Consider the following 53,336-nt stretch of genomic DNA (forward strand, 5'->3'; position numbering starts at 1 on the left):
GTCCAGTCAAGGAGAAGCACATGTCCAGCTGCCTGAAGGAGGTAAGCAAGCAGTTGCATCTTCCGGAAGCTTTCAGATATGCTTAACACATCGTAGATGGGCACGAATGAGCCGCATTCAAATCCCGTACGTGTTATAAGTTGATCCGAGCTGGCGGAAATTTTTCTCCTTGACAAAAACCTAGATTTCTTAGACCAAAACATTTTTAAAATAATTCTAAGGTCATTCCTATCTTAAGGCCCTATAATAAATTTTTCGATTAATTTTCTCGTTCGACTAGGACGTTCTAGGCCGAACCGCGAGCATTTTCAATCCACTAAACTTCCCGAAGAATTTATTTCTTCAGATGGAAAACTATTCTAAGACTTTCTAAATTTTTCTTCTGTACCTTGGGATCCACAAACATCCACAAGAAAAGATCAATCCGACTTCCACTTACTTGAGTAATTTTCTCGGCTGTTATATAATTTTTCTTTGTCTGCGTTTTACTTTTTAAAGAGGGTTATTACATTCTCCCATCTGGTCTTCATCATTCTCCCATCTGGTCTTCATCCCGAATTCTTAGTGGTTGATGTTCCACCCATCTGGTCTTCATCATCTTCCAAAAACAGTTCAGGATGAGTAGCTCTAAACCTCTCTTCATCTTTCCATGTCACAATTACTCGGCGCTGTTTTCCCCAAAATACTTGTACTTGAGGAATCTCCCGATTCTTCAGTTTCCTTATTCGTCTTTCTCCGATTCGAAGTGGTCCTTCAGGGTAAGTGAGGTTGGAGCGAAGGTTTTCTACTCGTTGCGGCTATACTTCGGTAGGATCTCGTATATGCCTTCTTAACATCGAGACATGGAAAACTGGGTGAAGAGCCATATCTGATGGTAGCTCTAATTGATAGGCTACTTCTCCAACCCATTGCATCACTCGGTATGGTCCTATATATCGAGTGGCTAACTTTCCCACTTTTCCGAATCTATCTCTCCCTTTCTGTGCGGCTACCTTCAAATATACCCAATCACTAACTTGAAATATTACTTCACGTCTATTCTGATCGGCATATTTCTTTTGCTTGTCTTGAGCTTTCTTCATATTCTCCCGAACAATCTTTATCTTTTCTGTTGTTTCATCTACTATATCTGGTCCTAACATATGTCTTTCTCCAACTTCAGCCCAACACAGTGGTGTGCGGCAGGGTCGTCCATATAATGCCTCATAAGGGGACATCCCAATACTTGCATGGTAACTGTTGTTATAAGAAAACTCTACCAAAGGCAAGTATTGTTCCCATGTACCGGACCAGTCTAAAACACACATCCTTAGCAAATCTTCCAAGGTTCTGATTGTTCGCTCCGTCTGCCTGTCAGTTTCAGGGTGAAACGCCGTACTCATATGAAGATTAGTCCCCAATACTTGCTGGAAAGTTCTCCAGAATTGAGCCGTAAATCTTGGGTCACGATCAGATACTATGTTGGCAGGAACTCCGTGTAATCGTACTATCTCCTTTAAGTAAACTTCTGCCAGTACTTCTACCTTGTCAACAATTCTAATGGGTAGAAAGTGAGCAGTCTTAGTTAGTCAGTCTACCACCACCCATATAGTATCATTCCCTCTTCCTGGGGCTCGAGGTAGTCCCGTTAGAAAATCCATAGCCACCGACTCCCACTTCCATTCTGGGATTAGTAGGCTTTGCAATAATCCTCCCGATACTTGATGGTCAGCTTTAATTTGTTGGCATGTATGGCACTGAGCTACCCACTTAGCAACTGATCGTTTGATTCCTGGCCAGTGATAGTATCGACGTATATCATGGTACATCTTGGTGCTTCCAGGATGAATACTGAATACTTTGTGGTGTGCGGTTCTCAAGATCTCTTCTCTTAACTCCTTTCCTACAGGTATTGTTATCCTTCCGTTCAGTAGGAGGGTTCTGTCATCAGCCAAATAATAACCACTATCATTTCTTCCGCCTGATTCTTCAAGTTCTTTTATAATCTTCTTTAGCTTCACATCTTCCTTCTGCTCTTCTCAAATTCTTTGCAAGAGGTTTGCTTGATTCACTGCTCGTAATCCCAATGGCTCGCTGCCCTCACCCTCTATGGCTGAAAGACTAACCAACTTGAATTCTGCGTTTAAGGCTTCTAAGTCTTTCTCAATAGTTGTATCACTTCTCCTCCGACTCAGTGCATCTGCTACCACATTCGCCTTTCCTGGGTGATATTGGATTTGTAAGTCATAATCCATGATAAACTCCATCCACCTCCTTTGTCTCAAATTCAAATCTGACTGAGTAAAGAGATACTTGAGACTCTTGTGATCAGTAAAGATTTGAATCGTCTTGCCATAAAGATAGGATCTCCATATTTTTAAAGCAAATACCACTGCGGCCATCTCTAGATCATGGGTGGGGTAATTCTCCTCGTGCTTCCTTAACTGTCTTGAACCATAGGCGATGACCTTTTCATCCTGCATCAGTACACAACCCAGTCCTACTCGAGAAGCATCAGTGTATATGGTGTAAGGTCTTCCTGAAGTAGGTAATGCAAGAATAGGTGCTGTCGTCAAAGCTTCCTTTAATTGTGTAAAAGCCATTTCCTCTTTCTTATCCCATTCAAATGATATATCTTTCCCATTCAGCCTCGTCAAGGGTTTGGCCATGATGGAAAAATTCGTCACAAACTTTCGATAATATCCAGCCAATCCTAGAAAGCTTCGAACCTCGGTAGCGCTGGTAGGGCGTGGCCAATCCTTAACCACTTCAACCTTTTCAGGATCAACCGCAACACCCTTCTCTGAAACTCGATGACCAAGGAATCCAATCTCCCTTTTCCAGAAGCTACATTTACTAAACTTGGCGAACAACTTATGGCTTCTTAATCGCTCCAACACCTTTTGGAGGTGCTCTGCATGTTCCTCTTTACTTTTGGAATAAATAAGTATATCATCAATGAAGATGATTACAAATTTATCCAAGTAATCACGAAATAAATCATTCATCAAGCGCATGAAAGCAGCCGGCGCATTTGTAAGACCAAAAGGCATTACCACAAATTCATAGTGGCCATACCGGGTCCTAAAACCGTCTTCATGATATCGGACTCTGATATATGGATTTGATGGTATCCTGATGCCAAATCTATCTTTGAGAACCAGCTTGCCTCATGAAGCTGATCCAAAAATTCATCGATCCTTGGCAAGGGATACTTGTCCTTTACTGTAATATTGTTAATCCCTCTATAATCGATGCATAACCGCATGGTGCCGTCTTTCTTCTTCACAAATAAGACTGGTGCTCCCCATGGTGAAGAACTCGGTCTAATAAATCCTTTTTCTATTAAATCTTCCAACTGCTTCTTTAATTCAGCAAGCTCAGTTGAAGCCATTTGATAAGGTGCCTTCGCTATTGGGGCTGCTCTCGGCTCTAATGTAATGGTGAAAGGATCACTTCGTGGTGGGGACAATCATTCCAATGGCTTGAATACGTCCTGGTATTCTTTTACTATTGGTATCTCTTCCAACTGTGTCCCTTCTTTCAAGTCTCCTCCAAGGGTAGTCAGAGTTACCAAATATACTTCACCCTTGATCAAATCCTTCTTAACTCTTAAAGCATATACAAGTGATACTCCAGAACTTGGACATATCCCATAGTATGTCGTTGATGGTTTTCCCCTTTCTTCAAGTGTAATTCTTCCTCGACCACAGTCCAACTGTGCGTAGTATCTCCACAGCCACTCCATTCCCAAAATCACTTCGTGTTGTCCTAAAGGAACAACTAGCAGGTCTGCCGGATATACCATTGATCCCACATGGATTGGAATCCCAAGTACACAACTATCGGTATGAAGGTTATGGTTCCCAGGGGCTCTAATCGAAACACCTACCTTTACTCTAGTAAAGGTTCCCTTAAAACTCGACACTACCTCGGGTATCACAAAGCTATGTGTGGCACCCGAGTCGAAGAGAACATGCACATAAACTCCACCAATACACAATGTTCCTAAACAATATTTATTTCACATTTTATATTTCATGCATCAAATTCACACAAATAAGCAATGAGTTAAAACCCTACTTACCTGTGATCAGGCCCTGATGGGGCTGTTGTGGTTCGGAATTTCCTAACTCTAAAGCATTCACTCGCTTTGCAACTGCCTGGCGCTTCGGGGCTGGTTCAATCGCTAGTCTAGTGGGTGGTGCTGGAAGCGTAACCTGTCTCTTATGGGGGCAACTGTTGGCAAAATGCCCTTTCTCACCACACGAGAAGCAAGTAATATAATCAGGGGCTTTCCTTCCCTGACTATAAGGACAACTGCTAGAAAAATGGCATGTACCACCACAAGTGTAACACACTTCTGGGCCATTCCTAAACCGTCCGTCGTTCCTTCTTCCTCGGCCTTTCCCTCGATTAAATTGTTCTTTATTATTCATTCTTCGTATTCCTAGCCCTTCAGTTTTGCGAGATGGCTCTGCATGCTTCATCATGGCTTGCTCCTTTTCCATACCTTCTTCAACATTTACCGCTATCTCCGCCAATTCATAAAGGCTATGAAACTTCACTACTTGCAGTCGGCTAGCCAAATCCGCTCGCAATCCTCTTAAAAATCTTCGAATTAGTGCACCTTCATTCCTTGGTCCATAAGGAGAATATTTTCTTAGCTTTGTAAACTCGGCCTCATATTCCCTGACTTTCCGGTTGCCTTGAGTTAACTCCAAGAATTGAATCTCCAGTCGGTCTTTTGCTTCAGGTGGAAAGTATTTCCGCTCAAACTCCTTTTTAAAATCTTCCCAGTCGATCTCTCTTCACATATAGTATTCTTCCACGTTATCCCACCAATCAGAAGCATCTATGGTCAAGTAGTATATTGCCACATCCTTCTTGAAATTATTAGGGCAGTGGATGGCCCGAAATTTTTTCTCCAAATTCCTCAGCCATGCTGACGCTTCGAAGGGATCTGTTCCTCCAGGATATCTAACGGTTCCAAACTTCTTCATTAACGTAACCATCTTCAGGTAATCTGGAGAGGAGGATGGTCTTTGTTCTGATGATTCACCGGTTCTATGATCAAGTCTATCTAGTAAGCCTTGCACCAATACTATAAGAGGATCTGAACTCCCAGCTGTCCTTTGTTCATGCCTACAACATGGCTCGGGCATCCTTTCTCGGTGCCTGAACTCAGAATCATTCCGCCTTGGATTATGTGTTGTTGTATAATTCCGTCTCGATCCATACATATCAGATGCTTGATTCCTCTCCCTCAAATCCTCATATTGTTCTTCTTGCTCATAGCCCATATGTGAATCCGTCGGATTTCTCCCGGTCGACTCATGTTCGTGTTCATAGTAATGGTTATTTCCTTGTGCTATCGCAGAATCATCTGTTACCTCAAGGTTTGAATAGACTCTGCGGTTTTCAGAATCACATTGCCCATAACTTGGTGGTGTCATCATTGGCTCCTCACTCCTTGTACGTCTTGGAAACATACTGCAACACAACCCAGGGTAAGTACTAATCCAAACTTATCTAACAAAGGAGCATGTTGGTTTCCTATTCTACCTTTTGTGATACCTTTGACTCGATAAATTATTGAAAACAGGTTCCCAAGTGAGCAAAGTGAACCATGCTCTGATACCACCTTAGTTGTAACACCCCCGATCCAGAATAAGTAAAAGTTAATTAGTTTGGCATGCACCAATCAAACAAGAACATGCACGGCAAAATAAAGAACTCTTACCAGATCGAAGATACTACTACCACGTGCCCAAACATTTGACCCGAGGTTCCCGGACAGATCCGAAATCCCAAGATCATATGTCCAAGAACGGGTTTCCTAGCGATTCCAAGTTAAAGCTTTGTAACCCGAGTTTGAAACCGTTAGTTAGTTCGTCCCGGACTAGGACTAGTATCATATGGAATTCAAGCATTTCACAAACCTTTTCTTATTCATATATACTTTAAGTTCAACCACATCAAAACTTTATACATGCTCGGCCGATGTTCAAAACCATATCTTACATATTACAAAACGTACATGTTTGCAAAAGGTAGCAAATCTACACCAACAGCTTTGTGCTCCTCCGATCCCAAATGGAACCTACTACGGGTTACCTGCAAAACAAAGAGTCTAATGAGAAACTATTTTGCTTAGTGAGTTGGGTTTCCTAACAATTATTTATTCTCCCATTATGCATAAAACATTAAGCAACAAAAATCAATTATATTAAAAAAAATGCAATGCAAAAATAAAGCAATCACGTAAACAAGCATCCACTCTTCACGAGTGGTTAGATCATTATCGATCGTCGAGGACTGCCTCTCGCCATTGGTTCATATCTCGATACGAAGTCCATAACACATCCCTTCTTGCGCCCATTGACTCTAAACACAAAGTCTAAAAAGCCGATGGCCCGGATAACACACTTGCCGCATCGTCATGCAGCTACACGGTCGAGGGTAGCTAGCCCTATCACACGTGTCTTTGCATCCTGTCCGGAACTAATTTTGGTAAGGCCCCGGATAAGGCACGGGCCTCGAGTGGACACCAATGACTCTCACGACACTCCACCCGAGTGTCGGACCCTCACGGATCAAGTCCGTAGATTTACGGGTTTCCCCGTTAAAATATGATCAAACATGTTATATTATCTGAGCCAAGGCCCAAACAATACAATGCAATGACATAAGTATATGCAACAAAACATCAATGTATCACAATCATGTTATACCCCTCGAGCCGAGGCTCGACGATATAACTCAATATCTTTCACAAACATCAATCATTATTCTATCATTATATATCTAAACGCGCAACCTAGCAATGCATCAACCAATACTCTTGTTTTGCAGGCGCTAACCGCACACACAACAATCATAACCATAACCAAGACTCACCTCAACACTTAGATGAAAGTTTCGGACTGCAAACGCTCCTATCTCGCGGTCGGCTTCACTTTAAACTTTTATCGGAAAACTCTAGAACTTTAGAAATCTAGACACAAGAAGGGTAGGGTATGGAAGGAAAAGAAAGAAAAGAAATAACAGAAAGCTAACTAAAAAAAATGAAAGATAAAGACTAAAAAGTTACCTAAAGGTTCAGGTGTTATCGGGTTCTCTCGGGTGCCTATGGTCAGGTCTTAAAAGTGGAGAATGAACTAAGGGGGTGGTCTGCTATTTATAGGCTGGAGAATGAGATCATGGGAGTGTTTTGGTCGTGCATGGCAAGCAGGAGGTGTCTCTGCCTCCCAAACCAACCAATAGGAGACAGTTTGGTGTCTTAGCCACAATTTTGGCCAATAAAACCAAGCTTTGTGGCCAGCCACCAAAGCATCCAATAGAAATGCGACAAGAACTGCTTGGAGGTGGTCCAGTCAAGGAGAAGCACATGTCCAGCTAGAAATGCGACAAGAACTGCTTGGAGGTGGTCCAGTCAAGGAGAAGCACATGTCCAGCTGCCTGAAGGAGGTAAGCAAGCAGCTGCATCTTCCGAAAGCTTTCGGATATGCTTAACACATCGTAGATGGGCACGAATGAGCCGCATTCAAATCCCGTACGTGTTATAAGTTGATCCGAGACAAAAACCTAGATTTCTTAGACCAAAACATTTTTAAAATAATTCTAAGGTCATTCCTATCTTAAGACCCTATAATAAATTTTTCGATTAATTTTCTCGTTCGACTAGGACGTTCTAGGCCGAACCGCGAGCATTTTCAATCCACTAAACTTCCCGAACAATTTATTTCTTCATATGGAAAACTATTCGAAGACTTTCTAAATTTTTCTTATGCACCTTGGGATCCACAAACATCCACAAGAAAAGATCAATCCGACTTCCACTTACTTGAGTAATTTTCTCGGCTGTTATATAATTTTTCTTTGTCTGCGTTTTACTCTCTAAAGAGGTTTATTACAACGACAGTCTTTGATTGCTTTGGTGGTAGTCTCAATCTCAGAGAACCTCTTTTCTTCATACACATCTACTATTACATTGGGTTATGCTAGAGTAACTTCGCTTCTTTTACTTTTTCTCTTTCCTACTTTTTTATTTACTCTCGTTTTCACTTTTTATATTTCACCATTTTACTCCAAATATTACCAATCACATTCCTTTTATTTTTGACATCATATTTTTCTTTCAAATACACATATATGTTTATTTACTACATTAGAATACAAAGAATGATGATCCTTTTACGAGACTGGACATTACATAATGTCGAATGTAAAAATTGAAACTAGAATCTCAAAAAGAACTATCAATGAAAGGAACGAAAAAAATCCTTTTTTATCTTTTATATACGTGGCAAAAAAAACAAGTTTTGAGACTCAGCACTCTCGTCCGAATTGTATTTTACTCTGATATCTGAATGGTTGATGAACAAACGAGATGGATTAGGATGACATGCAAGCAAGAAAATATAGGGTCCACCATTAATGTGGCACGATATGATGCCACGGCAACCTTGTCGGTAGGATCAATGAAGATCTACTGGATAATTTGCATGTTATGGGACGAGAAGGCATATCGCGTTACAAAGAGAATGTGTGGCTATTTCAGAGTAAAAGATATGAGTTACATTTTTTCTCTTTTTCTGAGTTACAAAAATTTGATATGTGTTAATTTTTTTTTGTGTATGTTTCAGATATATGAGTTATTTTATTCACACGAGAAAAAACATTATCGATGAGACTGCCACATATTCAATTTAAAACCATTCCCATCAACCTCAATCTTTTTAGCGGTCCCTTGGGACAAATCCGATACAAATATTAGCAAAACGAGAATGCATCGAGCTCGTTTAATATGGTATCTGTTATAAGATAAACTTTGAAATGATACTCCACTCTTTTACCAACTCAAGCACTACGATCATCTGCTCATCAAACACTATGATCACCCACTCATTTACCAAATCAAGCACCATCTTTGATATTTTATGTATTGTTGCTCACTATAAATACCATCACTCATCTCACTCTTTTGTACACCATTACATCTTCTTCTTCCTTATAATAAACTCTCTCACTTATATTAGTGTTATTGGCTTCATACGGGTATTGAATTCTACTCTTATTTAAATTTCTCGATACTATAAATTATAAGTTATTTCATAACACGTTATCAGCACGATCGTTCTGCAATTCGGTAAATTTATTGTATCATATATACCCTGCTATAATGGTCGGTATACCGTCTGTACTATTATTTATATTATGTTATAATGGCCGGAATACCGCCTATATTATTTATTAATATTTTAATTAATTTATTGGTCGGCCGAGCCGTCTTATATTCTATTTATTGTTAACTGGACGGCCGAGCCGCCTTTATTTTCTGTTTGTTGTTAACTGGACGGCCGAGCCGCCTTTATTTTCCGTTTGTTGTTAACTGGTCGGCTGAGCCGCCTTATATTTTGTTTATTGCTAATTGGTCGGCCGAGCCGCCGTATAATTTATTTATTATTCTGCATTGACTGGCTGAGCCGTCGCATAATTTATTATCATAACAAAAAATATTTATTCACCATAATTTTTATTTTTATCAAAATTTTATGAAATTTAATGGATTTGATTGATCGTTTAATACGATATTTTCAGACTGATTTTTGGTGCACTCGATTTAACCCCAACGGTCACAAAGAAAATTTTTCAAATTTTTACCTTTTTTCCAACGGTCATGAACAGTGATTTTCATCTATAAATACAACTCATTTTCACTCCATTTCATCATCCAAAACATTTCATCTTCTCTCAAAAATTTCAAATCGCTCTCCTCCGATTTTCCATTTCAAGAAAGATGATTCGCGCACTTTTGTTTTTATGTGCCATTTTTATTTGTGTTTCTATTTATGGTTTATTCGTTGGAGAATTTACTCCGAGTGAATTTAAGATGAATATCGGTTTAATTTTATTTACATCGCTTCTCCTTGTAATTTCTTGTATGATTAATGTAAACGGTTTTTAAATTATGAAGTTCTAATAAAATTATTATTTTGTGTTTTAGAAATACAAATGGCAAACGTCGAGAAACTCTAGTTCCCGGCTCTGAAAATAACCGGCGAAAATTATGTCAGATGGGTCACAAATGTGAAACCTTATCTTGTAATAAAAAAAATAACCGAAGCGATAAAAGTCGGTAACAAATCGCCACCCGAGCATATAGCCGAAGCGATAATCTTCTTGAAGAAGCATTTAGATGAGAATCTAACTCACGACTATGGGGACGTTGAGGACCCAGCCGTACTATGGCAAGCCTTGAAAGACAGATTCGATAATCAGAAGGAAATCAATCTCCCTCATGCTCTTGAAGAGTGAAAAACTCTAAGGTTTCAGGATTTCCAAAGGGTTAGAGATTACAATTCCACTATCTTGAGGATAGTTGCACAATTAAAATATTGTAGTAACCCTGTCACCGAAGCAGAAATGCTTGACAAGACATACAATACTTTCCACAAAGAACACAACGTCTTATCCCGAATTTACAGAAAATGTGGGTACACCAAATTTTCTGAATTGATGGTAACACTCATGTTGGCTGAAAAGAACGATGAGTTACTAATCAAAAACCATAATTCCCGACCTACGGGAGCCAAGGCATTTCCCGAAGTGAATGCTACGGCGGTAGAATATTCGGGAAGGAGAAACCATACCAACCGAGGTCGTGGTCGGCGTTTCAACAACAAACGTGGAAAGCCTTACTATCCTAAAAGTATTAGATCTAACAAATGGGTTAGATCTGAACAACCTCATAAAGGCAAAGAAACCGAAGAGGATATCACAAAGAAAAGTGAGACTGTATGTTACAGATGTGGATGTAAAGGACATTGGTCCCGTACCTGTCGTACTCCCCCACATTTGTGCAAGTTATATCAAGAATCCATAAAAGGAAAGGATAAAGAGGTGAACCTCACGGAAAACGTTGAAGGGACCTCATACCTTGAATCCCCTGATTTCGCAAATGAGCTGGACTAGAATACTCTTGAAGAGTACAAAAATGTTTCTAATAAGACTGCTGAATAGTCCTCATTTGTAATGTATAATAATTATGTTTTCAAAGAATAATGTTGTTTTAACAACAATATATGTATAATTATTATGTGTTTTCTTTATATAATAAATGAATAAATTTCACGTTTCACTTTTATTTAATGTTTATGATAATTTCAGAAATGGATCAAAATACTAATGGAGCAAAATCCAAGAAACGGATTCTTGAAATATGCATACCAGATAGTGGAACAACGCACACTATTCTGAGACAAGAGATATTTCTCTGATATAAAACCGACAAGAATTGTCGTCAATACAATATCATGTCCTGAAGACGTGATTGAATGAACTGGTAAAGCAAACTTTACTTTGCCGAATGGAACAAAATTTTCCATAAATAATGCTTTATACTCTCCGAGTTCTAAAAGGAATTTGTTGAGTTTTAAAGACATATATCTTCACGGATATGATACTCAGTCTGCAACTGAGGATGGAAAGAAATACATGTATGTAATTTCTGAAAAATGTGGCAGAAAACACATATTGGAAAAGTTTCCAGAACTTCCTTCGGGATTATATCATACTTATATCGATGAGATCGAATCAAATCTTGTAGTAAAACGGAACCCAGAAGAGTTCACGTTATGGCATGATCGCCTTGGCCACCAGGCACTACAATGATGCGTAAAATCATAGAAAGTTCACATGGTCATCCATTGAAAATCCAGGAGATTTCTCAAGGGAATAAAATGACATGTGTTGCATGTTCTCTAGGAAAATTGATCGTAAGGCCATCGCCAACCAAAATCGATAAAGAATCACCAAAGTTCCTTGAAAGAATTCAAGGTGATATATGTGGACCGATACATCCACCATGTGGACCATTCCACTATTTTATGGTATTAATTGACGCATCCAGTAGATGGTCACACGTTTGTCTATTATCATCTCGAAATGTGGCATTTGCGAGATTTCTAACTCAGATAATCAAACTGCGAGCACAGTTTCCTGATTATACTATTAAAAGAGTTAGACTAGACAACGCTGGTGAATTCACATCCCAAGCATTCAATGACTATTGTATGGTAATGGGAATTGAAGTTGAACATTCGGTTGCTCATGTTCATACGCAAAATGGTTTGGCTGAATCTTTAATTAAGCGTCTGCAATTGATTGCAAGACCATTGATCATGAGATCAAAACTTCCAACCTCTGTATGGGGACATGCCATTTTGCATGCAGAAGCACTCATTCGGATCAGACCGAGTGCATACCATAAGTATTCCCCACTACAGTTAGCGTTTGGTCGAGAACCAAACATTTCCCACTTTAGAATCTTTGGTTGTGCGGTATATGTGCCTGTAGCACCACCACAACGAACAAAGATGGGACCACAAAGAAGGTTGGGAATATATGTTGGTTGTGATTCTCCATCAATTATAAGATACCTAGAACCACAGACTGGTGACGTCTTTACAGCACGTTTTGCTGATTGTCATTTTGACGAAAATGTATTCCCAGTTCTAGGGGGAGAAAACAAAAATGTTGGAAGTGATATAAAATGGAGTGTACCATCATTGTTATATCTTGATCCTCCTACTAAAGAGTCAGAACTAGAAGTTCGACGAATTATGCATTTACAGAGTATAGCTAACCAGCTACCTGATGCATTTGCAGATACCAAGACGGTAACTAAATCTCATATACCAGCTGCAAATGCTCCTGCTCGTATCAAAATGCCAAATGAACAAGAAAAGGAGGATGACACACGAGAGCCAAAAACACGCCTGAAGCGTGGTAGACCTGCTGGTTCTAAGGATAAGAATCCTAGGAAACAGAAGAAAGCTGAAATATATGATGCACCCAAAATAGCAGAAAATATTTTGGAAGAAATAAATGATAAGGACTCTGATGAATCAGAGCATCATGAATCGAAAGATAATCATGAGATTTCTATTAATTACATCCATAATAAAAGGATATGGAATAGAAATGAACAAAATGACCTTGATGATGCTTTCTCATATATCGTGTCAAGTGAGGTAAATGAAGATACCGATGATCCAGAACCGAAATCCATATATGAATGTCAAAAGAGACATGATTGGAATAAATGAAAAAAAGCAATACAAATCGAACTTGATTCGCTTAACAAACGAAAAGTGTTTGGATATATTGTACTCACACCTGAAGATGTGAGACCAGTTGGGTACAGATGGATTTTCGTTCGAAAACGAAATGAGAAAAATGAGATTACAAGGTATAAAGCTCGCCTTGTAGCCCAAGGATTTTCTCAAAGACCTGGTATTGATTATGAGGAAACATATTCTCCTGTAATGGATGCGATCACATTTAGATTCCTGATGAGTCTAGCCGCTGATAAAAATCTTGAGATGCGTCTCATGGATGTTGTTACAGCTTATCTATACGGATCATTAGATACTGATATCTACATGAAAATCCCTGATGGATTTAAAATGCCAGAAGCATTAAGTTCCAAACCTAAAGAGTTATGTGCAATAAAATTGCAAAGATCATTATATGGGTTAAAACAATCTGGACGTATGTGGTACAATCGTCTCAGTGAACATTTAACAAAAGAAGGATATGTGAATGATCCTATATGCCCATGTGTTTTCATCAAGAAAACAACATCCGGATTTGTGATAATCGCGGTATATGTTGATGATCTAAATATTATTGGAACTCAAAAAGAAATACAAAAAGCATCAGACTATCTCAAAGGAGAATTTGAGATGAAAGATCTTGGACAGACACAGTATTGTCTTGGCCTACAAATAGAACATTCACAAAATGGTATATTTGTGCATCAATCCACATACACTAAAAGAGTGTTGAAACGATTTAACATGGATAAATCAACTCCTCTTAGCACCCCGATGGTCGTTAGATCACTTAACATTGAAAGTGATCCATTTCGACCACCTGAGAAAAAGAAGAGATACTTGGTCCGGAAGTACCATATCTAAGTGCAATTGGAGCGTTGATGTACCTTGCAAATTGTACACGGCCTGATATATCATTCACTGTTAATCTTCTAGCAAGATTTAGCTCATCTCCAACACGAAGACATTGGAATGGAATTAAACATGTCTTTCGTTACCTACAAGGGACTATTGATTTAGGCTTATTTTACCCTAAAGATTCAAATGGTCAAATGGTTGGTTTTGCAGATGCAGGATATCTTTCAGATCCACACAAAGCCCGATCGCAAACAGGATATGTTTTTACGATCGGAGGCACTGCTATATCTTGGCGTTCTCAGAAACAAACGCTTGTGGCTACCTCTTCAAATCATGCTGAGATCATCGCACTCCATGAAGCAAGTAAAGAATGTGTATGGCTAAGATCTATAAGCCAACACATTTGTTCAAGTAGTGGGATTGACAAAAGTACGGGGCCAACTATTCTATATGAAGATAACGCGGCATGTGTTGCTCAAACGAAGGAAGGATATATCAAAAGCGATAGAACCAAACATATACCTCCGAAGTTCTTCTCATATACTCAAGAGCTCGAGAAGAATAAAGAGATTGAAGTAAGATATGTTCGATCATGCGACAATGCAGCCGACCTCTTCACAAAATCACTCCCTACTTCGGTATTCAGAAAACATGTCCATAACATTGGAATGCGTCATCAGAAGGATCTATGACTGCTCAATCGAGGGGGAGCATACGTAGTTGTACTCTTTTTACCTAACTATGGTTTTTCCCATTGGGTTTTCCTAGAAAGGTTTTTAACGAGGCAACAAAGACGTTAAGCGAGAGCGGAGAGTGACACCGGTCCCCAAGGGGAGTGTTACGAAACTTAATTTAATACAAGATGGATGATCAAGGGGGAGTGTTATAAGATAAACTTTGAAATGATCCTCCACTCCTTTACCAACTCAAGCACTATGATCATCTACTCATCAAGCACTATGATCACCCACTCATTTACCAAATCAAGCACCATCTTTGATATTTTATGTATTGTTGCTCACTATAAATACCATCACTCATCTCACTCTTTTGTACACCATTACATCTTCTTCTTCCTTATAATAAACTCTCTCACTTATATTAGTGTTATTTGCTTCATACGGGTATTGAATTCTACTTTTATTTAAATTTCTCGATACTATAAATTATAAGTTATTTCATAACAGTATCCTCTTATTATAAAAACATCCTCAGTTTTCTTTAGTAAAGGAAAGAACCAAAATTGTGATATTTTATATAACGAATCTAACATTGATTGATTTGGTCGGTCCATTGTGATCCATTGCAATAGTACACAGGTTTTCTGTCTGACGTTTATGGGCGCGATGGTTCAAATGGGCCTACTCATAAAGAAAAGTCACTAATGACGACCCAATCTAGTCTACTGTCGCATTTTTAATCTATATAGACTAGTAGCTAGTTGTTTTGCTTTTCATCTTTGGATAAGGATGTTGCTGATGTGGATTAGATCAAATGACGAAGGTTACATTTACAATTTATTGTTATGTTTATCAACAATATACGTGACAATACGTACTAGTCGATTGCCGCAACTTGCAATTCACATTTTCATTAGGCATGTGACTTTTAACCGGAACCGAGTATCCGACCGGTTCAGCTCAGTTTCTATATGCATGAAGCTAAAGCTCAAAATGCAATGGAAAACAAAGATTTTTTTTTTTGCTAAAAAAAAATCAAAGATTAAGGGCAACAAAAACTTGCTATATGCATGAAAGCATAAAGCTCAAATTGCAATGGAAAATGAGCTTCACATATGGAATCTCATATAGAAGCTAACGAGGAAGTACAGAAGATAGATATTGGTTTATCCAGCTTTGGTGGACTTGGGAGACCATGTTTCACATTCCATATAATATTGATCATCAAAGTCGATAGCGAATAGCGATAAAGGCCATGTCGTCGAATCATATAGCTTTATTGGGCCTAATGTGGGCTGTAGATGAAAGTGTTTTTACCCATTGAGCCCTTATATAGATACCGGGTTGGAGGGTTTTAACTATTGCGCGGAGACTTGTTAAATTCTCACATCATTGACTTGGATTCTTGTTTGGTCAAATTCTTAGTCCATGTATAAAGACTAATCAATTTTGGATCCTCTCAAAACAATACGTCGAGCCTTGGAAGTTGCTTTTGAAAGGAGAAACATATCATTGTTTATCTTCATGAAATATCTATCTTTAATTTGTTACATGGTCATTTAGACATTTCATAACCATTACAAAGAGTTTTCGTTCGAAAACATTTTAGCTCGTTGCTGGTTATAGCATATTGATTCATCAGCTAAGAAGTATCATTCACATCTACCGGATTCGTTGTTTGTTAATGTAACGCTAAAGAAACATGAATTGACAAGCGGATTATCCTTTTCTTGTGCCTTCAACATGAAAATGATTATAGTTTATTTTGTAGATTATGTTCAGATAGCTAGGGATACTAACTACCCTAGAGGCTAGACGGTGATAAGAAACGGATCCAAGATGCCTTTTAAGAGATCATATATTATTTTTCTATAGGAAGATTTTCATTTGTTTGTTTTCCTCTTTCAAGTATTGTCATTTATGTTTTGTCTTTCTCACTTTCACATACATCTACATCTCTCACTCACTCCTCAGTGAGTAGGGGTCATTGCTTATCTGGATTAGCATTTCGGTTTGTTTTTTTCCCATTCACTTGCCTTTTCAGCTAGCATGTCTTTTCAGATCTCCATGTGAGATAACTAAGACTTGTATTTGGTGGTCCATGAATCTCATCTATAGTGTAGTGTGTTATATAACTTGTCGACACCTACCCGAGGACCCTCCTGGTTTTACCTGTTCTTTTGCGCAAGGTTAAAGTTATAAACTTTATCCCGGTTTACAAACGACAATATATTTTTATCAGAGAAACCCACCTTCATGACATTAATCTGACTGTATACTTTCGCTTGTGTTTTCTTGTTTTGTAGTAGCTGCAAACCCAGTTTGTGACACATGAGCCAACATTACCATTGAAGCAACAACGAGGGAAAGCTCTTCAAAGTTCAAATGCATGTTGGAAGAGGACAGAGAATCAGTAGACCAGGAATCTATAATGATGTAGTTTATTCTAGCCAAAATCATGTGATTAGTCACTGATGAAGATAGTATATAGCTTATGGCTGATTTGAGTTTGAATTTGAGGCACAACTCTTCTTGGTGTTGGGTTCAGTTAGTCTTTGAATTTGAGGTACAACTTTTCTTGGTGTGGGGTTCAATCAGTCTATGGTCATGTGGTCATGAAAGAGTACTTACAAATATTCCATTTCTTTAGTGTTTGTTCAATTTAAACATTTCCTATTAATTATGCATTGTTCTCTAGAAATTGGATATTATACTTTCATTACAAAAAAGGAGTATTGCATAAATTTCATCGAAGGGTCAAAATGGTAGTTGATTTGCATCAATTTCATAATAAGAGGACAAAGATCATGTTCTTGGCTATCCAAAACCCTAGAGATTGTGAAATCAAATGGGGCAAAATATTCTCCGGTTTTTAACTTCAAGTGGTTCTTCACATGGAGTCATGGAGGTATGGTCCAAACGAAAACAACCCAACAATTCCCCAGAATTATAAATAACATTAATTAATATAATCATTTGGTTCTCATTAATTTTGAATTATTTTCCTTATTATATTTCTGTCAGCTCTCAATCTTTGAGACTTTTGCTTCTTTGGGCGAAACAAGTATATACAGATACACATATTTTTACAACAGAAAGTAAATAATAGATTAAGAAATTTCACATAATTTATTCAAAAACCCTCTTGGATTTCCAAAGATGCACGACCTTAAACTAAATGGACTCATGCAATAATTAGATATGATCAAAGCACTAATTCTTATTGTATATATCATTTTTTTCTTTATCAAAATGTATGCAAGCAAGTGATGATAAGATAGCTCCCGTGTTAGGTATTGCTTGTTTGAAAAGCTTGTAAATGGCGTTTATAGATATCATAAATGAATCGTAGGCTTCCCAAAAGAATTAATAGTAATGAGAAAACTATTCTAAAGTGAATAAAAAGAGAACGAAATATTTTATTGTTTGGCATTAGTCAAAAGGTTATATGTTAATTAGAATTAAGAAATTAGCTTTTAGGCTCAAAGTTTGTATAATCAACGATATCAAAAGTAGTCAAGCGGCTAAGTAATCTCACTTCCTTAGAATCTAATATATTATACAGCCGACCATACATGCACAAACTGTATGAAAGTGAGAAGGTGCGCATATGGTCTAATCATGAGGAGATTGAATTGGCCTTAGATAAATGTATCATGCTTTTCTTGTAGAGCTTCGTTTTGTTACGTAATGTATTCCAAGACTAATATATCTGCAGTCCAAATATCGACTCTTGTTATTTTGGGTGCTGGCCTGTCCGGCCTTATAATTCTATAGACTACACCAAGTTTTGTTACATCTCCAATCTTAACACATTTAATCAGTTTCTGGTCTCAAAAGCAAACGATATTTTTCAGTCTCAAGAAACCGTTATGATCTGCGTACGTTATCCTTCGCAACGTCGTTATCGCGTACGTATTGGCATATGTACACATAGATATAGTACTATAAATATATTCTCATGCATATCTTAGCGCATACATGGATAACATATGGACATGCATGTATCCACTACGATCATGACAAAAATATGTGTAAATATATATATGTGAAATAAGATAGGTGGTCCGTGGCCTAATGGAGTTTTGCACGAAGGCGCACCCAAAAATACCCCACAAGCCAAAAGATAATTATCACACTTTCTTCAATATATAGTCTTTTTCTTTTCTTTTTGCAAATAATATTCCCTATACAACCTTACTTCTTCAAATAATTAGCCTTATTTAACAAAAAAGACAATTAAACCTTTTGCAAAATAGTTGTTCTTAGTTGTTTGGCTGGAATGATCATATATAAGTGCCACCTTGATCAAAACAACGTATGTATTTCTTTTTCTTTGCGTGTTCTAAGATCTAAGTAGAAATAAAAAAATTTATTTTGCTCAAGTCCATATTATTTCCTGCCCTGTAATTGTAAACGTAACTTTAATTAAACTGGAGGTATATTTCTCTATTTGAGATTTATGTTACGATATTATAAGGAATATACAAATTATTATATGCTTTGTTTCTGGTATTTTATCCTTGCGTCATGCATGCTTTATTTCTTATTATTTTCCAACTATACTCTTTTTATGTTTCTGTGTTCTTTTTCTTGTACGTTGAGCTGCAGATTAGATTCTGCCGAAATCAAGATTAAAGATCGAGAGTGTAATGACGTACTATCTTACCAATTATATACTTTACATTATCACGTCTAGAATTAAATAAAAAAAAATCTAGAATATAATAAACGAATTATCAACCACATGATTTGTTACCACACCGCATCATGATTAAAGTTATATAAGGAGATACCCGGACAGATTCAAAGTGAAAGAAAGTCTCAAAAACAAAAAAAAACCCAAATTTTTTAAAACACAAATCCATTCGTGTGCGTGCGGCTAAGTTAAAACATTAATGGACACTTGTTCATTACTTTTTCTCTTCTCATTCCTCCTCTTTGCCATCATCATCGTGATCATCTTCAACAAGATCAACGGTCTTAGATCATCCTTAGCTTCCAAGAAAAAAATTATTGATCATGTTAATACTAACAGCCACGGACCAGTGTTTCCACAAGGAAGCTTGGGATGGCCTGTCATCGGAGAAACCATCGAGTTTATCTCTTCTGCTTACTCAGACCATCCAGAGAGTTTCATGGACAAGCGCCGACTTATGTATGAACTCTTCTCCCTCTCTTTACATTTTAATGTTCACAATATATTTTAGAAAGAAATTGGAATACTTAATACCTAAACAATATAAAATATGGGAAATTATGATATTTTTGCCATTTAAAGACGTTATTGTACTATATAATCTATAAACATGTGGTTTTATGTATGTAAAAGGTATGGGAAAGTCTTTAAGTCGCATATATTTGGAACTGCTACGATCGTGTCGACGGACGCAGAAGTTAACAAAATAGTTTTACAAAGCGACCCGACCGCCTTCGTGCCCTTCTACCCAAAAACGGTGAGGGAGCTAATGGGAAAATCGTCGATACTTCTGATAAACGGGAGTTTGCATAGAAGGTTCCATGGACTAGTCGGTTCGTTCTTAAAGTCACCACTTCTCAAAGCTCAAGTTGTCAAAGACATGCACAAGTATTTGTCCGAATCCATGGATCAATGGTCCGAGGACCAACCTGTTCTCCTTCAAGATATCTCCAAGACGGTTAGTATACTCTTCCATTAATTAGTATTTTCTTTAATACTTTTTTTTCTTTGTATATATGATGGTCCATGCACTGATTGAGAAAATAAAAAAAGGACAATCATAATGATGCTACCATGGAACATTATATATTTTAAAGAACATGGTTGCAATAATTACATTTGAATATGATGATTACAAGTTTCTTCTTTTTTGTTTATGAACTAATTATTTACCCTTTTAGTTGTTTTGTCACATGTAATTAATTGTTTTATTTTAACTGGTAGGTTGCATTTAAAGTACTTGCAAAGGCATTGATAAGTGTAGAGAAAGGAGAAGAGTTAGACGAGTTAAAGAAAGAGTTTGAACAATTCATCAAAGGGCTTATGTCATTGCCAGTTAACTTCCCTGGAACCCAACTTCATAGATCTCTCCAAGCTAAGAAGAAGATGGTGAAGCAAGTTGAAAAAATCATAGATGGCAAAGTTAGGAGAGCAAAAAACAAAGAAGAAGATGATGTGATTGCAAAAGATGTTGTGGATGTGTTGCTTAAGGTCTCAAGTGAAAATTTAACCCACAATTTGATTGCTAACAATATGGTTGACATGATGATTCCTGGCCACGATTCTGTACCTGTCCTCATCACCCTCGCCGTCAAATTTCTTTCCGATTCTCCTAGTGCTCTTCATTTTTTAACGGTAATTCACTTAAACAGTATTCAAGCAGTGATAATTGTTTTAGTTCGTTGGTCCACTAATCATAGCTAAATATATATCTTCAAATAGTATAGATGGAATCCATATTGATAGGAGAGCCACTATATTGGAATGACTATTTCTCATTACTTAACAATAGAAAAAAATATAGCACTCATAAAAAAAAATGAATAATGGAATGGAACCTGATACTTACTCGTGGATATATGATCGCTACGAAAATTTTATAACCACTTCTCTTACTTTATAAAATATTGGTTTATCAGGAAGAAAACATGGAGCTGAAACGATTGAAGGAATTGACAGGAGAGCCACTATATTGGAATGACTATTTGTCATTACCTTTTACACAAAAGGTATATATATTCTCCTGGTCCCTTAAATAAGTTAATTATTATCATATAATAGTTCTCTTGTGAAAGGCAATAAAATCATTAAACACCAATCATCATCATCAGGTCATTACAGAGACACTGAGAATGGGAAATGTTATAATTGGAGTGATGCGGAAAGCAATGAAAGATGTTGAAGTAAAAGGATACGTGATACCAAAAGGATGGTGCTTCTTGGCTTATCTCAGATCAGTTCATCTAGATAAACTTTATTATGAGTCCCCCTACAAATTCAATCCCTGGAGATGGCAAGTAAGAATCACACAAATACATTGATATACAAACGTTTTATATATTTAATCTAATGTATTGATTTTTATACGATAGGAAAGGGACATGAGCACGAGTAGTTTCAGTCCTTTTGGAGGTGGACAGAGATTGTGCCCTGGTCTCGATTTGGCCCGTCTTGAAGCTTCAATTTTCCTTCACCATCTTGTCACTCGCTTCAGGTAATCAGTTCTTTACATTATATTCTTACAGAAATATTCATATTTATTGTAAATATTTAAATTTGATGACATGAAGATTTTTTTTTTGAACAACTTTGATGACATAAAGATATGGTGTGGTTAAGTGCTCTAGGCTTTAGACAAAGTGGTACGTTAGGAGTCTTAGGACAAGATAAGTCGCATCTCTTTTTTGACAAGTTGGACTCAGTTCCTAAAAGACAAAAGTGGAAGTGTATTTTTTTGGAAAACTTGCAATTAACATTGAGATCTAAACTTAATTTTTTCTAACTCTTAAGTGTATAGTGACTTATTTGAAATGTTGTTGGTGATTATGATATGCAGATGGACTACAGAAGAAGATACAATTATAAATTTTCCTACAGTGCATATGAAGAACAAGTTACCCATTTGGATCAAAAGAAGATGATTGTTGTGGAAAACGGAGAATCAATTTTGCATTATCAAAAGCTAAAAGGTTAAAGAAGCCACACGAGTGTTTGTAAGTGGGAGTGAATGAAAGTGATAGTGAGACAGAACAGACAACATGATGGAGTGTAGAGACAAAAAGGAATCGCACGTGTAGGAAGCGACAGAACACGTGTTAACTATTTGTCGTTTCCCGTCAAAAGGCAAATAAGGACACAATCACCAAACCTTATGTTTGTTGAGTTGTCTGCATGTAGACCCAACCTAGTGCTTATTTCTTGTGTTGACCATAAAACTTCTTGTTTTGTAGTCAATGGTGCATGATATTGATATATGTATACCTGATGTAGAATCCTAATTTTCATGAACTATTCCTCTTCAATCGTCATATTTCATTAGACTAATATTGTAAACCAGTGTGAGTTAGTTACTTGGTCATGGTCTGGTACAAAGGTCAGAAGGATTAAAAGAGTGGTTAGAATGGCCGTTGGAGTTCGTTGGTTACGTAGAAACAGACTCGAATCGTCGAGCTCTGCCTCCTGGACTTGTGTACTTACTTATTTGAGTCTCTCTATCTTATACATATTGTGTACAAGCCTATTTTACCTCTTTATCTTCTTTTTCTGCAACACTTTTAAGTATAGTCTCTGCATGGTTATTAGTCAAATAGCAGACGAGAGCTGGTAATGTGATAAAATACTTTTTCCGAAGTTTGAATTTCACTTGAGACAAAGTCATATTTTTATTTGAGAAGTTTAAGTTTGGATTTCGGTACAGACATTTTATCTGGTAGCTAAGTAACAGGCAATGCGGCTATCCATAATATTAGTCGGAAAAAAAATTCAAATTCAGATCTAACAATGTGGTGATCTTTCAAGAAAAATCCACTCTAGACACTAATTGCGTTTCTATCAAGTTGTACAAAGTTCTAGTTTCTAACTAGTCTCTGATTTGATCAATTATTGTTAGGATTTAGAAATAACGAAAGGTAAGGGACAACCTTTGGGCTATAATAATTAGATGTGTCATATAATTACGGAAGTGACATTCCTTATCCTCCAGTGAGATAAGTTGATGTAATTAACATAACAACCCATTGAAACTAATTAAAACGTAACAGGACAAAAAGGGTTGTTTTCACTGAACATCACTAACAGCCAATATCATCACACCATAACCAACCAATAATGTTAACATTTTCTTGAACTTGTGAGTTGTGTGACTAGTAGTATGTTGTCAAAAGTGAACTCCCGATGTCATTGATATAAAATGGACTATTATGTTATCAACAGTTAGGCCTCACTTATGATAGGCCCAAAACTAAGTTCACTATCTGTAAAAGCCCAAAATCAATGAAAATGGAAAGACCATTAAGTAAGATAAGACGACGTCGTGCCGCACTTTTCTGTTTTCGTTTCTTCGTGAAATTTTCAAAATTGAATGAGGAAAATAAGGTAGATATCTTATAAACCATACGATGGATGTTCATAACCGATCCGGTCTATAACAGACCCAATACTAAGAGAGAGACGGTCCAACCCTAGAGAGAAAGAGACGGCCGCATGAAAATGAGAGAGAAGCGGCTTAGGCTTTAGAGAAAAGGAAACTCTATTTCATTTTCCTTGTATTTTTACACTTTCCATATTTATGTCTTTCCTTTTATCTCTTTGTAACTCTCATATATAAGGGCACCTTATAATTGAGTAATAATACTCACAACTTACAAATACCTAAACCTTAAGTTCATAACACGTTATCAACACGATAGCCTCTAACACCCTGAGACTAAAACCAAATCAACAAAACCCTAAAACCCTAAAAGGAATCTGCCTCGGAACTTCAAAGAGGCCGTTCTCCCAAACCGTGAGGACCCAGAAAATGATCAAGATATCAGATCGAAGCCCTTGCTGAGACAATCAGTCAGTGCAAACCGCTTGTCGATCTGACCACCGACGCGCCCTCACGCACAGATACAGTGCGCGCCGATTTGCTTTAAAACCCTAATCCGAACCCGACGATATCGACGAACCCTAATCCGTTCGCGACTCCGTTCTAGCTCGTGTCCACCTGATCAGCTCCAGCCCCAATGCGTTCCTGATACTAGACAAACTCAGCTCCATCCTGCATCAAGGACAGCTCGCGTTCCAGACTGCAAGCGCCCTGTTTGCATCAGAGCCGCTCGCGATCCCGACTGCAACAGCTCCCGTTCGACGATCAGCTGCTCGCGTCTCCAACCTCAATCCGTTCGCATCCAGGCCAGCTCTTGTTCAGCTCGCGTCTAGCTCGCGTTTCTGCCCAGCTCGAGGTTCATTCTCTTGGTGGTCCGATTTCAACAATCTACTAAAACTAAAGGTAAATTCGAATTCTAAGAACATGAAAATTGAATTTGGATTGCTTGTAAAGAATGAAACCATAAAACCTAATCTCTAAAGATAAAAGCCATAGGATAATAGATCAATCCCTAATGAGTAAATCGAAGCTCTATAAGTTCGATCCCCAAACCCTAAAATTGAGATTGATCAATTGATCAATTAAAATCAAAGCCTTAAAGGTTTTGAATCTCAAATCAAATATCTTTGATCTAAGATCAAATTTTCGAAAATACCTAAACCCTAATTCGAAAAACTGATTAATTAAAACTGATTGAATGTTGATTGAGATTGAATTGATCATCCTGAAATTGTAATTTCTTGTTAATCAAATCGAAACCCTAAAATCCTAATTTTGAAAATCGATTTTGATTGTTTGAATTGAATATTAATTGATTGATTTGATCACCTAGAACTATTGCTAAGATTGTTTAAATTTGAATCTGAATGAATTAAGATTGTTTAGATTGTTTAAACTGAAACCCTAATAACCTTAGATTATTTTGAAATCGAATCTGAATTGTGGCCGTGTGGTCTTGTTGCATTCTAGGTTAATAGTTCTTGATCATACCTTGTGGCTGTGTAGCCTTGTTGCATTCATACCCTAATTTGATCACAATTGATTGATTGCAAATTGCACTTAGAACTTTTCTAGGAATGATATTGAATCAAATCAAATAGCCGTGTGGCTTGTTCTTTTGTTTGGCCGAGAGGTTTGTTTGTATTGATTGCATCATATAGAAACAATGTATGTTAGGATTGCAATTACATGACAAACTAAATGCATAAGATTGAACCGATTGCATTCATGGCCGTGCACATGCTTATTGGCCGAGAGGCATAGATCTTGGCCGTGAGGCATTGATTGATTTTTTAAACCTAAAACCCTATTCGTTTAAACCATATTCCTAAAGACCTAAAGATATAAATCTATAATTTCAGATGTCGAAAATCAACAACCTGGATTTCGCTGCGCTAAATCTCTCTGGAGATAATTATCTTCAATGGGCGCTCGATGCTAAGATCATCCTGAAATCCAAGGGTCTCGGTGAATGTATCACCGAGAACAATAATGATAATGAGAAAGATCGTTACAGAGCCATCTTGATCATTCGTCATCATCTAGCTGAGAGTCTCAAGGATCAGTATCTAACCATTGAGAATCCACTAGATCTTTGGAACGAATTGAAATCGAGATATGATCACCAGAGAATGGTGATCTTACCAAAAGCTCGGTTTGATTGGACGAATCTCAGAATCCAAGACGATAAGTCTGTGGACGAGTATAAGTCTGCACTGTTTAAGATTATTTCTAAAATGAAACTGTGTGGTGAAAGTATTAAGGAACATGATATGCTTGAGAAAACTTTTTCCACTTTCTATGCAAGCAATGTGCTGTTACAACAACAGTACCGTGAGAAAGGTTTTATGACCTATGTTAATCTTATTTCTTTCCTCTTGTTCGCTGAGCAGAACAATGAATTATTGATGAGAAACAGTCAGATGAGACCTCTTGGATCAGCTCCACTACCTGAAGCACACACGACAGAGGACAATAAAAAGTCCAACCACGTCCAAGGAAACGGCCAGTATGGCCGTAGTCGAGACAAGACGAACGGACGTGGACGCGATCGAAGATCTTTTGGCCGCGGGCGAGGAAATGGTCGAGACCATGGCTCATTTGGACGAGGTCATGGTCGCGGCCATGGATCTTCATTTAAACCCCAACACTCGACCAAACCAGACGAATCTGTGTGCCATAGGTGTGGTATGAGCAATCATTAGGCTAAGACTTGTAGGACTCCCAAGCATCTTGTTGACCTCTATCAAGAGAGTCTGAAAGGGAAGAATCCTGAAGCCCATATGACTTACCAAGATGATGAAAATGACTTCAATCATGAGAAGGACGATCTTATGGATTATGAAACTTCAGATTGTCTAAAAGATTGAAGATTGATTTCGACATTTGTAATCTAAATTTCAGTGTTCTTTGTTTTGGTGTTTTTCATTTCTATGTTTTCATTTCTTCGAACTTGTTTTATTAAAACTTAATAATAGGAATGAATGATTTTATTAAAAAATGCCAATATGAGTTTATAAATTGTGGGTATGGTACACATTAAGGTCTATGGCCAGATATGTATAATAGCAAGCATTTATATGCTTTATATTCACCCAGAGAAACCCATTGAGATGATAAAATATAGAGATATAAGAATGGTTTCCACAATGATACAATGGGCAAAAGGAAACAACAGTTCCTTCAGAGTTATGAAAATCGCCCAAGGCCATATTAAGTTCTAAAGACTATACCTGCATTCCCTATTGATCTAGACTATGCCAAGATCAGTATGATAGAGGCAAAAGCCATGGTAACCAGAATGGTTTACCCACGAAATTATACACTTTATGGCATGACCGGATTGGCCATCCTGGTCCAAAACGTGATGCGAAATTGATATTGGAAAAAGCACAAAGAGTTATCCCATAGAATCTCACGTGTGTATCATGAACACAAGAGAAACTCATTAGGCCATGATGTCCCAAAGCCCTTAAAGATTATAGTATGTCCATGAGGGGGCAGTGAGGACAAATCCGCACATGTCCATACTATATATAGCTTGGCTGAATCCTTTTATAAATTTGTATTGGCCATTACCCATAGGTCCAAACTCTCAGTCCAAAGCTTGGGGACACACGAATTTACATTCACCTTAACTAGTAAGCATCAGACCATTTAAGTGAGCATAGATATTCTCATCTCAAATTTATTACGGGTCATGAGCCAGACATATACCATCTTGAGATATTTGGATAAGCCACCACAAATATATGTGCCGTCTAAGATGGATCCTTAGAAGAGGATGAGGATGGGGATAATGTTGGATATGAATCTCCCACAAATAATGAAGTACCTTGAGCCAAATATGGGTGATCTATTTAGTGGCCAAGAACACGGATTGCAAGTTTAATGAATCCGACTATCCAACATTAGGGGGAGAAAATAGTAAGCTGGTAAGAGAAACAAAATGGCATCGACCATCATTGTCTTGGCAAGATCTTCGGACTAAAGAATGTGAAATAGACGTCCAAAGATTATACATTTACAAAGCTAGCTAATCAAATGCCAGACACATTTGCTGACCCGAAAAATGACTAAGTCATATATAAACCAGTTTGTAAAGCACCAACGAAATTTATGTCCAAGAGAGACACAGTCAAATTGCTACAGAGTCTATACAAGATAGACCAATAGATTCCAAAAGATAAGAATCCTCGGAAACAAAAGAAAGGTGCAAAAGAATGATAATCAAAATCTAAATCCGAGGTTACTAAGGAAACCATCCCAGACATGGAGATAAGGCCGGCCGGCTCTAAGGTATAGGTACCAAACAATGTAGCTTGGGACGCCAAGCTGCAAAGTATTAAATGTCCTGATAATAATGAATCTCAATCGATTATATCGTGTCTGGAACATAATGGAACTAATAAAGAATGTCGACATAGATGATTTATTTGCATACAAGATAGCACTTGAATTTATGAATATAAACGAGGATCATGAACCCACGTTAGTATAAGAGTACACACTCGTAGAACAAATTGGATTGAATGGAACGTGAGGTTAAATAGTTTAAAGAAGAAAGGTGTATTTGGCCATATGATTAAAATGCCATATGATGTTAAAACCAGTGGATATAAATGGGTCTTGTGAGAAATTGAAATCGTGAGATATAAAGCTGATGTTGCACAAGGATTCCCACAAAGACCAGTAATAGATTATGAGGAGACATACTCCCATGTGGTGGATGCAACTACTTTTAGATTTCTCATAAGTCTGGCTATATAAGAGAGAAAAAGTAGACTTGCAGCAAATTGATGTAGTGGCTGCATATTTATATGATCCACTGGATAATGAAAGTACTAGAGGGTATTGAGCTGAAAGTACAACAAGCTCTCGATAACAATATTGATAATCATCAAAGTATATGATCTGAATATCCTAGGAACCTCTGGGTACAATTTCCCAAACAATTGAATATCTCAAAAAAGAGTTTGATATGAAAGATCATGGAAAACAAAGTTTTGTTTGAGACTACAGCTTGAGTACATTAACAATGAAATCCTTGTGCATCAAATAGTATATACAGAATAGGGTACTCAAGGGATTTAATGTGGACCAATCTCACCTATTATCTAGTACATGGGCGTGAGATCACTTGTTTTAGACACTGATCTGTTTGGCCCACAAGAAGGACATGGTCGTGAATATCCCTGACTTGGACACGGATCCTTTGGTCCCAAGAAGGACAAGAAATATGTCTTTGGTCCGGTAAAGTCCATTACCCAAGTACCATTGGCGCCTTGATGTAATAGACAAGCCATACTAGGCCGGACATGTGTTCTTGCCGAGAATCTCCTATATGTTTAGCTTATGTTCGACCATAAGGCACTAAAGACATACACGTCTCTAACTTTAAGTACTATTGGCGCCTTGCCTTGATATTGAGACCATTAGTCATTGGTATCCATGAAGCTCAACCATGAGGTTGGGATGCGCCAACTTGAAGGACATATACAGAGATTGGGATACGTAGACTGAAAGATTTTCAGTGATGTTCAGAACAGGGGGAGTAATGCGTGTTGTACTCTTTTTCGTTAACCATGGTTTTGTCCCACTGGGTTTTCCTAGTAAGGTTTTAATGAGGCAATATCCGAAGCGTATTACGAACTCTGTATGGTTATGACATACAAGAGAGAATGTTATAAACCATATGATGGATATCCATAACTGGCCCGGTCTATAACCGGCCCGGTCTATAACCGGCCCGGTCTATAACCGGCCCAATACCAAGAGAGAGAGAGACGGCCCAATCCTAGAGAGAGAGAGAGGCGGCCGCATGAAGAGGAGAGAGAGGCGGCTTAGGCTTTAGAAGAAAAAAAACCCTATTTTTTTTTCCTTGTATTTGTACACTTTCCATATTTATGTCTTTTCTTTTAACTCTCTATAACTTTTATATATAAGTACACCTTATGATTGAGTAATAATACACGTAACTTACGGATTTGTAAACGTTAAGTTCATAACAAGATATTTGTTTTTGACCAAAAAAGGTAGATATTTGTTTGGCCCGTCTGGTCTGAGCTGTTGGCCTATTGTGTTTGTATTTACATATTTAAGAAAGCAAACAATTGGGGCTGAATTAATATCATGACAAAGTATAAAGGACTATAATTGTAAATATTTACTAAAGGTATTTGCCGACATGACAAGTGACGAAAGTCACGAAACAGTAATTACATGTCACAGTGACTCCTCTGGATTGGAGCCACGTGTAGGCCAATTCAATAATGTCATCTCTCACTCGGTGACTTCGTGTCTGTAATCTATCAAATTAAGATTAACTAAATCGTCCTCAACATGTAAATTAAGTTGCTGTTGACCAACTTCTAGATAATCTAAATTTTTATAATTTTCAGACATTGACCAGATAGTGCATCAAATCCTCACGCTACACTATTATAATAAAATTTCTGCAAATGTGTATAACCTAATTCAAAGGACATCCATATAATATAACGGTGCCCACATTTATAAATTCCATTTTAGTCCCTTATTCAATCTCACACGAGACAATAATAGTAACATAATAATGACGAACTACGGCGCCATTCCGACGTCGTCTCATGGCTCTCCGGTGATGGACCCCGACTCCATCTCACGCGCCAAGCAACGTATCAAAGACGGACTCGCCATGAGCCGCCCATGGAGACAGATGTTTGATCTCCACTCCATGAGGCTCCCTCACGGCGTCTCCGAAGCTTTCTCAAGGATCAAGAAGAACCTCAGCTACTTCCAGACGAACTACGCGATCGTAGTCTTGGTCCTGATCTTCTTCAGCCTTATCAAGCATCCGACATCGCTTATCGTCTTGACCGTTTTGGTTTTTGTCTGGATCTTTCTCTATTTCTTTCGAGATGAACCTATCAAGGTGTTTCGTTATCAGATAGACGACCACACGGTCTTGGTTTGTTTATCGGTGATAACCATCGTTCTGCTGTTCTTGACCGACGTGACGCTTAACTTAGTTGGGGCGTTGGTGACCGGAGCTGTGTTGGTTTTGATCCATGCGGTTGTTAGGAAGACGGAGGATCTTTTCTTGGATGAAGAGGCGGCGACGGCTGAGACTATTCAGGACTGACGTCATACCTGTCATCATTAATCGATTGATTGATCTCGAACTTTCTACGTATCCTTTTCTGTGTATTATACCATTATTGTTTTATCATTGTATGTGTGATTTAACATTTTTTATTGGTGTGAGTTTGGTTTGAGACTATGTTTTGGGTGACGAATGTTACGAGTTTGAAGTTTGAACCATTCAAAATTGTTACAACTATTTCTTTTCAGTATAATCGAAGACTCGTGAACTGTTTCTTGTATTTTAGCTCTATATTTTTTTTGTATAAGTAAAAACATCTCCAATGTATTAAATCATAATTATCAACATCTATAACAAGCTCAATAATGTAAAGTTTCCGCTTTATTGTCTTCGGCTTTTTGCCGTGGATCTGTAGGACAGGACACAAGTCAATATTGAACTCAGCTTTATTTTCTCGCTTGGCGACTCCGTGTCTCATTGCTACTTTTCAAACTCGTTAGTAAGAGCAGCATTAACCCAAATATCCAAATAGGTTTCTAATTTTTTATTATTTTTTTTGGTCGATTTTTTTTTTTTTTTTTAAATTAAAAAAGAATCAATCGCAGGCTGCCACGTATCAGTGGGACCCGCGCACAGTAAAAAAACTCCACTACATATGTTTCTTATTTGGCTACATTTAGCTCTTTTCTTCCTCGGTTCCCCCATTTTTGTGGTCTTCTCCTCTCCTAAAAACCCTCTTACATACCTGGTTAATGCTGCTCTAAGAGCAACATTATCGGTGAGATGAAGAGAGAGAGAGAAAGAGAGTCTCTTATTTTGTTTTTGTTTTTCTGGTCGTTAGAAAGTAAGAGACAGTCTTCAATTAAGGGTTTTTCTCTTCTCTTTCTTTCTCGGTTCTCACCCCCTCTTCTAAGGGATACCTTAAGGGACTCCCAATAATAGTGCCCTAATATTCTAATACCCTTTGTTCGTCCTTTAATCAAAGCCAAAAAAAAAAAAAAAAAGAGAATATATCATGTTCTTGTTTATGAAGATAAATGTGATATATTTTCTATGTATTTTTTATTACTTGAATTAAAGGTGTAAACTTTAATAAATATTAATTGATAAAATAAATTTCTTGAATTACAGAATTACTACTGATTTAGAATCATATGGAATTATTTGGAATAAAAATGATTATAACTAAAATATTAATTTATAGTGTATGGAATTATATGGCAGATGTTCATCACCTAATTCAATGGACCTCCACTCCATAGATAGCAGTACCCAGATTATAAAATTGAAGAGTCTTCATTATTTTCCGTTCACTCTTCAATGGACCTCCCTCCCATATATAACAAACAGTGCTCAGTTTATAAAATAGAGCAGTCTCTCATTATTTTCCGTTGACTCTTCTATTCAAATATTCCGCTCGATAATAAATGACAAACTATGGCGCGATTCCAACGTCGTCTCATGCATCACCGTCACCACCGGTGGTCGATGTCGAGTCTTTATCGAGCGACAACCAACGTACGAAAGCCGCGCGTGCCATGCCCCGTCGTCCTTGGGGAGTGATGTTGGACGTCCACGCCATAGGGCTTCCTTGCAGCGTCTCCGATGCTTCATCAAGAATCAAAACGAACTGCAATTACTTTCTGATGAACTACAGTATCTTCCTTTCCATCATCTACTTGATAGTCATCTACAGTGGTCTTATCAAGCATCCTGTCTCGCTCATCGCCTTCACCGTGTTGGTTTCCATCTATATCTTCTTCTTTAACCTCCAGTACCACGAGCCAGTCGAGTTGTTCCATTATCAGATCAACGGTTGGACGTTTCTGATTGTTAAGATTTGCTTAATTTTCTTAGCTGTCCTTCTCCTCTTATGGACCAAGGAGACGTACAGCTTCCGTTGGCCGTTGTTGATCGGATGTGTTGTGATATTGATCCATACGGTGGTTAGGAAGACGGAAGATCTCTTCCTGGATGAAGAGGCTGCGGGGACGACTGAGACTTATTGGAATTGGGGTCTCATACTTGCTCTGTTTCTTCAGATTTGTTTAGGGTGAGGGATGATACGACTTTAGAAGTTTGAATTGTTACCATTTGTCAAAACAATTAGCAGTGTGATTGATAAAATGTATAATTTTTTTTTTTTCACAGAATGTATATATTATTATATAAACTTTAAATACGTTCGAACGTCTCATGTTCTTTTTTTTTTTTTTGAACTTAACGTCTCATGTTCTTTCTTTTTTCATTTTTTGTCGGCGAGGTTTTGTCCCGCGTGACATTGTGTAAATAAATTTTAATTAAGCTAAAAAAAAGTTTACTTGTCTTTGGCTGAATTGAAAGTACAGAAAAAATGTTGAACTGAAAGTAGAGAAAAAGTTCCATTTTTTACTTTGATCGAATTGGTGATGCAATATGTCCTTACATCATCTGGTGATTGATTGTGCTGAAAACGTTTTTCTAGGTTGTGAAATCTACATAAGGAAGTAGCTAGATCAAAGTCTAGAATGTCATGAATAGTCTTCCAGGCAACCTCTTATCGTCTTCTGACCGATGCAGCATGCATTCAGAGTAAGAGTAGTTTCCTATGTCTTATATTTTTCAATTACAATAATGTTTTCATATTTTACTAGATTACTAGGATGCACGACATGCATGGTGAATTTATTTGAAAATTATTTACGAAATATTGTATGGAAAAATAAAATTTATATTCTGGATCGAATTAATATTTTTGGCCCTTAAATAATTTTTAAAAACTTTTTTGTTAATTACATAATTTGTTTACTTATGAGCTGATCCTATTTTTAAAAATATTTTATGTCAAAAAATCACTTATCGCATAAGAACTTAACGTTTAGGCCGAAGAATCTCAGTCATAATATTTGGTTACAATTAAACTATGACAGCTCGGTTTTATATCATGATTTAGCAGTTTTAAAGTTAATTATGGTTCTGAGAAGTTTACGTTCACATGTCAATCCTATCTATCTTCAATATTTTTCTCATTTTGTGTTATTTTTTTCATTTGGTTATTGTTCGATATAAATATTGATTTTTGAGTTTATTCTCATTTCGTTATTTTGTTTTGGCCTTAGATTTAGAAAATGTTTAAGATTTAAAATTATTAAAGAGATACATACTCAGGTTAAAATCTGCGCCTTGTGCAGAATAAATATTTTATATTTATCACTTATTTTATGTTTTTCTGCATATTATGAAATAATAAAATAATAATTATATTTTAAATAACTAAGAAATCAGTTACTATTATGTAATAAATTGGCATGCACATATAAATCAAACGACCGATCTAGTTTATTTGCAATTATTTTAGGGTAAAAAAATCAAAATAATCAATCTTATCTATCGTATATGATATAAAATTAAATTTAAATGATATTAACATAGATATATAGTATATTTTTTAATATGGATATTTATTAAATGAAGTTTCTACTCATATGATTTTATGATTATTTGCATATTTGTGCAGCAAAATTTTACACCAATGATTTATTTTAATGTAGAATGTTTAGTAGTTTCAATAATTTTTAATAATTTAAAAAAACAATGAAGATTTCAAAATTAAAATATTAACTTTTCAATATATGTTCAACGCAGATATCAAAATATAAGTATATATTTTCAAATGATATATAGTTTAATTTAAACGATATGAAATATATATATTAACATAAACACCTATTAAAATAAAATTATTTATTCATATGATTTTATAATCATTGTATCTTATTATAGAAAAAAATTTAAACCTTGATCAAAAATGTTTATGTGAGACTTTTAACAGTTTTAGTAATTTATACTTGTTTTGAAAAATTCAAAATACTACATATACAAAAAAAATATAAATTTTTATTATATGATTAATGTAATTGTGTATTTTATTTTAATAATAAATAATTAAAAAATGATAGAAAGTATATAAATTGTTAGCAAATATTTATTAATTAAAATCATTAATTGTCTTATATATCTTAATCACATTAGGTAATTCTGTAGGTTTTATTGATAAATGAATGGTCCATAATGGACATCCCTTATATATTAATTGAGAAACATTACAACATTGTTTTGTAGCCACGTGTCACCGTGGGGATGAAATTCAGAATTCTTAGAGAATATGTTGGTCCATCTTAACTTATACTATATTGTTTATTAAACTAACTATTAAATTAATAAATAGTATACAAAAGAATATTCTTGGACTTTCTTTAAATAAAAGCTACATAATTTCCTAATATGATTAACATATATATGACAATTAATGATTATGAATAATAAATATTTGATAACAATTTTTGTATCTTAGCTCTTTTTTGTTTAATTTTATATTATTAAAAAATATTAAACAATCACATTAACCATATAATAAAAAAATTATATGTTATATTTTGTATTTTTAAAACGACTGTAAATTACTAAAAACGTTAAATGTCTCACACTAAAATTTTGTGATCAATGGTTTAACGTTTATGGTAATAACAAGATACAAATTATCATAAATCATATGAATATGAAATCTCATTCACTAGACATTCATATTATATATTAAATATAGTTTAAAATTAAACTATATAACATAAAAAAAATACTTAAATATGATAATTTCTAAATTTGTATTGAAAAATAATTGAAACTTTAATATTTTAATTTTGGAATTTGCATTCAAAAAATTGCACATTAGAAATTTGTGTTTATCATATGAGTATAAATTTTCAATAATAAATATTTATATTAAAATATACTATATATCTATGTCCATGTCATTGAAATTTAATTATATACCATATAAAATAAATAAAATGATTATTTTGATTAATGTACCAAAAAAGTATAGTAAATAAACAAGATGTATTGTTTTGATTTATGTGTTTACTCTAATTTAATTATATACATAATACGTAAATGAATACAAATAAATAATAATATATTGTGCGGGTCTTAAGCTAGTACTGTATAATTTAACATTTCCTATCATTTTAATTATGAACTAATAAAATTCTCAATTGATTCTCAAACCGCCACGTAAGCAAAATTAGCATTTTAATTATGTGACAACTCATTAAGATATTTTTTAATTAGTATAAACTACGGATTATAACTTTTTAAATGTTTCTCTATTGATATACTGGGGATAACACTCATGGCCGTTGGAGCTAACCCAATCTGAGGTTCTGGTCTTGGTTCTTCCAGATATGCAAAATCCAAAATTATAGGAAAAAGTAGAAGATTATCATAAACACTCGAATCCTCAATTCTCTTCTGAGAACAGTGATGAGAGATCATAGGCAAATGAGAGCTGTGTTCTCAATTTTTTTCATTGTTTTCGATTTTTTTGCCGTGTGATAGACAAGTCAAAATATTGAAGTCCGCCTTATTTTCCCTCTTGGCGACTCCGTGTCTCATTGCTACTTTTCAAACTTATTACTAATGGTCGGTCTACTCTTTGTTAGTCCTTTAAACTATACCAAAATAAGAAAGTGAAAATATATAATGTTCTTGTTTATGAAGATAGTGTTGTATTTTCTATGTATTTTTTATTAATTCATGACAGAAGGTGTATACCTCAATAAATATTAATTGATAAAATAATTTTCTTGAATTACTACCGATGAGAATCATATGAAATTATTCGGAATAAATATGATGTACTCATAACTAAAACCTATACTATCAAAAGAGCATGAATCCTCAAAAACCTATTTAAACAAGATTGTTGAACCTATTCACTAGAAACTTAATATGTTTTTATATTGCTTTAACTAATCAAAATATATAATCTGTAACATTAGAATCTTTTTTCAATTGATAGATTTTAATCACATATATGGTGGGTTCTTTATCTAACCTAGCTCGCCAACAACTCTTTTTTTTCGAAACACTTTTTTTTTGAAACACCTTCGGCAACAACTCTCTTTAATGTTATAATTTTTTTTTCTCTTTAATGTTATAATTGTATCATAATTAAGTTTCAAATTATTAGAACCTATCATAGTTCCTCACCCACATATAAACAAAAAATATATGTTAACCTTCTTACTCATAATCATTGGAAAAACCATAGAACAACCACATGAACAAAAAGCATAAAATAACCGTTGACCGTATTTTATTGAACCGGCATTGTTCAGTACCCTATCATATGAATAAATATGTATTTCAATATATGTATGATTCATTAAGTATTTTCTTAAACGCTTCAACATATTTTTATGATATATTTTCTTGAACAATATTAGATCACACAAACTTCTTTTTATTATCTATATTATTAAAATATGATCATCCTAAGAAGTTACTTACAAAATTACTGCACCTACTCATTAATTATATTATTATTTTTCGCCTTTTATTTTCTGTAACTTTAAAATATTTAAATAAGCTCATTTATTACTCAATATTATTGAAACCGAATATAAGAACCACGTTTATAAATAGAGGGATACACTATGAATTTGAAAATGGGTCCCTTTCCATTTCATCATGTAATTATTTTTGAGAATTTTTTTATCATGTTTTTTTTTTAAACCTTAGTGTCATTCGATATATTCAATTTTAAGTACTATTAAAAAGTATGCAAAAAGTTTGAATCAATATTTTTAAAAATACCATCAGATTTATATGATATTTATTGGGTCAACCAGTATCATATGGCAGGTTAATGATGAGTTTTTACCAAGTTTTATCAGGTTTTTACATATTGAATTTTAACTTAATCCAGATCGGACTATATAGATCACCGAATTTATCAATTCGACCCGTGTTTGGATCAGGTACAAAAACATTGCTAAAACTATTAAAAACCTACAAATTCCACTACAAGAAAACAAAAGATTTACGAGGGCGGTTTTCTTCGTGAATTCGTCGTAAAAGCAAGTTTACGAGGAATTACCGAGAAAACCCGTTTCGTCGTTAAACGTTTGTCGTAACGCATATTTCCTCGCTAATTTATCGTAACATAGCGAGAAAATGATTTCGTCGTAAAAACGAAGAAAAGCATTTCGTCGTAAAAAACACGTAAAGCTTCCACGTAAGGACGCCGCTAAGTTTCCTCGTAAATATCTCGAAATGAGTTCCTCGTAATATACACGTAAATAACTAGAAAATATATCCTCGTAAAGTTTACATAAATACCTTGAAAGTTTTCCTCGTAAAGAACACGTATACTTTTCCACGTCATTTCCTTGTAAATTATTCCTCGTAAAGAACTCGTTAAACTTCCACGTAAAGAAGTCGCAACATTAGCTACGAATTTACTTCGTTTCATTATTTTACAGAAATATAAAAATATTATTAAAAATAATTAAAAATATTTAATTTTTTAATAAAATTAAAATTCTAAAAGGATCAAAAACCATAAAAATTTATATATAAATAAGTTTTGAATTTATATAATACAAGAACCGAATAAAAAAGAACCAAGAGTCGTTCATCGCCCGGTAGTATTCATCACTCCTCTCTGCTACATCCGCCTCGGCATGTGTATCGGATGATGACTCGCCTGGAATAGGATTTCGTTGTCGCATGGTCCTCAACAAGGTCTCCCATTCCGGATTTGTGGCCGCTACAACGTCCAAGAAGCCCTCGAGTCCACCCACACGGGCTGTGAACGCAGATCGCGTCGAGCTCAACTCTATACGCAGCTCATCGGACTCTCTACGCAGCTGAGAGACTTTATCATCCCGTCGCTGACCATAAGACGATGTCACTCTCTGATGTTAGGAGTTTTCAAGGCTCCTAAGACAAATGTTGTAGTATAAATGATTGTCGAACCAGTTCTGAGGGATATCAAAGCACCAAGAATGCAAGTACTCACTTAATCTAAGTGCAACCAATGATTTAGATGAGTTTTAAACTACTACTAATACTAGAAAGCAATTACAGAATGATAATTTCTTGATTAAGGGAAAAGAGAACTCATGGGCATAGAGATTAGACCTTGGGTGATCAAGTATCGAACTAAGGATGACAAATGATCAATCAAACTATCGACCTTAAGCCTAGACACAATTCTAAGCAAACTCTATGTCTAGATGAATGCTCATTTGCTAACATATCTCAAACATCAAATGTCTTTGGTTGAATAATATGAAAGCAATCATTACTAACAAGTCTATTAGCTATCTTAGCACCTTTAACAACAAATGTCTTTGGCAAAGTATACTAAAAGCCTAAGAGAGTTGTCTCAGGCATTTCATCAAACACCTTTTGGGTGGAAAATGCCTATTGATCAACTTTTGAGTGGCCAACTCAGAAGATGCATTATGAATACTCTACTAGCAAGGAACAAGAATGATCTACACTAAAACATCCTAGAACTAACCTAATCACCCTTGATCTCCCTAACCCATGAATTCAAAAGGTGATTACTCACTAATCTCCATGATTTCTCTTAAACCCATATTGGATTTCAGATTAATCATGTAGAGGAATAGATAAGAAATCAACAAGAACACACAATGAAAGCAATGAAATCTGAATCAAAAGAAGTTTTACTAGTTGTTCTCCAAAAAATAGATAATCCGCCTCTGGTGGCTACCAAAGGTACTTAAAACATACGTTTTTGAAAAGTAAAAACGTGCATAATGAAATGACCAAAAGGCCCTTGAGAAAACATGAATTCGACCAAACAAATAGACGCGGAGCAACCTCGGCACGTCGCTGCGAGAGGTCGCTCCCGTGTCGTTTCTTCGTGAGCGACCTGGCTGTGTCGCTCCGAAGACGTCGCTCCCGGGTCATCTCCTCGCGAGCGACCTGGCTGTGTCGCTCCGAAGACGTCGCTCCCGGGTCGTCTCCTCGCGAGCGACCTGACTGTGTCGCTCTGAAGACGTCGCTCCCGGCTTGCTCAGAAACCATAGACGCGAGCGACCTTAGGGTATCGCTCTAGGAGGTCGCTCCCGGCTTGTTCGTCGCTCTCAAATCGACACAGCCCGAGCGACCTCTGGGTGTCGCCGTGGTGAGGCCGCTCTAGGAGCTGGAGCGACTTCGCCTTGTCGCTCTAGGAGGTCGCTCCCGGCTTGTTCGTCGCTCTCAAATCAACACAACCCGAGCGACCTCTGGGTGTCGCCGTGGTGAGGCCGCTCTAGGAGCTGGAGCGACTTCGCCTTGTCGCTCTAGGAGGTCGCTCTGAAGCATAAATGGCGAGCGAGTTCATGGCGTCGCTCCGGTAGGTCGCTCCCATGCATTGCTCGTCCAATGATCACCTTAATCACCTCTTTTGAGCTCCAAACGCACCCAAATATCTCCAAGAACTCCATGTGGTACTCCAATACCTAATAGAGACATATGTATGCAAAATGCAACCTAGACATGGCTAAATCCTAGTCTATATGATCGAAATACACATGGGTGAATGGATAAAACAATGAAAATATGCAAGATATCAACTTCCCCAAACTTGTTCTTTTACTTGTCCACAAGTGAACTTTCTAGAACTCATAGGGAGAAAGGGTTGAAGGTGGGAGCTCATAGCCAAAAGAAACACAACTAGCACTCAATTCAACATCTAATCCAACATGAGCACACTCTCTTATTACACTCTAGCTTCTCTAGGCCTATCTCAACTCCTTTTGCCCTTACACTCATCATCAAGCATCCACACATTCAAATCAACCAACTCTCACATTCATTAAGCATAAAACATCAGGTGAATTCTTGCAAATGGTCAATTGGTCCAAATCATTTGGTTGGGTAAGGGAAGACTTTTTATTCAAGTGAGTCAAGAGGTTCAAGATATATTATTTTTAAGGTGGTTTACTCTCGAAACAAGTAGCTTTGACATTGCACATAATATATCTAAGAAAAGGATCAACTCATGCATACAATGCTCAATCTCCATTGTTCTACCCTTTTCCCAAACATATAAGTTACACAATCACTTCCCAATGTCAAACTCAACTCACATCTCTCACCAAAGGAACCCAAGAACACTTTGCACATAAAACTCTTTTTCTTTGAAATCTATAAAGGATTTTCCTCAACTTCAAAACAATCTTAGCTCCTAACAACTTTGCTAGCCCTTTTTTTTTTTTCGGGGGCCAAGACTTTTCATAAACTCGAGCTAGATGTTCATCTACTAATTCCAATAAGATTATCCATTTAAACACAAAGAGTCTATTCTTTTCCTTCGAACTTTTCATGCTTCCAAACCATAGTCACAACACTCACCCCCACCTATAGCTAGACAATAGAGTGCCTAATCTAGCAAGAATGAAGACCAAGCATTGTCGTTCCCGATACTCTCAACATTATGCACATGTAAGACTTTCCGAAAAAAGCCTCACTCATCAAATAATGAAAGCTCAAAAGGAGGGAAGGGTTTTGGGAATGGTGTACCACTCGAGTTTGTCAAAAAGATTGGCATAAAGGATGTGACAACTCATGTGTGTATATCCATGACTCAGTACACAAGGGACCATAAGCAAGAAGCATTAAGTTCGTTCAGTTCAAACAAGGTTGTAGTTAGCTTCAAAGGTTGAGTTTCAGCAATCAACAAATTTCAGGAAGAGTTTTCAAAGCTCGAAGCCTACAAGTCTTTTTGAGAGGTGCATAAGCTACTCAGGTGCAAATTAATGTTCTTTACAAGGCATTTCAAATCATTGCTCCCAATGCAAGTAAATGCAATCTATATGCTCTAGACTCTCCTAGAAATGCAAATGATGCAAACTAAATGATTTTTTTTTTATGCAAATAGGTATGCAATGCATGACTCAATGAAACAACATCACAGCAAACATGATCAAATACTTGGTACCTCCCCCAAACTTAAATGACACAGTCTCTGTGTTGTCAAGGAGAGAGATATCCAAAAAAAGAGAAAACTAATATGCAAAAACGAAATGGTATATACAAGGGAAAGTAGTGGATTACCTTCTATGGGGAATGAGTAGAGGGAGATGCTCCCTCCTCGTTGTCCTCAGGTGGTAACTCTTCAAGGTGCTCATCAGCAGGAGTGCCCATCTCTTCAATGTAGAAGGCTTGCCCGAACACAGTTGGTTTTCTCATTTTCCCCTTGATGTCAAAGTGGAGGATGTTCTCTTTACCCAAATGGAGATCAATCATGCCTTCCTTCACATTAACAATAGCTCCTGCTGTAGCTAAGAATGGCCTTCCTAGAATCAATGGGTCTTGAGGCTCCTCACCCATCTCAAGTACCACAAAATCTGTAGGTATCTCATACCTTCCAATCTTCACAGGGAGGTCCTCTAAGATGCCCACAGGGTACTTCACTGAACGATCAGCTAACACCAAAGAGAGTCTACACTTCTTGTACTGAGTGAATCCAAGCTTCTTTGCAACAGACAAAGGCATCACGCTGACATTAGCTCCCAAATCGCAGAGACATTTCTCAAATATCATAGGTCCAAGAGCACAAGGTAGTGTGAAGCATCCTGGATCCTCTAACTTCTCTGGAACATCAAGCCTCTGAATGATGGCACTGCACTCATGGGTAAGAATCATCATGCCTTCCATCTCCTTCTTCTTTGCAGCTACAACATCTTTCAGGAACCTGTTGTATTGAGGAATCAACATGAAAGCATCGATGATGGGCATTGCAACCTGAGCTTCACTCATTTGCTTCTCAAATAGAGCTTTGTACTTCTCTAGCAGCTGCCTCTTGAATCTACCAGGGAATGGTAGTTTGGGTTCATAGGGAGGAGGAACAAAAGAATTCTCACTTGCTGGAGCAACAACCTCACCATCTTTCACTATTTTCTTCTCTTCCCCAACCTTTCCTTTACCTTTTGCTTCCACAATCTTCTCCATGATTTCATCATTGATTTTCTCATCAACAATCACCACTTCATCATCTATGTTGATGGCAACCCCCTCACCTTGTTTCTCAGCATCCTTGGTGAGAGCTTTCTGAGGTAACTCCTTACCACTCCTAAGGGTGATGGCTTTGGCCTCCTTGGGGTTTTGGTCAGATTTTTCAGGTAGAGATCCTTGCTGGCGATTCTGGTGAGTGTTCATGGAAGCAAACTGATTCTCTAAATTCTTGACTGTAGAAGCAAGGTGTGAGAATTTGTTGTTGAGCTCATTGTAGCTCCCATCAATCTTGGAATGAAGGTTATTCAACTCATAACCAACATGCTTCTCACTTCTAGTCTGAGACTCCAAGATTTGTTTCAGTAAGGTATCAGTGTTGCTCTCTTGAGGAGCAGAGGAACCAGACGAGGGGTTTTGCTGAGGCTGATAGCTGCCATGCTGGTTGTTTCTAGGCGGATAACCACTCTGTTGGTTGTTGGGATAAGATTTCTGTTGGTAGTTGTTGTACTGAAAGTTGAGCTCTTTTTTGTACCAGTTACCATTGTTGTTGATGAAACACAGCTCTTCCTGACCTTCCAAACCCTCAACCTCATGGACAACAGGTGGTGTCTCTTGGCTTGGGTTACCAACAAAGTGCAGCTGCTCTTGGGTGGCGTTATCAGCAATGAGGATGTCTATCTTATCCTGTAGAGCTTTCAACTCCTTCCTCGTCTGCTTATCATCTGTTCGACTGTCTCTGTCGTGGTCTCCACTGTAAACTGCATCACTCTTTACCATGTTGTCAACCAGCTCCTCTGCATCTTCCTCAGTTCTCCCCAAGAAAAATCCATTGCTAGCTGTATCCAGTCTGGCCCTGTACTTAAGAAGAGCACCACGGTAGAATGTGCTCAGCAAGCTCTCGTTAGAGAAACCATGGTGTGGGCATTGAGCTTGGTAGCCCTTGAATCTCTCCCAGGCTTCACTGAAGCCTTCCAAGTTCTTCTGTTGAAAGCTGTAAATCTCATTTCTCAGCTTAGCAGTTCTTGAAGTAGAGAAGAACTTCTCCAAGAATGCTTTCTTGCAGTCATCCCAAGTGGTGATAGAGTCGCTGGGTAGAGACTTCTCCCACTGACGTGCCTTATCCCCCAAATAGAAAGGGAATAGCTTGAGCTTTAAGGCATCTTCGGACACACCATTGGTTTTTGACAACCCACAGTAGCTGTCGAACTTGTCCAAGTGATCAAATGGGTCCTCTAGAGCCAAGCCGTGATACTTGTTGTTCTCGATCACGTTGAGGAGTCCTGATTTGATCTCAAAGTTGTTGGCTGCCACGGCGGGTGCTCGAATTCTCAATCTATGACCATGAATGTTGGGGCGGTCATAAGTGCCAATGGGTAGAGCTGCTCGCTGTGGTGGAACGTTGTTAGCTCCATTGGTGTTCGCATCATTTTGAGGTATGTCTCCCATATCAATATCCAATCTCTGCAAGTGAGCATGTTGCTCTTCTTCTCTTCTCTTTCTAGCACACTCTCTCTCTCTAAAGCTCTGATGTCTGCTGCTCTTGGAACCAGGTTTGATGGACCCCTGCTCCGCAAGTTCATACACTTGTAGATGAAAGGGAGGTGAAGAAAGAGAATCAGTAACAAAAGAAAATAAAAATGACTTAGTCTCAAGTAAGTGACTAAATCTCAATGTTCAAATCTACTCAGAATTTGGCAACGGCGCCAATTTGATGTTAGGAGTTTTCAAAGCTCCTAAGACAAATGTTGTAGTATAAATGATTGTCGAACCAGTTCTGAGGGATATCAAAGCACCGAGAATGCAAGTACTCACTTAATCTAAGTGCAACCAATAATTTAGATAAGTTTTAAACTACTACTAATACTAGAAAGCAATTACAGAATGATACTTTCTTGACTAAGGGAAAAGAGAACTCATGGGCATAGGGATTAGACCTTGGGTGATCAAGTATCGAACTAAGGATGACAAATGATCAATCAAACTATCGACCTTAAGCCTAGACACAATTCTAAGCAAACTCTATGTCTAGATGAATGCTCATTTGCTAACATATCTCCAACATCAAATGTCTTTGGTTGAATAATGTGAAAGCAATCATTACTAACAAGTCTATTAGCTATCTTAGCACCTTTAACAACAAATATCTTTGGCAAAGTATACTAAAAGCCTAGGAGAGTTGTCTCAGGCATTTCATCAAACACCTTTTGGGTGGAAAATGCCTATTGATCAACTTTTGAGTGGTCAACTCAGAAGATGCATTATGAATACTCTACTAGCAAGGAACAAGAATGATCTACACTAAAACATCCTAGAACTAACCTAATCACCCTTGATCTCCCTAACCCATGAATTCAAAAGGTGATTACTCACTAATCTCCATGATTCTTCTTAAACCCATATTGGATTTCAGATTAATCATGTAGAGGAATAAATAAGAAATCAACAAGAACACAAGATGAAAGCAATGAAATCTGAATCAAAAGAAGTTTTACTAGTTGTTCTCCAAAAAATAGATAATCCGCCTCTGGTGGCTACCAAAGGTACTTAAAACATAGGTTTTTGAAAAGTAAAAACGTGCATAATGAAATGACCAAAAGGCCCTTGAGAAAACATTAATTCGGCCAAACAAATAGACGCGGAGCGACCTCGGCACGTCGCTGCGAGAGGTCGCTCCCGTGTCGTTTCTTCGCGAGCGACCTGGCTGTGTCGCTCCGAAGACGTCGCTCCCGGGTCGTCTCCTCGCGAGTGACCTGGCTGTGTCGCTCCGAAGACGTCGCCCCCGGGTCGTCTCCTCGCGAACGACTTGGCTGTGTCGCTCTGAAGACGTCGCTCCCGGGTCGTCTCCTCGCGAACGACTTGGCTGTGTCGCTTTTTAAAAATAATTAGTTTTTTAAAAAGAAATATATATAAATCATGAAAAAAATTAAAGTATATATAATTAATTAATAGAAACTTACAGCGTAAATTTTGAACCACGTCTTTCTGACGTAATGAGGCGTCTTACTCCAGTTCGGATGTGGCATGGAGAAGTAACCTTTGATCGTGTCCGTTACGTCTGATGCAAGACATCCGTCAACCCCAAACCAGGAAAATACAAATTTAAAATATAAATTATTTTTTAATGTTATAAAAAAATTTAAAACGAATAAAAAAAAATAATGTAACATACCACAAAGTTCCGTCCGGTCGGTCGGGGTCGATGACTGATAAACCTTCTCTGCTTGGCAGAAGGAAAATGTCCTCTACAGTGTACTGCGAGTAAGGGGCACTCGGAGGCACCATCAAATCGGGATGAATATCGGCGGGCATCGGAGGTGCCATCGGAGGAGGCACAGGAGGAGGCATCGTCGGATGAGCCATCGGGGAAGGCACATGAGGAGCCGATGGTACACTAGAAGAAGGAGACCCAGAGACTCTCTGAGTGTACTGAGTCTCGGGGACAGTCTTCTGACCCGAAGAACCAGAAGCTGAAGAAGACGGGTCTAAACGACTACCCGGCTCACCGAACATCTCTCTGTAATGGGCAGTAAGTCTGCCTTTTCGAACCTGGGAAAAAAATTTAATTTTTAAAATTAACATCAACAGTATATTTCCCAACATTATCCACCTAATCAACACTAAATAACATAAAATCCGTAAACTTATCTAAATTCCCTATACTAACCACCTAATTTATCCTAAACTAACCAAATTAGAGAGAAATTAAAGAGGTTTACCATTGCTACGAAATGGAGAGGAAGTGGAGAGCAAGTGGAGAGGAAGTAGAGAGGAGAGAAAGAGTGAGCGCTCGGGGGTATATATAAGATTGCATATCGTCGCAAATTCCTCGTAAGGTTACGACGAAATAACGAGCAATTACAAAGGCCCGCATTTTATTGTACGAGGAAATAGCGAGGAATTACAAAGGCCCGCGTTTTTATATACGAGGTATTAACGATGATTTTGCTTACGTGGAATTGACGAGCCGCACTTTCCTATAAATATACCCACAACTCTCCTTCTCAAACCACACACAAACTCCCAAATCACACCCTATCTCAAATCACACTCCTCAGCAAAATCCTATTCAAATTATAAATATTTGAAAAAAAGGAAGAGAAGAAGATATTAGAATTCATGTGGGCGAGACTTACGTATTATAATTGCTGGAAGTCTTGCCACATGTGAATCTGGTATCTTTCTCCTTTTTTTTCTAGTTTTTACACTACGAGGTATTTACGACGATTTCGTCCTACGTGGAATTAACGAGGCCCGAGTTTTTTATTTATTTTACGAGGTGTTTACGACGATTTCGTCCTACGTGGATTTAATGGGGGTCGCTTTCTTTATTTTTTGTTTCATCGTTATTTCCTCGTCTTCTTACGAGTCCTTTACGACGATTCTGTCTTACGTGGAATTAACGAGGCCCGCGTCGTAAGTTCGACGTCGCTTTACGAGGAATTAACGAGTGTTATGTTTAAATCCCTAAAATCCGAAACCCCAAACCCCAAACCCCTTATTCCTTATTTTCTACTTCATATATTCCAAACCCCATCTTTATTTCCATTCCAAAACACAATTCCCACATTTTCTTATTCATAAAACAAACTCCCACATTACCTTATTCATAAAACAAACTCCCACATTACCTTATTCATAAAACAAACTCCCACATCTTATTCATAAAACACCCTACCCAAAATCAAATACATCAATCGGATACATTGACATTCTCATCATCACTAGAAACATCATCATTTTCATTAAACTCGTCTTCAACAGCATCGTCTGTGGCATCATCGGTAAGATCTTCGTACTCGTGATTATGCGGATCAATGAGAAGGATGTCATCAATTTCTTGTTCAGGTTCCTCGACTTCATTTATCTGTTCTTCTTGCAATGGTGGTTCTTCTCCACTGATGATTCGTCCTCGAGGTGTAACTTTGATCACTGCTAACCAATTTATACTCGAATCTCTCATCCGAGGGTATGGAAGGAAGCTAACTTGGTCTGCTTGTGAAGCTAAGATGAAAGGTTCGAATTTGTTGTACCTTCGTCCACCGTTGACATCAACTAAACTGAATTTGTTAGACCGAACACCTTTGTTGACGACGGGGTCGAACCATTCACATTTGAAGAGGACGCATTTCAGCTTCAGTATCCCTGGAAATTCGACTTCAATAATCTCCGTCAAGATCCCGTAGAAATCTGTTTCCCCTTTCACACATATTCCATAGTTACTGGTCGCCCGCTGTCTACCATACTCATATACGTGAAAAGTATAGCCTCGTGTGAAATACATCTGTGATGTGGTGACCTTTACAAGTGAAGATTGAATTTCTTTGTGTAACCACTTAGGATAGTCTGCATCGTCGTCATAATCAACCTGCAAAAATAAAGAGAATGTTGAAATACAGATCATGTATGAAAAAAGAGTTTGAGTTAATACATGATTTCGCAACCACTTAATGAAGTGTTGATGTTTCTTTTTGTCTACGTCACTTGTGGATATACCAAGAAATGTTTCTTCGACTTGAGAAACAAATAGGCTGTAAAATCACATTTTATAGGAATGAATCTCTCGCACTTATATAATTAATTATACTTATATGTGTTTCGAAGTGTTCATATATGTTACCTTTCAAAATAACGCATCAATGGATCCTCATAATTGAGTAGAATATAGGTGTGTGCACTATGAGCATCTTATTCACTCGACCACCAAACCTCTTTAGACTTCGAACCGAGTCGTCCAATCTGGCTAAAGATGTCTGGAACACCAACAACTGCATATGTTGGCGCAACACCACCATCATCATATCTCCTTGGAGCTCTTCTCTGGGTACGTACTTTTGACGCAAAGTAGTACGATGTGAAGTGAGAAACTTCTTCCGTCAAACTTTCAGCAATTATAGAACCTTCAACTTTGGCGAGGTTCTTTGCTTTTCCCTTCAAATATTTTATGGTTCGCTCATACTGATACATCCATCCATAATGTACAGGTCCACGAAGCAATGCCTCATATGGGAGGTGGACAGCTAGATGCTCCATGACGTCAAAAAATTCGGGAGAAAATATCTTCTCCAAGTTGCACAATAAGATGGGAATGTTCTCCTGAAGCTGTTCCACAACTTCTTCTTTAAGAGTGCGTGTGCTCAGATCCCTGAAAAATGCTCCAATGCCTTTTATATTCCAAAAACAATTAAACACATTGTTAGTCATATATTATTTTGCAAATTAGACCGTTATAAAATTATTGTGATATAATACACTACGTACCTGCAAGTGCTTCATGTACGTTTGTTGGAAGTAACTCCGCAAATGCAAAGGGCAGTAGTCGTTGCATAAAGACATGACAATCATGACTCTTCATCCCGGAGAACTTTTGATCCTTTTCAACACATCTAGAGAGATTCGAAACATACCCATCGGGGAACTTCACTTCTGATGCCACCCAGTTGAACAACACCGACTTTTTTTCTGAAGACAATCTGAATATCGGAACGTGAACTTGTCTATTGCTTTTAATATGTAACTCGCTTCTTGAGCAAATATCCGGCAAGTCCAACCTCGATTATATGTTGTCTTTTGTCTTCCCTGGGACATTCAATATTGTATTCATGATGTTCTCAAAGAAATTCTTCTCTGTATGCATCACATCGAGGTTGTGGCGCAGAAGAAGATCCTTCCAATATGGCAACTCCCAAAATATACTCTTCTTGTACCAGTTGTGATGAACACCGTAAGAATCAGACATATTACGAGGGACATGCCAATTACCACCCCAACGAACTGTTTCGTTAGCTCCGTAGTAGTCGTTTTGCGCTTCAATTTGTTCTCCAGTTAGATATGGAGGAGTGTCTCTCACAACCCTTTTGTGCCTAAACAAATTCTTGTTTCTTTAGTAAGGATGGCCAATGGGAAGAAATCGACGGTGACAATCAAACCAACTTGTCTTCCTACCATTCTTCAGTTGAAACGCATCTGTCGTTCCATTACAATATGGACAAGCTAATCTCCCATGTGTAGTCCATCCAGACAACATCCCATAGGCAGGGAAATCACTTATGGTCCACAAAAGCATCGCTCGCATCGTAAAATTCGTCTTCGTTGAACAGTCATGCGTCCTCACCCCTGTTGACCACAAATCCTTCAACTCTTTTATCAGTGGTTGTAGGAAAACATCCAGGGACCTTTTTGGATGGTTCGGACCAGGTATTAATATGGTCAAGAATAGCAACTCCCGTTGCATGCACATCTCTTGTGGCAGGTTGTATGGTGTAAGAAAGACTGGCCACAATGAATATTGTATCCCTGACATTCCGAATGGACTAAATCCATCTGTGCATAGTCCGAGATACACATTCCTGCTATTGCTAGTAAAATCCGGATGTACTTTGTTGAAATGTTTCCAGGCTCTTGCATCTGATGGATGAGTCATCTCACCATCCGTCTGAGTATGCTCGGCATGCCATCTCATCTTTCCAACAGTCTGCTCTGATTGATACAATCTTTTTAATCTGTCTGTAATTGGTAGGTACCACATCCTTTGGTACGGTACCCTATTACGTCCCCGTCCTTGCGGCTTGAATCGTGGCTTCTTGCAGAATCGACATTCTTCTAGCTTCTCATCATCTCCCCAATAGATCATGCAGTTGTCCACGCAAACATCTATCATCTCCGAAGGCAACCCAAGACTATAAACCAGTTTCTGATTCTCATAATAAGAATCAACAGACACATTGTCTTCCGGCAAATACTCTTTAAACAAGTCTGCCCATTCGTTTATGCAACTTTCAGGTAGATTGTGATCAGTTTTAATATTCATCATTCTAGCAGCCAACGACAATTTAGAGAGACCTTCTCAACAACCACTGTAAAGTGGTTGATACGCCGCGTTTAACATTTCGTAAAACTTTTTTGCATCTATATTAGGTTCTTCATCTTCATCATGAGCTACGAATGCATCAGCTACCATATCATGAACCCTATCATAATCTACCATCTTCTCCTGATGGTAACTATGTTCATTATACAAATGATGATCAACCGGTTCTTTTTCCTGAAAATTGCTATTACTACTACTAGCTTCATTCTGATCATAATTAAAACCTTCTCCATGTTGAAACCAGATATAGTAATTTGGTGTGAAACCTCTATTTATTAAATGCTTCCAAACATTTTCACGGTTTGCCAGCTTCGAATTGTTGCATTTCCGACAAGGACAGAACATCTTACCACTTTCTTGGGCGAGCGGTGTTGAATCTGCTTCATGCATAAATGTCTCCAGCCCCGCAAGGTATTCTTTCGTCACTCTCCCGTTAGCATCTCTATGCATATACATCCACTTCCGCAACTCGTAAATAGTCCCGGAGCCAGCCATTTTTTTTTCTTTCACGTTTTTTGTTGTTGGTGTGTTTAAAATGATGTCCAAACATCCATATTTATAGGAAATTTCGAATCTGGTAGTTGTAATTTTCCTATGAATTTACGACGAAAATTAATTAGGTGCCAAAAAAAAACGTGTAACACCTACAAAGTTGGTGGATTCAAAATTTCCTCGCTAAATACACATAAATTATTTCCTCGTAAATAAAACGCGAAGTTTACGTCGTATTTACGAGGAAATAGTATTTCCTCGTAAAAGACACGTCAAGTTACATCGACTTTACGACAAAACGCTTTTGTCGTTACTTTACGAGGAAATAACGATGACATTATTTTTCCACGTAAGTTCCTCGTACAATCGACGTAAATTTACAAGGATTGTTTTTCTTCGTTAAGTTTCCTCGTTAAGCTTGTGTCTTCTTGTAGTGTTCATACTATTAAAAAATCACAAATCAAATAGTTTATTCACTTTTAAGTACTACTAAAAAGTATTGCAAAAGTTTGAATCAATGTTTTAAAAAAGATCATCAAATTTATATGATATTTTATCGGGTCAACCAGTATCAGATGGTCGGTTAATGATGAAATTTTCCAGGTTTTATCAAGTTTTTACATATTAAGTTTTAACTTAGTCCATATCAGATTATATACGGATCACCGAAATTATCAATTTGACCACGGGTTTGGATCAGATACAAAAACATTGCTAAAACTATTAAAAACCTAAAAAAAAATGATACTATTAAATTAGCCCAAAATCTGCAAAGCAAATCTTATGTCTCACCAGCTCAACAAATATAAATCTTATAAAATTCACATGAAATATAAAAATGATGTTGTAACATAAAAGTGTGTACATAATAATATACATCAAATCAAAACACTAATTGATATCAATTGTAATTAACCAAAAAACTCGTACTTCGACTAATTCATATCAAACATTTTTATTAACAAAAAAACATGCGCTTTCGAAGCGCGGGTCAAAATCTAGTATTAATTTATAGTGTATGGAAATTTTCAAAAAAAATATTATTTAGAAACAGAAGGGATATCATTTAACAAAATTAAAATCAAATATAATAGTAGCTTTTTGGTTTATGTAACTAAAACATCATATTGTTATTATGCATATATAATTTTTATTAAAATTCTAGTTCAGTTAATTCGTGAATTATAGTTTATTTTTGTTAAAAGTGAGTTATGGTTAATGCAATAGTATTTGGTAGTTATTCATATGCATGCATGGACGTAGCGATCTACGAAAGGAATTAGCCAACTTTCGTATATGAAGGGCTCGACTTGGTTTTCCCGATCCGCAAAGGCAGTTTTTGCGGTTGGTAGCGGTTGACAGCGTTTCGAAACAATTATACAAACTGGTACAAATCGTTCCAAACTGCTCTGAACCTCTTAAAATCAAAAGCTGGTTCCAGGTAGCATTTGCAGTTGCAGATGGAAAAAATAAAAATAAAATTATTTTCAAAAATATTTTAAAATTTTAATAATAAATTTTTAAAAATTTTTAATTATTATATTTTATTACAACAGCATGTTTTATATTTTTATAATGTTATAATATGTTAATATGGATAATTTATTATTAAACCATTGCAATATCTTATAATCAACCAGTCACAAATATCCCGTAAACGCAACAATTTTCGAACGCTATATCAATCATACAAAACGCTTAATAACACCTGAAACCGCAACCACCCACATCCGCAAACTCCCGCATCCGCATCCGCAACCACAACTGTTTAAACCAGTGGGCCCTAACTAGTATTGTGATATTGTTCCTTCAGCATGTAATCAACTACTAAATATAAGCTGGTGTTGCTCAAATTATGAAAACCTAACTTTATAATTTTCAGACATTGACATTAATTAATCAAATCATCACTCACGGAACACTGATGTAATAGTATTATCACATACGCTAATAAACCTAATTAATCTCGTTTTATTCCATAAACAAAGATTCAGTTAGATTATAAAAACTACTATATGCAAATATTTCATCACTTAATTCAATGGAGCCCAGTTCATACATTAGAAACAGTCTTCATTATTTTCCGTTGACTCGTCAATGGACCTCCACTCCGTAAATTAATATATAGTTATAGGGTTTTCTGCAAAAAAACCCTCAATGTGGTTTTTTTTTGCAAATTAATCCGCGAACTCAAAAACCCACGGGTCAACCCTCCAAGTGCCAGTCAAACCGCAATATAACCCTCGGCCGTATTTATGTGTATTTAACTGTGTATAATTTTAACATTTTTTCAATACTAGGTCGTTTTGGCGCTAATTTTTTAATGAAAAAAATTTGTTAAACTCGTAGTTTGAAATTTGAACCTTAAATACCATGTGCATGCTATATAACCAT

General features: G+C 37.0%; 4 protein-coding genes and 1 non-coding gene across 5 annotated transcripts; 4 read left to right on the forward strand and 1 right to left on the reverse strand.

Moving 5' to 3' along the window:
• Positions 1 to 3,451: 3,451 nt before the first annotated feature.
• On the reverse strand, positions 3,452 to 4,490 carry LOC111201811. Its single transcript, XM_022694138.1, has 2 exons — positions 4,067 to 4,490; positions 3,452 to 3,987 (listed from the first exon to the last, which is right to left on the reverse strand). Exons 1-2 carry the CDS (start codon positions 4,488 to 4,490, stop codon positions 3,452 to 3,454), a joined length of 960 nt encoding a protein of 319 aa, XP_022549859.1.
• A 14,948-nt stretch (positions 4,491 to 19,438) lies between these two features.
• On the forward strand, positions 19,439 to 22,647 carry LOC106351089 (3-epi-6-deoxocathasterone 23-monooxygenase CYP90D1). Its single transcript, XM_013790911.3, has 7 exons — positions 19,439 to 19,796; positions 19,971 to 20,295; positions 20,562 to 20,972; positions 21,257 to 21,346; positions 21,449 to 21,634; positions 21,710 to 21,831; positions 22,174 to 22,647. The coding sequence occupies exons 1-7, from the start codon at positions 19,537 to 19,539 to the stop codon at positions 22,256 to 22,258; spliced, it is 1,479 nt and encodes a 492-aa protein (XP_013646365.1). The 5' UTR covers positions 19,439 to 19,536; the 3' UTR covers positions 22,259 to 22,647.
• Positions 22,648 to 30,117: 7,470 nt separating this feature from the next.
• Positions 30,118 to 31,070, forward strand: LOC106351079 (PRA1 family protein F3). Its single transcript, XM_013790901.3, has one exon. The coding sequence runs from the start codon at positions 30,281 to 30,283 to the stop codon at positions 30,827 to 30,829; it is 549 nt and encodes a 182-aa protein (XP_013646355.1). The 5' UTR covers positions 30,118 to 30,280; the 3' UTR covers positions 30,830 to 31,070.
• A 172-nt stretch (positions 31,071 to 31,242) lies between these two features.
• Positions 31,243 to 32,998, forward strand: LOC106426497 (PRA1 family protein F3-like). Its single transcript, XM_013867212.3, has one exon. The coding sequence runs from the start codon at positions 32,218 to 32,220 to the stop codon at positions 32,845 to 32,847; it is 630 nt and encodes a 209-aa protein (XP_013722666.1). The 5' UTR covers positions 31,243 to 32,217; the 3' UTR covers positions 32,848 to 32,998.
• Positions 32,999 to 43,490: 10,492 nt separating this feature from the next.
• On the forward strand, positions 43,491 to 43,597 carry LOC125581039. The gene has a single exon (XR_007318750.1). It is a non-coding gene; the product is annotated as a small nucleolar RNA R71 (small nucleolar RNA).
• The last annotated feature ends 9,739 nt before the right edge of the window (positions 43,598 to 53,336 follow it).

The sequence above is a fragment of the Brassica napus genome, chromosome C1 (genome assembly GCF_020379485.1).
Source record: "Brassica napus cultivar Da-Ae chromosome C1, Da-Ae, whole genome shotgun sequence".
NCBI classification, from domain to species: domain Eukaryota; kingdom Viridiplantae; phylum Streptophyta; class Magnoliopsida; order Brassicales; family Brassicaceae; genus Brassica; species Brassica napus.

Excerpts from the sequence above, each read along its gene's own strand:
- LOC111201811 (XM_022694138.1), bottom strand. The coding sequence starts at position 4,490 with ATGGAAAAGGAGCAAGCCATGATGAAGCATGCAGAGCCATCTCGCAAA. Across the intron at positions 3,988-4,066 it reads CCATCAGGGCCTGATCACAG|GAACATTGTGTATTGGTGGA; the intron begins GTAAGTAGGGTT and ends AATATTGTTTAG.
- LOC106351089 (XM_013790911.3), top strand. The coding sequence starts at position 19,537 with ATGGACACTTGTTCATTACTTTTTCTCTTCTCATTCCTCCTCTTTGCC. Across the intron at positions 20,296-20,561 it reads TTCAAGATATCTCCAAGACG|GTTGCATTTAAAGTACTTGC; the intron begins GTTAGTATACTC and ends TTTAACTGGTAG. Across the intron at positions 21,635-21,709 it reads TCAATCCCTGGAGATGGCAA|GAAAGGGACATGAGCACGAG; the intron begins GTAAGAATCACA and ends TTTATACGATAG.
- LOC106351079 (XM_013790901.3), top strand. The coding sequence starts at position 30,281 with ATGACGAACTACGGCGCCATTCCGACGTCGTCTCATGGCTCTCCGGTG.
- LOC106426497 (XM_013867212.3), top strand. The coding sequence starts at position 32,218 with ATGACAAACTATGGCGCGATTCCAACGTCGTCTCATGCATCACCGTCA.